The 72,089-nt window shown below is 39.1% G+C and overlaps 2 protein-coding genes across 3 annotated transcripts; both read right to left on the bottom strand.

Annotated features, from left to right (window-relative positions):
- Positions 1–18,440: 18,440 nt before the first annotated feature.
- On the bottom strand, positions 18,441–31,345 carry tmem229b (transmembrane protein 229B). The gene is made up of 2 exons (XM_083543486.1): positions 31,019–31,345; positions 18,441–20,657 (listed from the first exon to the last, which is right to left on the bottom strand). Exon 2 carries the CDS (start codon positions 20,616–20,618, stop codon positions 20,055–20,057), a length of 564 nt encoding a protein of 187 aa, XP_083399612.1. The 5' UTR covers positions 20,619–20,657; positions 31,019–31,345; the 3' UTR covers positions 18,441–20,054.
- A 1,187-nt stretch (positions 31,346–32,532) lies between these two features.
- Positions 32,533–66,757, bottom strand: mta1 (metastasis associated 1). 2 transcript variants are annotated; one of them, XM_083543671.1, is made up of 18 exons: positions 66,603–66,757; positions 57,370–57,437; positions 56,702–56,795; positions 45,860–45,986; positions 43,817–43,880; positions 43,335–43,452; positions 42,180–42,282; positions 41,822–41,921; positions 39,905–40,093; positions 38,784–38,858; positions 38,637–38,695; positions 38,350–38,528; positions 38,045–38,196; positions 37,043–37,232; positions 36,775–36,864; positions 35,837–35,989; positions 33,612–33,762; positions 32,533–33,509 (listed from the first exon to the last, which is right to left on the bottom strand). In XM_083543671.1, exons 1-17 carry the CDS (start codon positions 66,628–66,630, stop codon positions 33,650–33,652), a joined length of 1,902 nt encoding a protein of 633 aa, XP_083399797.1. In that variant the 5' UTR covers positions 66,631–66,757; the 3' UTR covers positions 32,533–33,509; positions 33,612–33,649. The 2 variants fall into 2 exon arrangements, with proteins under 2 accessions (XP_083399797.1, XP_083399798.1); XM_083543672.1 differs by having other exon boundaries at positions 38,350–38,525; positions 66,603–66,755.
- Positions 66,758–72,089: the final 5,332 nt, after the last annotated feature.

The raw sequence follows: 72,089 nt of genomic DNA, 5'->3' as shown, positions 1-72,089 counted from the left end.
AGATTCAAGGAGGCCAAAAGTGGCGATGTATGCCTCAGTACACGGTGCCTGCCTCTCCTCAGTGCCCTCAGCAGATTTAATTTCATTAAATTTGCTATCCAGCGGTCTCCAGTGAGTGCCTCCCTTAGCTTCCACCCAGGAACGTAGCGGGCAATTCAGGGCACTGTTCGAGCTGCTCTGGGCATGCTAGAGGTAGGTCTTGAGAGACTGATCCCCTTAGTAGACTATTTGACAGCCTGGAAACTATTGCCAAACATGTCTCCATGGGTCCTGCGCACTGTAGAAAGAGGCTACAAAATTCAGTTTGGGTCTCTTACACCTCGGTTCAACGGGGTGTTTCCGACCCCCGAGCAGGCTCTGGTTATAGAGCAAGAAGCAGACACTCTCTTAAGAAAAGAGGCCATCGAGGTGGTCCCTCCCCAACAGAGAGTCCGGGTTCTACAGACGGTACTTTATAGTTACCAAGAAGGATGGGGTATTGCGTCTCATTTTAGATCTGCATCAGCTGTACTGCTGACTCATGAAGCTCAGGATCAAGATGTTAATGCTAAAACAAGTCATGTCTGAAATCAGGTCAGAGGACTGGTTCATCATGATAGATATAAGGGATGCGTACTTCCACAAACTCATCCTTCCTCTCCAAAGGAAGTTCCTGAGGTTTGCTTTTAGAGGCTTACCAATATTGGGTTCTTCCATTTGGCCTTGCACTCTCACGCATTTTCACAAAGTGTATGGATGCTGCGCTGGTTCCTCTGAGACTGCAGGGCATCCACATACTAAATTATAGCGACAATCGTTTGATTCAGCATTGGGAGTTGGGATTAAAACTAAACTGCAAGAAAAGTGGCATTCAGAGAAGCACCTAACTTCGACCACAATGGGGGCACATTCGTCTCCTGCTCATATCCTGTCAATCCTAAAGGCTGTCAAGAGAGTGACAGAAGGCCAGTTACACACTGTGAAGCAGTTTCAAAGACTGCTGGGTCTGATGGCAGCTGCATCCAACATGGTACCGCTTGGCCTTCTGCACATGAGACCCCTGCAGTGGTGGCTCACTAGGGGCAACCCGTTACGCACGATCATGCCTGTACGCTTTGCACCTGTTGTGCTGCTCCCGGAGGTTCTGGAGAGAGTTCGCAGTGATGGACTACGTCAGCTGGGGGTTTATTACCTAGTTTTGTAGAGAAATCCTGATGTGTTAAATAATGACCTGGACATTGTTTTGTCTTGCATTGTTTTGTCTAGAGATGGTCATCTCTGTACACCTTCCTAATGAGTCATGGAAGGTGTAAAAGTTTATTCTGACATTGTGATGTACATTGTCTATGTGATTTGCCTCAATCCTGGCAGTTGTGAGGGGTGCAGTAGAACAATATTTATGTATGTAACTGTGGTTTCATAGGATGCAAGGTTCTTTGTTTTTCAGAACCAAAGTTGAGTTGGCTGTGAAGATTAGATTGTGACAGATTAGATGCTTCTAAGGTCCACTGTTTGGCACTGAATTTGGGATATGTCACTGGATGTTCCACATCATTCCAGTATCTGCATGGTTCCCCTGGTTCCAGTTTTCTCCCATACTAAATTTGAATAGGTGTGAAGTTATGTGTGAATGTTTGTTTTACTGATGTCCTTAGGTGGACTGGTATAAAACAATTATTGAAGATGATTGAATGAGTAAATAAATAAGCATTATATATGGCTGATGGGTAAAACAATAGGAGAGGCTTTTCAAAAATGTCAGATGCTCCTGAGACATACAATCTGAGAGTCAGGCCATGAAACATATGCTGACCACATGTCCAAAACCAGAGAAATGAAAGGGCCAGAAAAAGGTGTGATCTATTTGTGAAATCATTTTCATCACACTTCAACACAGAACATCTGTGTTTCTCCTGGTGAGGTTTACTTAACACTTAATTTTCCTCTGGCTGTCTGTTAAAAGTTTTCAAAATCAGTCAATAACAATCAGCAGTCTTGATGCAAGGTCCTACTAACAGACTAAAGGTGTTATGAAGAGTTAAGCAGCAGACCAAAAACATCTTGTGCTTGTCCATCAAACAAAGGTTAGTTGTCCCATATCCCTTGTGGAGGCTAAGGTAGCTCATACAATGGTGGAGATGAAAACCAGACAATGGCTGACATTTTTACCAGAAGAAGTGGATAGTGTATCACCTTTGCTGAAAAGAGAGACCCAGGAGAAGAAAAGGCTCACAAAGAGAGTAGTAATGAGAAAAGGAGCAGAATAATGTACAAGCATCTATTAATAACATTATCTGATTTCACTAAAATGAGAGTGCTGAACTGAATACAGCACAGTGTTAACCTCACTCGACCATCCCTCCTGTCCCAGGACAGATGGGCTAAGAGAAAATACTGTTTTTACATGACAGAACCGTGGGATTAAATTACAAGGTATACAAATACTAACAGGTGTGCTAGATAATACTGTACAGAGATTCAATTATGTACTGTGTACAGACAAATGAACTTGCCCACATGCACAACTGCACAGAGAAACTTTAATCACAGATGTTTCTCCAACACTGATTTGTTCCCGGAATGCTTGAGTGCATACAGAACACCATGGTGACAGCAGTACAGACATTTCATTTTGTGGTATAATAAATCACAAAAGCATAGAGTTTCTGTTTTCTAAAAAAAAAAAGTACATGTGCATTCATGTGCTCATATATGTAAGCATATGAAAGTACTCCTTTCTGTACACACATAAATAGTTATTTCCTCCTCCACTGCACACCCACACAGACCAAAATAGGCCTTACTTCATGTGTAGGAGCATTGCAGGTGGTTTTACTAGTTTAAGTAGAGCAGCAAAAATCCCCAGCCTTCACATGATCACTGTTCACTATGTCTTATCAACATGCCTTATTAGCTCAGTGGATGTGAGCGTGCGTGTGTGTGTGTGTGTGGGTAAAGATTAAACACATGTTTCAGCAGGTACTGCAGTTCTACACATAAAACAAAGCACAAGTATTGAAATAATTATTGCACGTCTCCTCAATCTGACTAAGACATGAATAATATGCTCAATGTGTACATGTGATGTGAAACTGTGGCAGCCACTGTTGAAAACAAGTGTTCATCACTCTGACAGCATGTAAAAAGAAGAAGGGAAAGAAGAAGTGTGGAGGCAGTGTGCTCGGTAAAGGGAAGTGAGAGAATCCAGCACAACAGCTGCTACCGCTCCTGCAAAGCCGTTCCCTGACAAAGTGCTCTGTTTGTCTCTAGGTCAGCAAGAAGGCCAAAAGACACACACACACACACACACACACACACACTCTCTCTCTCTCTCTCTCTCTCTCTCTCTCTCTCTCTCTCTCTCTCTCTCTCTCTCTCTCTCTCTCTCTCTCTTCTATCTGTCTTTCTCTATCTGTCACTCTCTGTCTCTCGTGGAAATGCACGCACATCAAAAGTTAATAAGTAAATAGGCTACACTTCATATCGGTTTTGGCATCAGTGTGCCCAGCCTTGTGGAGAATTATATGCCAGAGTGAAACAAATCAATATTATCTTTTCATTCACAGGGTAGAAGAAAAGGACCGAAAAGAGGCCACAAAGAGAGAGAGAGAGAGAAAGAGAAAAAGCTTGAGAGAGAGAAAAGAGAGGCAAAGAAAGCCCCCTTCTGGCTCCCACTAACCCATACACATCTCTGACTGCTTTGCCCAGTCTCTCACTCTCACTTGGCAACTGAAGGCCTTCCACAAAGAATTTCAGCTTTCGGCCAAAGACAAGGCCAGGAGGAGGCCGAACCCCTAGCAGACGATCGGTTGCCACTGGACACCACTGATCAGTAAGTAGCTTCCACCGCTTCGGAAATTAGTTTTAATGATTTACTCTGAACATATGAAGTATGAACAGTTTACACAAAATATACCGTATGTATGGTGTTCAGTGACTAATGCTAATGCAGAGTAAGATGCTAAAAGGGTCTATTGAGCACATTCATTTCCTCAGCTCATTAGTAGTCACAAAATCCCCTTTGCCTGCTGCACTGCTTTCTACACATTCTCTGTTCCCTTTCTTAAACACACATAGAACGAAGACAGATTTGATTTGGACTAAAGACTATGGACATAAGAAGAGCAGACCCATATTTATACACACTGTATTTTGCATTGCTTGCACTTTTTTACCTACCAGAAACTTTTTTTTATTTACAAAAATGGCATATTCTAGACTCTAGACACAGAACAGAGAAGATTGGTTTAATGAATAAATGCCCTGTACTGAAGAGCAAATAATGGTTTAATTTGCTGATAGTTTGCAGGCACATACCAAGACCAAGACAGAAAAAAACTGTAAGTGAACTACATGTTCTTCTCCAGAACTGGATTTCTCCCTCATTTCTCTGCTTTTATCTCTGTCTTAGGAGAGGCATTCATCTATAAACCGAACACATCCCTTAACCCACAACTAATCATCCATATTTTTCAGCTCTTTTTTTCTTTACCATCAGAATACTGACGGGCCAAAGCCACAGGCGTGCAGGAGAACCTGATAGTCGTGGAAGTGGAGCTGCTCACTCGTTCTGGGTTGGAATGCATTTTTGCAGTGCTGCAATTTTTTGCCATATCAGGGGAATGATTGCAGCTCCCCTCTGGAACGATCAGCTTCCATATTCGTTTATATAACACCCCCCACACACGTGTGCGCTCACACACACACACACACACACACACACACACACACACACACACACACACACACACACACACACACATCTATGCCTGTACATGCACATACTCCCTCACTCACACATTTGCACACACCCAGAAATCAAACCACCTCAGCAGATTAAATGTGCTTTAAAAGCGACCACACACTCACAGAAAATGACCGTTTCAAGCAGCCTGGCTTTCAGTTCCCCCAATCCTGTCGATCTAACATTCCATGAAAACCACAATCATCTTCACTTCACTGCCATGACACCCCCCCCCCCCCCACACACACACACACACACAAACACACACAAACACACAAAGTCACATAGTCAAAAATCAGCTTAACACAAGGCAGTATTAATGCAGCATTGTCTACACTAAGCAACGAGTAATTGGCCAGTTATATTCAAACTAGCTACACTTCCAGCTCCACCTAACAGTCAAAAACAACAACAATGCCGTTGCTGTGTTTTTGAATTGCAGAATATTTTGAATACTACTTTAACTATATTATTAATTATATTTTTCAGTATAGTCAGCTGTTATTTTTATATATTTGGTACATTTGGTCATAGTGCCTGTTAAAGTACAGATAACAAATCATCCAGAATAGGATGGAGTGAATAAGTTTAAGTCATTTAAAAATGCTAGCTATACACTAATTCCTCCTAGCTTGTACTAAACTATATAAGTTATCCACAGAGTATATGGGGAACTGTTGATAGCTTGGTGGACTAATCAAAATAGATTATAAATATGTGGCAAGTGGTGAGATCAGATCAGTGTACCAAATGATGAACATGATGTACATGTGAGATAAATGACTACTATAGTGTGAAAGGTTTTTTTTGTGTGTGTGTGTGTGTGTGTGTGTGTGTGTGTGTGTGTGTGTGTGTGTGTGTGTGTGTGTGAGACACCTGATCTATTGACAATAACATTAAATCCCTGAGGGAACCATCATACTGCCCCCTGCTGGAGCATTTCCATTTCACGACATTACCTTTTGTTTATTTTGTTAATAAAATATAATTTTTAATACATAGAATTGCCTGTATGTATGAGCCTTCTGTGTTGTAAACGATATAAATTGTGTTTCTTGTGGATATTTACCTACAGCACTAAAAGAACATTGTAGATATAAAGGAAAGCTCTCTCTTACTGATCATTTATTTCCAACAAATTAGTGGAAACATATCTCTAGGGTATCTCATGTGCCTAGATATTTGTGTTACTCTACATATACATAATGTTTAGTGCACAGTTTTGTCTTTTCATTCTTTTCTTACTATCTTTTTATTTGCCCTTCATGAGGAAGTAATCTGGTATAGCCAAACACCATACCACACCCTAACAAAGTGTCCTGTTCAGATTTCTTCTGCGGAAGGCGCTGAGCTCCACGTTGCATCACAATTCTTCACTTATATCCATTATCATAATGAATCCAAGGAAACACACCACAAGGTCAATCATGAACCATAATAAGGTAATTACATGACTTATCAAATTACTTTTCACACATAATATGCTAAAAGGTATCATAATGACAAATTCCAAAGTCATAAATCTCTAATTCCTACGTTTGGGGACATTGTACTCAAAATCACAGTGTTTTCTTGAACTATTGAATGCTTTTTGGTGATATTTTAATCATCATTGTGGAATTTTTGACTTTCTTAAAAATAAAGAGCTTCTGTTTGGTTACCTTTTAGCTTTTATAAAAACCCCTGGATGGTAGTTAAGACAAAAAAATAACCCTAACAATCAACAAGGGTGGTCTTGAGTTGACAATTTAATGTTGGAGTGTTTATGTCATAAAACTAAGCTTTCACAGAATGGCAACAGTACAGACAAGATGCTGAAAATGCCTATTATCTGCTTACACTATTATGGGTCCAGGTTGAAATAGAACAGTTTGAGAAAATCTGTCTGGAATCTGAAGAGGTACAGTAGGTTTTTTTTTTATATTAGAGCTCTCACTCTCTTCAAGATTTTTCTAGATTTTAGCTTTGGCCAGATTTCAAAGTCTTTCTAAGGTGCATAAAGCTCAGATTGATTATGTCACAAACTCTCTAGCCAACTCCATGTGGAGGCAGGCTTATTGTAAAGGTTTTATAGATCCAATTAAGACTCATTATGTTGGAGTAAGGAGCGGTTTGTTACTTGAGGGTCGTTACTTTTAAACAGGAAATAGGGGGAAAGCAGATTTGGAGTGTTCTGGGTTTTTGCCCCCTCTTAATATTGCATTCATAAAGAAACATTATTATCGGCAGGCCTGGTGGAAAAGGCAATCATTACCTTTTCTAATGAGCAAACATTTTCCCTTATTTAACCTCCTTGTTCTTCAAAAGGTGTTTAGATAAAAACAAAAGGCAAAACTACACTGAGAAATTGTTGGAGTCTCATGCATGGATAATAATGCTGTTTGCTTTGGAGTTCAACTGAGGAACACCACAAGTTAAAGAAAGAAGGAGTTTAAAGTCTTGTTTACAAAAATTTGCAGTCAGCCTCATATTTAGGAAAAGCTGATATAAAAGAATGATGTCAGACTTGATCAAACAGTTACAACAGGACAGAGTACAGCATGAGTGATATGGTGATATGAATCATAAAGAAAGGCCTGCACATGTTTTCTACCAGACAGACCTGATATCTGTGAAGCAACCACAAATTATTAACAAAAAATTCAGGTCAAACACAAACACATATTTAGAACAGAGAATATGTTTATGTCTGCTTATGTGTTTGTATGTCTGTTCCTTTGTGTTCACAGGTGTTTTTTTTACTATGAGAGTCGTAAGACACAAAGCTCACACAGGTTATACATTGACCATGCTGAACTGGCACTCCTATCAAATAAGACAGCTCACAGTCTTATCTATGAGGAACACAGCCTCTATTACTGCCACTCACATCTGACACCTGTTCCAGACATCCATAAAGACTCCCATATAACCTCTTGCTTATCCCAGGTGTCTGAAGACAGCGGCAGGCACAGCCAGAGAGCCTTGACCTGAATGGGCTAGTAAAGTGAGGGACTAAAGTCCTTAAGATTACGAAAGAAGAAACAATCTCTGAACAATCTTTGAACAAGTTTTTGTGTTGATTCTGATTCACACAAACATTTCGTCATTTCTAACATCACTCCCTTTCCTTAATTTTGAAAAATCCAAGTCACCTTTATAACAGGCTCAATCTTGAGACTGAGACAGAAGCACTAAGAATCCTTGTGTTTGAAATCCTAAAAATGATGAAAGGCAGCAATCAATTCCTTTTAATGAGGAGCAAGAGAATATTGTGTATCCAAAATGGTTCTCTTTATCCAGACTGTAGATACTAGATAGCACAGATACAGTGTCTGGTGTGTGTGTAAGGCATCTGGCCCCCCACACACACACATACAGGCAAACATACACACACTGTGAACCGTCCTGAATGTGGAATGTAAGCAGGTTAACAGGAGTCCAGATGGGCCTGAGAGCAGAGGGCAAGGGGTGTACGAGAAAGTGTGCAGCTCAGGAAGAGAGAAGGAAACCTGTACGGGTGTCGCATTAGATCCGGGTGGTCTAATACGCAATCGAGGAATGCCTGGATTGCAGTGTGAACAGACGGGCCAAATGTCAAGAAAACTGAGGAGCCAACATCAAACGTGATAGCCAAGCTGCCCTGTTGTGTTGATGTGACCTGATATAATATGAGAGGAAGAGAGTATGTGCCGCACACAGCTCAATCTGCCGCCTTTGGGTTGGATCACAGCGGCCGTGCTTCAGATCTGTTACAGAATCTCGTGGGAGTGAACAAGAGATACACATACAGTGCAGCAGTCAAAGGCAATGCCAATGTGCACCAAGACTGTCTGGAGGATGTCCTAATGACACTATGAAATCTGACCCACAGCCAAGGCAATCATTGAAGAATTTCGAGAACCAGGGTAAACCCTGTGTAAAATGTAAATAAAAACAGAATGCACTGATTTGCCAATCCAAAAACCTAATATATTTTTCACAATAAAACAAAGAAAATGTATAAAATGTTCAAACTTAGGAAATGTTCCATATTAAGAAAAAAATTAAGGTAATTTTGAATTTTATGGCTGCAACACGTCTCAAAGTCTTGAGAAAGTGAAATGTTTACTATGGTAAAGCATCCCCAAACATCTGGAAACAGTCTATATACTTTGGGTAATTTAGAAGACCAGTTGCTGGAGTTTTGGGAGAGGAATACTGTCCCATTTGTGTCTTTCTAGCTTCTCAACAGTCTTGGGTCTTCTTTGTCATATTTTTTGTTACATGATGTGCCAAATGTTTTTAAATAGTAAAAGGTCTGAACTTAAGGTAGGCCAGTTCAACACCCGAAATATTTTACTATAAAGCTATGATGTTGTAACATATGCAGTGTGCAGCTTTGCATTGTTTTGAAGAAATATGCAAGACATCTTTTCCCTGAAAAAGAAATTGTCTGGTAAAAGCATATGTTGCTCTAAAACCTGTATATACTTTTCAGCATTGATGGTGTCTTTAAAGATTAGAAAATTCTAATTATCATATTTTTCCCTTTAATGGTACATTTAATTAGTAAACATTTATCGTTTTCTATGTTCTATTATAAATATACTTATGGGTTAAGGAGATTATTACATTCTGCTTTAACCTTTTTTATAATTTGGCTACTGGTAAACCTATTTTGGTTTCTATCTAATGCTGTTGTTTCAGTCATATTCTACATACTCTTTATATTGCTTTCTATTAGCTTTTAAACAGATTTATATTTAAATACATAATTACACTGTGGAGGATTATCAGTCTGATGATGTGATGGTTTTGGCCTTCAGCCCAACTCTTAAAAGCTCTATAACTTGTCCATCAGCTCAGCCTGGTTTCCCTTTGCTGGTTTACTAAATGTTGATTGACATTTTGTAAATGCTAGCACCCACATGACTGAGGAGGTAATGACAGACTGATAGGAATGTCAGTTAGTGTGTTGGGTGTGTATGTGTATCTAATGAATCTCAACTGAAAGGAAGCTGAAACTGCAGAAATTGACTATGCCCTGGGGTAGTTCCCTTCAAGGAGTGTCCTTGTTACTTAACAATGTCTTTAAATCCTGCCCACTATCTGCCGATTGGCCCTTAGCCAATCAAATTGCAGTGGAAAGAACCCTGCTAGGCAGGAGCAGGCTCAAGGTATTATAGTTCAGCTAGGCGTGGAGGCCTGTTATGGACACGTGTATTCTACAAGCACAGTGCATTGTTAGTGCAGCTTGAATTGTTTCTTGCTCTTGTAATGTGTTTCTAAGGTGATGTTTTCTCCATTAGTATATAAACATATACGCCATTTCTAAGTCAGGGATTCCCAAGTCAACATTTGTGATAAACAAACAGGTGCAGGTGCAGAAAGTGAGCATAGATGTCTATAAATTCTCTCGGTTTTGCCCACTTAGTGACTGACTGACCAATTATAGCTTAAGACCACCATTAAAACACCTCTGGAGGAGTCAAATTTGGATATTAGAAAACTATAGCAAAAAAAAACAAACAAAAAAAAAGAATTTGGAACTCTAATGGTAGTATATTTTTCTCTAGTGGTTTGTGATATTAACTCACAAGCAGTTTGGCAGACAATTGAAGAGACATTTTATGAGAAATGGAGATGAACAAACGAGAGCTGTTTGTTATATAGCAAATGAATAAAGTAACATGCTTCATGTTCTTCTCGGATTCAAGTGATCTATTTGGCTTCTTTTGGTTATTGGTCCCAGGTTTTATTGTTTAACAAGACTGGTACATTAGTAATAATTAAGTATCTTATTCTTGTTCCTTTGTAGGATTATCCTATTTTTCACATTTCCTTGAATCTAACGACCACTAGAATACAATTCAACACGTACATAAAAAAACTTTGGGAGCTTAGCCTTTGGGAACTTTGAACTTTGGATGGCCTGCCCCAGGTTTTACATCTGACTATTTCATATGCCTGGAGAAGATAACTACAAAGGTTCACTAAGTTGATACATGTCATAAATCAATCAGGCAAAAATAAAAACCTTTAATTGCTTAAGGGGCTGACAAAAATAAGTGGCAGTAATATATTATAATGTAATTCCATACAGTTAAGTCCTTCATGGCAGGTATAGTTCAGGCTTCAGACACCTTTCTCATGCATATACACTGGGTCTCAGCTTAATCTTGGCATGCAAAGGCTGCAGCGACCACTCCTTTTCTAATAAACATAAAGGATAAAAGTGGGGGTCTTAGATGTTTTGCAATGCAGACATGATGTAAAATGGCTTGTTCATGAGAAGCAGAGCAACAGAGCTGAAAAAACCTCCCTTGAGTGAAATAAGCCAACCATTTGAAAATCTCCAACTGAGCGCCGATGCAAAAACAACATGCCAAATTTCCCCACGAAAGTGTGTTTTTTACTATCAGACTCTTTTTATAGAAACTAAAATGGGCCTCTTATTTAGACTTATGTGGCTCCACTGGATTGTAAAGGTCCAAGGTGAACACTTACATCTCTTCTGCACACTTGGATTCCCTGGGACCTAGGGGGAGAACCTTTTGTGATGGGACAATGCTGTTTATATTTTGAAAAAGCATCATAGTGTGGACCCGATGAGGAAAATGTATTTTATTTTTTTATTATAACATTTGAAGGCTAAATACCAGAAAAAAACATACAAGCCTAGTCCAGAGATGTTAGGTTTACCTTACTTATGTGACTTAGTGTTGAGATCATAAGTAAGAGCTCTGCTACAGACTCATGAACCAAACCGAACACCTGAGCCATCACTCAGAATGTAGTTCTTTAAATTAATTCCTACATCTTTTACTACTCCGTCTCTCTCCAGGAAACCATGCTGTTTATGTAAAACCTTAAAAGGCCACTCTAACATGATCCAAGCAGTTGAAAAAATAAAAGTAGTGAATGTCTTGCATATTTCATAATCAGACATAATATGCACACACACCTGCAATAACACAAGTCACAGTGTATTGTACACCCCAGCGGAGCTCTCTTTCACCAAACACCACAGCCAAAACAGACACGCAGAAACACACTCCTGGGGCTCTCAGCATCCCTTACTGCTTAACTAAAGCAGTGTAAATCTGGATTGGATCACACACAACTCAGCACATCTGAGAGAGTAATACAGAGACTGTGTTACAATATGCAGTGACACACTGAAATATACTGATACACCACCTAATAAATAGCCTGTATAATTGAAGTGACATTTGAGTTTAAAAGCAACTTTTTTGTCTCTGCAGGGCCAGATACAAAAATGCATTAATGGTTAGTAATTCACATAAGCCAGAATTATACACACATTTTTTTTACTATCCTTGTGAGGACCTTAAATTCCCACAATTATTAATGTACTTAATAATTGCTATGCCTACACCTAATAAAACCACATAAACCTCAGTAACCAAAAGGTGGACCTTGAAATAAAAGCTAGAGTTCAACGTTCCAATCTTTAAAAACAAGCCTTACACACATGCATGCCGGCATGTTCGCAGAGACACACACACACACACACACACACACACACACACACACACACACACACACACACACACACACACACATCCACACACACACACACACACACACAAACGCACGTGCGCGCATGCACACACACACACACACACACACACACACACACACACACACACACACACACACACACACACACACAATAAAGTCCATGCCACTAGCTGTTGCTGCCTTTGAAGAGGTACCTGTTGCTGTTTCATCTCAGGCAGTGTCTAATTTATGTGCAGGCTAGATAATTAATGACTACATAACATAATTAATGTGTATGAAATATCAGAGGGGTGCTATACCATTATAAAAATTATGCATCATACTAAGTTCCATAACAAAACACTAAATAGCATGTTTTTCTCGTAGCTTGACTTTGATTTATTTACAACCTGCTATGAACATAAAAAAGTAATAATCCATGTAATGCACCAAAGGACTTCCTGTGCCTTGGACAAACACAGAAGGAATTCTAGTGGCAAAAAGAATCCTTTAAAAACAGAGTAAACAGACTTAATACTCCATGGTCTATTCCTCAGTAAATGGAAGGCCAAGCAGAGACAAACTTTGTTGCCTAAATGGTCATTAAGATGAGAGTTCTGAAGTGTGACAGGCCCTAGACCTGTAAGGTGTTGGAGTCATCTGTAAAAACACAAAGTGCCTATCCACAGAGTCCAGTAAGATGGGACTGCAGACTGAGTTTGGCCTTGAACAGCCTATTACGTTGGACCGCACTGAGTGCTAGATTCTCACTTCAAAGGCCAGAATGTGGGGGGAAAACTTCAGCACTGAGAAGAGCCTGTGTGTAGCCTTGCAGACCTTGTTAAAACATAAATAGGCAAATGCAGGCCAGAGACCTCAATGGTTGTCAAGTGCCTGGCACTTCGCCTCATTGTGCCAGTACGCTCGCCAAACCATGCAAGAGAGGCCTGTGAAATGAAACTGGAGGACAGATGCACACATAAACATGTGCACACATTTAAAGAGGTACTGGTGATTGAGGGAGGGAATCTGAGAGGTCTGGCTCCCCACCCTCTCCTCCCCTGCCTGGGGTCTGGACCGCAGTACAAGCAGCGGCTATTAATTTTAATAACTGCACTTATTTTCTCTCCTGCCAGGAGCCATTACCATAATTCACACTCTTCACAGTACCTGGCTGTGGTGCGGTTTAAAAACTCTGGATGTGATTCTAAGAGGGAGACCAAGGGGGAAAGTATGAAGGGAGAGAAATAGCCAGCAAGCGCTACCTGAGTGTTGATATGGTGACAGCATTAGAACAGTCACTCATTCAAAACAAAAACAAACATATCACACACAAATAAAGCACATCCAAGAATCACGTTTTTTTATAATACTGAGTAAAATTTAAACCCACAATCTTCCAAGCCCAGCAAGCTCAGAAAAAGCTGGCCTCCCATTTCTGCAAATCCATTTCTTATATGTTTTTATACACACACACATACATAACTACATAAACTGTACAACTTCCGAGCTGACAAGTGACATCTTCCAACAGTTTGCCTTGCCGTCATGCACCAGGTAACATAACTAAAAAAACACCTGGATAGCAGAAAAAAAGAGGGAGTGATTACTTTTATTTAAGTCGAATGACAGGATAGCCTAATGCTCAAACGTACCTGTAAAAAATGCAAAGCAGTGTGGGAAACCTCCACATCTCGTTATACAAAGTTGGCCAAGAGATAAGCCGCAGCCGTTTACATAACGGCAACCTGCTACAAGGGCGTAAGGAACAGCTGCCCACCGGTTAAAAAAACTGCCATAACACACTCAGAGACACTTCCACTGTTCGATGTTTGTTTTGGCTTTTGAGAATGAGAATGTTAAAGGGGAAATCTGTTACTACTGTATAATGATAAGAGGATGTAAACACCAGTGGAAATACCTGCTCGGGTAGGGTAGAGAATGAGACAGAAGCAGGACTAGGATCATAAAATCACAAATTTACCCAGTACAAGTTTCTGTTTGCATGTTTATACAAATATATGACTAATTACATGTGACTGGCATATCAGTGATGTGCCTCTGTTCCTGTTGAAGTCACAATCAAGGATTGAAAAACATGACAATTCCAAGACTGGGTTAAAAATACTTATTAAAATAATTGTCTAAAATCAGAAACGGGGCCTGTACATCAAAAAGTGTTAACCTGTTCATCATGCAGGTTATTTTTTGGTGTGGTGGTTTATTGTAGCCGACTTTGTAAAAGCACATACAAAGGCACTGGGCCTTGACCCACCAGTTTACTTTGCAGCATGACATACCTATTTAGAGCAGCATGACGTAATCTTTTATCACTGTGAACTGGCATTTTTTTTCAAGGCACCATATATTCTGCACTCTTTCCAGCCAGAACCCAAAGACACAGATATAGCTGTTTCACTTGTGACTCTTAATTTATGGCTTTCAAACCCCTTGAATTGAACTAAGTCCAATTTCGCATCACTGCTTCTTCATGATGTTGGAACACATCCAAGGACAGCGCTCAGAGTTCAGAGCGGGAAAAAAACCCACAACTATTTGCACAGATATAAACACGTGAATATTTTTCTTACTAACCCAATTATCCTAAGCCTAATTATTAAAACAGCTGATAAAAACTGTGCCAATTCTTTCACCTCAGTAACCAGAAGGAAACATTTTGTCTTCTTTTGTCTTTTTGTTTCAAATAAAAGCTTTCAGTTTTTCTAAGAAGGATCAGCCAAATGTCCTAAGGTTAAAACTGTCAGGTATCACTTTACTTGTGGAGACATTCGGTCCTTGCCATGAGATAAAAACACATACCCTGCTTTGTCTATCAAAAAGTTCCCCTCTGGGACTGCTATCTATGTTTCAGTAGCTGTTTTGTTACACATGAAGAGTCTGTCTATATTTGGTGTGCTTGTACCTGATAGGTTGTCACATCAGGATTTTAATATTTGCCACAGGTGCAGAGACACGCCCATGTCAGGTGGGTTTATATGGGTTACGTCATTACTGTATCTTACTACAGCCGCATGGAAAGGGAAGAAATTCTAAGTAACAGCAGCCAAGCCAACTAACAATATTTACAGACAAAAAAAAAACAGAAACTGTTAAAACAGAAAAAAACTGTATGATTAAAGCAGTTTGACAAAGAGGATATATGAAAACGATGTAAAAGAATTTGACATTCTTCTAATATAGTTTGAATTTTCCAGTGTTTATGGTTGAAGGTTATTATCACCCAATGCCTCTATTGTCGTGTGTCGATGTTATGCATTGCATTATTTAGCTTTATGGAAAGCAGACAGCTCAAACAGAAAATTAAAAAGAATGAGATCGTTAAAAATAGGTAGGAAAAGCAATACATTTGACTGAAGCTCAAAAGGATTGATATTGCAAAGCTAAAGAAATTTGAATGTCATTCGACTAAAAAAAACCTTTTAGCATTCAGTCTAGGATGAAAGCCCACGGTTATTTTTTTGGTGGTGTGATAAGGACACCTGGTGGGCGAACACCAACAATACAACTTACAACACTAATACGCTTTGCCTCCAAAACAAATCTTAAATCACCTAACTTAGTACTTGTACTTTGACTAAATGGAAATAAATTAATTGAAATCAAATTAAATCTTCTTAAATGATTAATCAGTGTTAATTCATTAACTGAATTCAAGTACCACCTAAGATGGTTAAAACGTTCATTATTGTCGACTTCATAGATATATAGTTGTCAGTCTGAAATTATTTTATTGATATGTGTGTAGGTTGTGGGTATGATTTATTAAGGTTAAATGAGGAATTGTTAATAACCGACAATTAAGTAGTCAACTAGGTGAATGCTATACCTTAGTCTGAGCAGGTACCAGCTGCTGAAACACAACCCACACTGGTGAAACCGGATGATCATGTTTTTTTCCAGCTTACTTATTACTTTAAATTTGTCATAAATTGTTCATGAAAATGTGTCAAAATTGGGTGTCGTCATGGTGCAGGAGGCAATGTTGGCTTAAAGCTCTAGTGAAAGGCTCCAGATTCTACCAGTTTACAGCCAAATAGATGCTAAGACAAAGCTTTCTACGGTATATAAATGTATAATTTGTTAAGGTATTGTTAGTGAGGGTTATATGCCCACTGGTCAGCCATAACATTAATACCACTCACAGGTAACGTGAAGGAATTTTACTCTCATGACGTCACATTACAGTGGCACTTTAAAGGGGTGATGTATATTATGCAGCAAGTGAACATGTTAGGATCATTTCAGGAACTGAGTGACTTTGATTAGAGACAAATTATGATGGCTAGCCATCTGGGTCAGAGCATCTTGAAGTCTTGTGGGGTGTTCTTGGTATGGAGAAATGGAAGAAGATCACATGCAGCAAATTAGTAAATTACACCGCCTTCATCGCAACAGTATTCCCTAATGGCAATGGCCTTTTTCAGAAGGATAATGCTCTATACCACACTGTAGTCCAGTCAAGCATCTGAGGGTTGTTCTGAACTAACACAACAGGGGTAACATCTTGGGCTCAGATACAACAGCACACCTTTAGAGGTTTTGGTTATGAATTTATAAAAGTGGGTTTATATGCTATTGGATCACTCATGCTTTGGTAAATGTAATCACTGAAATATGTTCACTGAATTTGTCCCAGAAGAGAAGTTCATGTACAATATTATAAATGCTGTGTGGTCTTAAGAAGCATTGCTCGCATCCAGTACAGATTGTCCAATGGTATTAAAGAGTGACGTTGACACCAAGTATTATGGATTAATTATAGACAGATTGCAACATTATATCACAGCTACTGTTTACCTCATTTACGTTAGTGGGAAAAATTAAGTATACCTTCCTTCAAGTGCATGTTTTTATTCATACACATAACAGTTGTGGCGCTTGCATCAATCAAATCATCAATCAAATAACCTCAATTGATTACAAGCAAATGTAAACTCAAAAAACAGGTGAGAAAAAATAATTAAACCCTATAATTAAGTAACATGTAACTAAATATGTTAAAGCAAACATTTTATGCAGGAGTTTATCAGTCTCCCCATTTATCTTTCTTTACAACAGTGCTTCAGTTCATCGATTTGAGGTTTGAGGGCATTCATTTATGAACAGATCAAGAAGATTAAGATCACACCACAATATCTTAATGTGGTTGAAGTCTGTTTTTTTACACTGACCATTCAATCATCTTGACCAACTTCAATTAATTGGCCTAACAATGTCTCATGAATATTATGGAAGATAGTGTTTGTCATTTCCCTGGTCCTGTATCTGCAAAACAACTAGTAGGAGGTGTTTGTGCTGATATTCTTTGTTAGTTTTTTGCCAATTTATGGTGCTCTCCATGAGTCTGACACAATTTTTATTTAGGACCTGATCAGTAAAAGCAAAGACTTTGAAGGAAGGTGTACTTTTTTCCATGTCTTCACATGTGGTGTCAAATATGATCAGCCTGCTTTAGTATTGCATTTAATATTCTACTTGTGCAATAATGGCTTTACAGTAAGGCATCATATTCTCATCATGCAACAAAAGAAACTCTGAGAAGTCACTGGTCCAACATGTATGCAATTTCAGTCTTACCTTTCACATAGAAAGAGATTTGTATCAGGATTCCTCTGCCGTTACATTACAAGGAGGAATCCCCCAAGCATAAGTATTACTGATGCTGATTTGCATCTCATCTTAATCAGATACTCTGTAACATGACCTTGGTTTATTCTTTTTCATGCTTCCCAGATCAAGTCTCTGTGTGTGTGTGTGTGTGTGTGTGTGTGTGTGTGTGTGTGTGTGTGTGTGTGTGTGTGTGTGTGTGTGTGTGTGTGTGTGTGTGTGTGTGTGTGTGTGTGTGTGTGTGTGTGTGTGTGTGTGTGTGTGTCAAAAATCAAAATAGCAGCATTGGGTCTTTTGAGACATTCCTCAAAACAGAATCTCTCCATGTCTGCCAAGGTTCTACATACTCTCTTCTGAGCTCTCATCTGCAGCTCATCCCACAGGTTTTGTATGGCATTAGTTTAAAAGACTGTACTGGCCATGTCAAAAGACAGATTCACTGAGCCATTTTGAGTGGATTTAAATGCATGTTCTGGATCATTTGTCCTTCTGAAGAATCTCTTGAAACCCAGTCGCTACAAAAAAGATTTTCATTTAAAAGCTAGAGTTACTTCCATGGACCTTTTAAGTGTATTTATACCCCAGTAAAACAAAAAGCCAAAGGTGTTTGCATGTTCTCATTTTAATCATGGAAACGCTTTCCTGATTGCCCCAACCCCATGATCAACTCATACTCAGATAAAAGCATATATGTAGCATCGGCTCTGATATGTATCAAACTTTAAGTTAATATTCATTCACACTTTCTTCAGCCTATAAATGGCTTAATTCTTTTTGTTTGTTTTTTTACTTAGAAGCTGCTAAATGGACTATAATGCTGATATTGGGAAATATTTGGATTATTTTTCTTTTATTTATTTGTTACTAGTTTTTTTTTTTTTTGTTAGAAAGATCTTGTATTCAGGTATTTTTCACTATGAATTATGCTTTTTTTTTGTTGAAAGATTTTGTATTCAGGTATTTTCCACTATGAATGGTGCTATTGGTATAAATATATTTTTTTTAATTGATAAAACAGATGGGATATTTGGGATTTTTATACAAGATCATCATCTACTTCAATACAATAAAAAGATATTTAAAACTTTGCGAGATTATCAACCATTACTCAGCATGCATTAAGTTGTTCAATCATTTTGGGTTTAACCAGGATTTTTTTTGGTTTTTTTTTATATTTGGACTTTTCCATTTAGAGTCTGGAAATTGTTTGTATAGGTTAATAGATGGTAGTGCACAAGGCCTGGTCAATTTAGTTAATAAGATAATAAGAAGATATTTTGGACAAAGAAAAGAACATAGCAGCAGATCACTTTTTTTCCTCCATGTCTCTCAACACTCTTCAGTATATTATACAATATTTTAAGACATCCCATAATTAAATCCTAACTATTAGCAGTACAAGTGAATAAAGTACAGTACTCCGTTGTGCCTTAATCGGTTAAAAATAGACACAGTTCTTGTTTCCGTTTTTTAAGAATACATGAAAGATTTGCCTCTTGTTAAAAAAATCTGGAAGACACTATTCTCATGCATGTTCAAGCATTCTTTTTTTTGTTGTTGTTGTTCAGTATAAAAACACTAAATTCAAGTTTGATGCATTAATTTAGGGCACAGTATACAACATACTCTAAACCTATAATAAGTTACTTAACTACCCTTAGATAAATATCAATAAATAACAAAGTTCAAGAATTAAAATTCGTTATCCTAACAATTCTTTTCTTTTGCTACCACACTCTTGAATTTGCTAAAAAATATAAATTTTTTATAGCATTTTCTGGCCCATTTTTCTGTATTTCAAGGTGGACTTTCCTGAATTTATTAGTTATTGTGTTCATTTCCTGTTCCTTATCACTCAATATTTTAAAGTAGATGGACTGGTCTGGGAGGTAGGGTACAGAGATGGACAAACAATACAAGCTACACAATAAAATCATCTTTCCTGGATTAATAGGCTGTTAGAGGTTGCCAAAATGAGGCATATCCGAATTTGGGCACTAGTGTAGAAAGTGCGGTTCTCCTCTGTGAGACACTAAAACCACAAACCTTATTCAAGCTGTGGTTTTTTTTTTTTTTCACTGATCCACACAAACTGAATCTTAACATTGCTTTCTCCCATGTGGTAAGCTAGGAGAAAGCTGGAAACATCTTCCGGGAAAAAAAGAAAAGACGAGACAAATAAATGTTTAAAGACGGAGAGAGATATGACAACTCTCACTCAGTCCACTTTCACATAGCCATTGGCATTGGTGGCCACTCCTCTATCTCCTCTTGCTCTCCTTCCTTCTCCTCTTTCTCCTGTAGGACTTCCTCCAACCTGGCCAGGCTCAGAACACTCGTCAAAGCGAAGCCGCAACGTGTTGCGAATGACCAGACGCTCCACAATGAATGATGCGCAGAACCATGGCACGGCGTATTCAGCCGTGATCAGGCCCATGAAGTTGTACTTGAACTGTGAGTAGTCCCAAGGGCAGGCGTCGAATTGACGCAGCAACAGCCCTGTGCCAAACTCCCACATGTATGTCCACAGGGTGTATATGAGACAGCGCAATAGGACATTGCACCGGTCACGTAGGTGCAGGTACATGTGCTCAACAATCAGAATGCAGGTTCCATAGATAAAAAGTGCCCACACACTCGTCACACCAGGGAACTTCCAGTTGCAATTGACCACAAACTCCCATGCTGCAGTAAACATGACTTCGCAGAAGTAGCCATGGATGGCGTACAGATACCACCGTGACAGCGGTGTCAGGGGCTCGGGGGTCATTGCAGTTGCCATGGTGACTGGGCTGCTTGGTCCGTTCACAGCAGATTTTTACTAAAAGAGAGAAAAAATAGCATTGTAGTCAACATATACATAAAACCTCAAGTGTGTTAAAAATGCCAATGTTTTACGGCACACATGTAAATCCAAACTAAGAGCCATAGTACTCCCACACTGTATACTTGAGTTAGTGATGATACATAGATTACCTAACACATAGATTAAAATGGACAAAAGTACAATACTTAAGTGGGTAAATAAGATATACATGGTCGTATAAATTATTCAGTGACAAAACACCAAATTATTATCAGCCGATGCTGTCAATCTTTACACACACACACACACACACACACACACACACACACACACACACACACACACACACACACACAAAGCTCAACCATTCATTTGCCAGCAGTGTATGTCAAACAGCACAAAGCTGAAAGCTGTAGAGAGAGTATTTAGACATTGTCAGTCGATGTTAATTACATTTCAAATGACAATTAAGCATCCACTTGCCTCAGGAGAATTTTGGCAAGTTGCATTAGGATGGAATGTGATAACTGAACTGTAATTCACGCAACCAGTTGCACCCGAAAGTTGAATTCGGCTTTGTCCATGTTTTCTGTTTTAAAAACTTGAAATATACCCGGCTTCATCATGTAATACAAAGCAAAATCAGGCCACTAAACCGATCCCAAATAGCTCTTTTTAAACTAAACATTTTTCTCCTGCAAATAACCATGGAATTAAGCTTGGCTCCCTGATGCTCATCTTAGAAAACCAACCTAAAATCCACCCACCTACTACCCCGGATCAGCCTGACCCAAGCAAACAGTGGAGGTGTGAGTGTTGTGCAACATTCAGGGCTGAGAACCAGAGACTTGCAGTGGCTGTACTGTATGTGAAACCAACAATTTCTCACATAATCTCCAAGTACCAACATAGTCGTGACTAGCCGTTAGTGCAACCAGGTCTGGACCTTGTTAGAAAAGCTACTCTAGTTAAAATTCAATATGCATCCTCCTGATACTCTAGTGTAGCTTACTATATGGAAAATCTAGCAGTGATGAATGATTCTCTACGGACCTCTAAGCACCCAAAGTGAGCACTCAAATTCTGACCACAGATATATTTAAGCTTCATGTTCAGTCATAAGATTCTACCAGATTTTATCTCCTTGTTTTGAGGGATGCAATTTGAATACAGGAGATTCACATCAGATGTACATAAAATCAAATTTTCTCAATAACATTAGATTATATCTTTAATCATGACCAATTTAAATGTATAAATAAAATGCACACAACTAATAATATTGGTAGCCAAATCAGATTGCTGGTTGCGGTACCTTAAGTGATCCCTCGATCTTTGGTTGATTTGTACCCTAACTGTAAACTAGATTGAACTCTTTCATATTAAGCAGTCATAGCAGTTTTCTGAAGAATAAATGCAACACACTGCAGAAATTAAAAAGTAGTAAACTTTCTTTCGGTTTCTCCCCAGGCCGCAGCGGTGAGAGCGCCGCATCCTAACCACTAGACCACCAGCGAACCTTAGAAATCAAAAAGTAGTAACTGGTGTATATTGTATTTATGTGGACCTCACTGAAATTCTGGTCCTGGTTACAACTCTGAGTACCAATTGTGTGGAAATTTTTTAATTTAACAGCACAAGGGAGATACAACACATACTGCTTAATATCATAAAATATTTTGGATATTTAAAAAAAATATTACATTCCATATGGACATACACTACCGTACAACCCATTACTCTTGATACCTTATTGTAACACTGGGAACAATGTTGAACTGCAACAAGCACATAATCAGGTCTGCTAGCTAAATGTAGTATAAAACTACTTTACTCATATTTGTTGCTGCATTAGTTAAACATGACCAGCAGAGTGTAGTGTATCCGATGTAGTAGATAAAGAACATCACACTAGATAAATCTATGTAAACACCATGTAAATATCTGTGAGGGAGATAAAAGCAATCTCAATAGCCACCAAATACAACAAAGAAAACTGATTCTATATCTGTTCCACATAAAAGGATATAGTGGTTCCCTAATACTAATTACTAATAGAAAAAAATTATTACTAATAGAAAATTAGTCCTGAATAAATAAAGAAATACTATAATTTAGTCCACACCAAACACTTTTAGTTAGGATGGATGGTAGGCAAACTGGGATGCAGCAAATAGCTCTCATGTTTTTCACACATGGATCACAGAAAGGATCTGCCATTTGCAGTAAGGGATAATTTGTCATAATCTGCCCCATAGGCTGTACACATTTTAATTCAGTTTCAAAAATTTAAATATAATCCACAGAAAGTCAATGAAGGGGTCTGTATATACAAAGTAAAGAATAATCTGTGCTAAAATACCAATAAAATACCATGCAATATCTTTAAAAACTTGCACAAAGGATTTCATAGACAGAACCAAAAAAAAAAAAGTCTTTATAGAGATGAGACAAAAGAGCTAACATAGGTAAATTTCTTTTACTACCTGATGCACAGCATATCTGCATGTTTGCCTTTAGTCAGTTTGTTTTCATATTCCATCCCCCAGCTGTTGGCTTTTCAGTCAGCACGGGTATTGATTGTTATCCAGTTAGGCTTTTTATTGACACTCCCAGGAACTTAGGCAGGCCAGATTCAGATATGAACTCTCTTTTATAATCTGTTGTGTAAAAGAGTTAATCTAAACCTTCAGGAATTAGAGTGATTTCTGCACAAATGCTTCTAATCTCAGTCATCTGCACATCAATAATTATTGATGTATTAAGAGTGGGATGGCAAACTTTAATTTTCCTGTCAATCAGGGTGACAGTAGCCAATTTTGGACATCTATGTGGACATCATCTTGTAGGAGTAAGAGGGCAGGTAGCCGTTTCCTCTAGTGTGACAGATTGAGCGGAAAAAGATGAAGATGGCTGGCTTCACATGTATCAGTGGAAGCAGGTGTTAGCCTTTACCCCCCTTGGATGGTAGCCATCATATGAAAGAAATTATTTAGGAATTAAATAGGAATTATTAATAATAAACTATTATTAGTTTCCGGTTTTGACATTTTGTTTTACTATAAATATACAAATTTTACAATTTATACAATTAAGAAACATATCTTAAATATATTTAAAATGTTAAACATTAAGAAACTATTTGTAAACCCCTGGGGTCGTGCCCTTTTCAATACATAATTATGTTAAAATAGTTTTTCTACAGGAACAAGAATCTTGAACAGAAGAAATTTGCTTTACGCTTCCTCTCTGCCGGAGATTGTGTTCAATGAAGTACTGTTCAAGAGACTTTGTAGAAGAACTCCTGTACAGCAACTAAAAATTTCCTAGTGTTCATGTGTGCACCATAATAAAAAAAAAAATCAGTGAACAAGAGTAAGATCCGCTGAAGATACCATGAAAAATAACACGGTTTTCCATAAATACATTGCTGTTGAAAAAACATTGCTGTTTGGTAAAGACCCCCTGCATGTTCCACAGCACTGTTAGACCAACATCCTGTGCTCTGATCAGACGTTTGTGGTGAATGTTTACAATATCATGCTTTGAAAAACAAACCCCCGTACTAAATATAAAAGGAAATCTTTTCATCTGTGAAGCAGAGCGCAGGGCCAAAATAGCCTGTGTGGATTGAAGTGACTGAAACCAAAGTAAACCTATACACAGTATATGGATAAGTTTGAGGAGAGCTGACCACACGATTCATGTGTGCTTTTTGAACATACCATTCCACATTTGGTCCCAATTTGCTTTTATAATAACCTTTATTCTTCTTGGAAGAAGTTCCACTAGCTTTTGGAGTGCCTAGTAAAGTATTGATGGAGGATGAGATGACCTGGGGTGCAGATAGCAGTCCAAATCATTCCAAAGGTGTTCAACAGTTTGGGGAAGAATCACGTATGGCTGGAAAAGTCAAATGTTCTAATACTTTTGTCCATAAAGTGTACTTTCTCTCAGATTTTTCTCCTTACATCCACACTGGGACAGCATTTTTGTCCAGCATAAACAGGGCATTCCAAAACACAAGTGAATTCATCTAAAAAGACCATTTTTGTGTTGCAGTGTAAACTGAGAATACTAAGACATTTAAACGATAACATTTTAGTCATGCGACCTATTCAACTTAAAACAAACACCATGGTGGCTGATGCTGTACTGCAGCTATTGTGCCTGCAATCCAGTTTGATCAGTTTGATTAAAGAATAATGTCACTGGTACAACCTTTACATTGCATTATTTTTCAAAGGGGGACAGAATGTTCACACACAATTTAATTGAAAGTGACATAGACCAAAGCTAATAGTCCAGTTCTCATTCTCAGACCTTTCTGTGTTGATCAGTAATTTCTGAACACCTTTGAGGACACTACAGTAGACAGAGTGTAGTAAAGTGTTTTAAAACAAACATTTTCAACCCTGGATCTGGATTAATGTGGATGTAACTTTACTCGTATGTTCTCGTATCATAGTAACCCAACTAATCACCTACATAGAAAACCTTACATTGGGTTAATCTAGAGAAGCTCTATTAGCATACTCTGAAAATAAATAAAAAATATATAATTTAAGCAAAATGATTATATTTACACTACTTGAAATTAACTCTCAATTGCATAAAGCAATTCGCAAACTGAAATATTTGTGATAAAAACAGTGAGTTTTAATTGACGTCATGCTGTCTGTGGTAATGAAACAGCTCGCGTATCCTCTCATAAATGCTGGCTTTTAAGTTGTATGTAAACAAATCAGCTCAGAATTTTCCGACTCCAGGAATAGATCCTTTCAACCTGCTCATAATGGGTACATTAATATTACATGACATAATAGTCCAGTATAGATTCAAGCAACATGATCCCCAGACAAGCTATATTGTTTTACTGTAGGAAAAGCAATTTACAAAATAATGTAATGAATATATGTGGAAAGATGGCAGGAAATGCATTACATTAAATGACAGGAGTCTTGATCTAAAATATGGAACATATTTTTGGGTCATAGAAGGTCATTGTGATTAATCAGTAGATTTCACAGTTCATAAATATTTTGACATCAACAAAGACATCAACAAATTATTCTTCTTTTAGTTCTATCAGTGTATACTGGGTGAGAAATAAAGTGCATACTTGAGGAATTTACATTCAAATCAGCTCAATAGTGAAGAGAAATAGTCTACAGCACGACAGTTAAGTCATATCACATCACCAATAACACCATGCCCTGTTGTGTTTTATTTATTACTTTATGTTGGGTCAACACCTAAAGTGAAAATTGCAATTAATGTTTCCATTCCAGCTCCACTGAGGTACAAGTGTATCGCTGACATGGCAACTGTTGGACATTTTTTTCCAACAGCTGGAATCCAATTACAAACTGAATTGGTCAGGTCTATATCCACTATCTAAATACTCCCCAATTAGTGAATTCAAAATGTATTTGTTCTATTAAGGAAAAATATATTTTGTGGTTTTTAAAGTAGAGGTAAAGTTTTCTATACGTTTGTTTTTTTGTACAAGATATACCATTATTATATTGTTTCAGGTCCTCTCTTAAAATGTTACACATTCGAAGGCAAATATACATTTCATTTATTTCCATTTTTGTTGTGATGTACAAAATTCAGATTCAAATTTTGTTACAGGTGTGCATGATACAGAACAAATTTGATACAATAAAGAGGGTCTTTTCCAAGTTCTTTTCCAAGTCTTTTTTTCCAAGAACTTCCAAGTTTGGCAACACAGTGGAAACTGAGGAAAAAAAATTGGGTTACAACACTAGAATATAAAATTATTTCACTAAGATTTGTTAAGTTCAATGCATTCAATTGAAACTAATCATCATAATCAATGGGACAATAAATGACAGAATTCTATTTGTTTGTGTCTGTGAGCAGATCAAATACACTATGTATTTCTTTACACTCATTACTATAGTGGTATTATATGTAAAAAGTGACAGGTAGTACTTGTGTACTCACTGAAGAAATCCAGGTGGTTTTAAGATGAAGTAAGGTCGTTTTCTTGCTGAAAGTCAGAGTTCTACAATGAACACTGTTCAGATCGTTTTGTCCTTTAAAAGCTGCTGACAAACCATTATAGAAACATTACCTGTTCTAATTAATTGCTTTGTCTAAGATTCTTGAATGCCATGCTCAGTATTCTGCATGACATGAACTCTAGAAGTGCCCCGTTTACTACTTTCTGACACTGGAAGTATTGACTACCATGCATTCTTACTCTCTCAATGTGTAGCGCTAGCTGATGGGGACTTTGGGTTCCTGCCACAATTTCACTCCACTCTGCACAAAATAAATGGCAGTCGATCAATAGCACAGGCAGCTCAGTTACTTTCAGGGCAGCATGTTGGCTCTCGAGTGCAAAGAGCCTTCATTCTTCCGATCAGATATGATTTTCACTGATAGGACTCTAGAGCAGAGGGCCAGTATCTAAAGCTCATATTTCTAATAGCACAGGATGTAGTGTTTTTATTGTCCTTTTGCACATACACACAAGCATTTTGTGCATTGTTTGGGTGCTGAATTTGATTTTAAAGGAATTGTTTTCATATTGGTGGATCATATTACTTTAGATTAAAACGTTTCTTTTTTTATTGCTAGTGAAAAAAAAAAAGTAAAGAAAAAAACAAAGAAAAAAAAAAACACTGGAAAATATTAATACTATATAGCATACATATTCGTGAGCTTAATGTTTTATGGGGTTTTAAATTCGGAGTCTGAGGCCTCTACAACAATCTTGCCAACGCTTTCCATTCAAAAGCTCTGTGACTGGTTTTGCCAAATTTGCATGGGTAGGATTTTACTATTAAAATTATCTTTTATTTTCTCCTTTGACTAACTTAAATTTCACCCCATAGCCTTATTGCAACAAAGCTTTCACACAATGTCATAAAGTATGCCATAGTTTAGACGCCCCTCAATATTTGAATTGAATTTATTGTACTGGCGGTTCAATTCAATGAAAAACTGAGGTCTAACAGCTGCTGCCTTTATCTTCAGTTTTGTGGGCTGAATTAAAGACCCTGAGAATGCCCTAAGCCTAGAACATAATAGTGTTCATAACGAGGGGATTAGGACCTTCTGAGGCTTAAAAAGGCAAGATTAAGAAACATGAATGTGGAAACTGGCAAGCTGCATAATTAACAAAGCAGCATGATGTAGCATGCATTTCTCAGGTTCATAAGAATTCATGCTGAGTTTGAGATCAGTTGCCTTTGTGCTATAATGAACTACTCCTACTGCATGACTACTACAGCCCCAATCAAGATGGATCGGTTTTATTCTAAGAGGTACTTTAGTTTAAGTGTTACATGTTTCATTTTATTCAGTGTTTACTCCATTACCATTCAAATAATAAATGAAATGCTGACTATTTAAAACATTCAATATTTATTTAATAGCCTTTCTGCGAATTTCCTGTTAAAAAACAAAACAAAACAAAAAAAAAAACTAAAATATAGAATCTTTTATTTGGATTTTGGTCAGTCTCGTACTATAATATGTGATTTTCAGAACACATTTATTTTAATGTCCTGTGCTGCTGAAATGTAGAGGGTGTTACCAGTGACCCTAATTTACTCTTTCAGCCGGGCCATGCCTGCACCCAGCTCTGGCCGTTCAGGGTGAAGAGAGAACTGAACAAACCTGGTAGAGCTTTCTTGTTCTTCATTAGCAGTAATTAAGTGATTACCAAATCTCCTAAGAACATTATACAAACTCTTCAGATAAAAAACAATCCACCTTAAACAGAGTATATGCGGTTCTAATACGATGCTAACTTCTGTCAGTCTAATCACAGGATCCATGCGAGTCTTTTTTTTGGACTTTGAATAGTTCAATTAGACTCTAAAAGAAAATGAACCAGAAAGGATTCAAAGCCAGTATGATTAGCGAAGATACAAGATTTAGATGTGAGGTGTTAAAACCGCCTGCAGTGCAGAGGAACTCAGTTCACTCAAGCCAAATCCGCATTTAATCAGTTGTGCTCTGAGGATTAGACCGACTTTGGATCAGGTGCTCGAGTGCTCTGGATAGTGTAGGGCACTTTTGCCTGGAGCACAAGGGCAAATTTTCAGCACTTTATTTCCCCCTCTGGACCATGTGGGAACAGTCATGCACAACTTAATAATCACATCTCTGTACTAAAGTCTCTGTCGACCAGACTGTCCATTTTATGACTGTGTACAGCAGGTGTGTCTAACAGGTAGAAAGACATGGAAGTAATGTAATTATTTTCACCTATTTTTTTACTATAACTTGTCCTGAGGCTTGGATCATGGTACACGTTTCTAGACACCTGATCATAAGATCCTATTTCACAGTTAATACATATTTAATGTTATAATAACCTGCACTCTCAGATTTTGGAGTATGGTTGCAGAGATTTGTGTAGTATTAGTAGTCAGGTACTGATATAGGGTAAGGAGGCCTGGGGTGCAGTCAGGGTCCCAATTCATCCCAAAGGTTTTCAAATGTGCGAGGATGGATCTCTAACAGTTCACTTAAAATCTTTCACTCCAACCCATGTAAACCATATCTTCATGGAGCTCGCTTTTTGCTATGGGTCACTGTAAGGCTGGAACAGGTTTGGGTTTTATAGTACAAGTGAAGGGAAGATATAATTCTACCGCATCCAAAGAAAATGTTGTGCATCCAATTTTGTGCAGTTTGAGGAAGAACCACATATGGATAAAAGTTCAGGCGTCCCATTAATTTTGTTCATATAACGTAGTTTTTGCTTTTTAATGCGGGGACTAGGAACATTTTGCATAGATTTACTCAGAAACCAGTTTGTTTTTATGTAAACTGGCTAATCCAATATAAATAAAGTTGTACAGATCTGTAACTAGATAGTATCCACTTTTAATAACTAAATCAAATAAATTATATAGACATGTTACTGGTAAGATCATATCAGTTCAAAATGACAATTAAAGAAATGGAAAACATGGCCTATAATCAGAGTAATATGTATTCATATATTTTTTTTTGTATCTGAGAAAACCGTTTCAATATGTAGTTTCATTACATTTACATACATTTCACTGTATGTAAATTACAGGGGGGGTTTATTATTATTATTATTATTATTATTATTATTATTATTATTATTTTGATTGATATTGTAAAAAAATTTATTTCTGGAGACTGAAATCTCCAACATTGTCTTGTCAAGCCAAAAATAAATAAAAAAATAAAGCTGGTGCAGGTTTATTTTTTTTAGAAGACATGATAACGTAAGATCATAGAGGAGATAACACAAAGATAGCAAAGTAACTATGTGAATATTTGGCATTATGGCATTCACTTTTCTTCAATGTGGACATAACTTCAGTGTGTAGCCTTGGGTATGGGCATGAACTATTTGTTTTTTTGCAATCTAGTTTATTTCTTTAAATCAAAAATGTAAAGGTGCATAACATAATAGTGCGCATATATATATATATATATATATATATATATATAGAGAGAGAGAGAGAGAGAGAGAGAGAGAGAGAGAGAGAGAGAGAGAGAGAGAGAGAGAGAGAGAGAGAGAGAGAGAGAGAGAGAAAGTTATAAAAATGGTGTGTATATTTTCATGTTCAGTGCAGAAAATCAGCCGAGCACATCAAGTTGCATAGTTTTAGTACGAGTTCCTCATCAGGACGAATACAAAGCGGAAGAGAAGAGCGCACAGGGGGATCAGATCAGACCGGCAAAAGCGTGAAAAAGCCGCAAAGCCAAGACGCGCTATTCCGTCTTTGGTTCACTCCAGATCACCTCAACCTCAACACGGCCAGGCTTCGGTTTAAAAGCAGACAGATCGGTCGTGACAACATACCTGAATGAACCCGTCCCACAGCTCCCTCACTACGGCAGTGTATTAGAGCAGTGAGTGCGCCACTATACGCGTGCGCGTGTTTGTGTGCGTGTAACCACCGGCACTTCTCCATGCAGCGTCTGACCAAATGACGCTGAACTGAATTCTTCATGAGACTGTCCAGCATTGAGCTCCATCACCGCTGTGTGTGTTACTAACCACCTATATTCAGTAAAACGTTTTTATAGCTAAATACATGAACAATCCACCTGGAGCAGGATGAGATCAGGTGCGTGACGGAAAGTAAATAAATAAACGAACGAATAAATAAATAAATATCAGATGGTCGATCATTGGTGCTCTCTCGAGATGGTCAAAAATGTAAAGCTGTGCGAATTAATGCTAAGGGGGACCCTCTGATATAATAATGATAATAATAATAATAATAATAATAATAATGACAATAATGGTATAAACAGGCCTGGAAGTGCAGCAGTGAAGGAAAATAAAGCCTATCGTGATGTGTAACAAGTCGAGGTTTTGGGTAAAAGTCGGCGAGGCTTACCGTGCTTTTATTGTCGGGCTGCGGCGCGTGCGGCATCGACCCTCTGCGAGTTCATTGTAGTCATGCAGAGGACAAGAGACAAAACAGGAACATGGTCGTATAGGTTCCTTCTTGTTGTGTGTTTGCCCCGGCTAACCTCCCTCTCTCCTCCCTTACTCTCCTCTCCAATGATAACTGACACATTTTCCTTCACTGCAGCAGAAACAGCACATGCTCAGAGCCGCGCTCCGGCGTCCGAAACTACAGAGCTGTGCTCAGTGTTAACTGCTTCAGTGCTGGAGTGCTGCTCTACAGCACACTGCAATACAATGCACTGCACTGCAATGACACACAAGGTTAAAGGTCGTCCCCCAAGAAGGTTAGAAAGGATGCATCTGAATGTTAGTCCTGAATTTTCATAATTCTCTCTCTCTCTATATATATATATATATATAAAAAATACATCACAATGTCCTGCCATAAGGACACCCAAGTCCTTTGTTGTGCATAAAACTACCTTACAAGGTGCTTTCAAAGCTCACCAGTTCATGATTTACCCACTGTTTTGTCCTCGTAATTGTCTGACAAAATCACATACATTTTCGGAAACCACTTCATCCGGGTCAGGGTTGTGTTGGATCCAGAGCATATCCCAGGAATACTGTGTGAAAGGTGGGAATACAGCTTATATACAACAACAGACCATCGCACACATTCACCCCACTCACGCCTTAAGGCAATTTCAGATCGCCAATCCACCTGCTCATACCTCAGAGAGGTATGAAGAACGACACCGGGAGACAATGTAAAAACATTTTCAGTTCTCTGCACCATCGCTAACCAACTATTTTTGAAAACAAATAAAATAATTGGTTATTCTATGCAGTAAAATTGCGCACACAGTTCTGGAATGTATGATAGATAGGCCTCTCTTGCCCACTAGGCTCTCATCACTTAAGTTCTTTGGAGAGCATTCATCACTAATGTCTTAGGTATGCTTTCTAAATTATTCTTCCTTATACCTTGTTATAGGGGTCTACAAAGAAATTTCAGAATGCTGAATAGGACCATTTTTCTAAGTTTGTGTGATCGTATTTAAAGACAAAAAAAAAAAAAAGAAAAAAAAGGCTTGGGATGCTGTTGTAAAAGCAAAACCCTTTGCTGAAGCTTCTACAAAACACCTATAGGGTTCCCCCTGGGGGACAAACTGAAGGCCACAAGCATAAATCTGACCTTGCTAAGACTGGAGCACGAGGCTGGACACAGACACAGAATATAAATACTGACAGTGTTCATTGTAACCTGGTATTGTAGATAAATGAAGCAGTAATTTTATTTCGTCCATAATTTATAACTGATCAGATGAAATGGCTTCTCAATGATTGCCATTGTGCAGCACTGGAGACAAGTGTCTCATCTGCATTCCGCGAGTGAAAAGAGAGGGGGCAACACACCTACCCGGGAACGTAAAGAGAACCGTGAGGCTTTTAGCTTACATGTGATAAACGGGAGGATTTCTACTGACACATGCTCTCTCATGGTATCAATATTTAATGAGCCAACTGTGGTGTAAACTTCAACGTATCACATATCACCAGGTGCAAAGCTGCCTGGTCTGGAATGCTGTTCTTGGCAGGATATGTGCGAGGGTGGAGGAAACAAAAACAAAACAAAAAAACATGTACAACACGTATATAGTATCAATCTTAAGAATGTGCACTGTATTCATGGAGTTGTATCGTTTTAGACCTCCAAGAGAGTTTCCTTACAAAAAAAAAAAAAAAAAAAGAATATGCTGTACATGGCAAATTCCTTATAACAAGCCTTGATAAACACTGGAGGCGCCAAAAAATGCACCACTGTACAATAATGCCTCCATATTGTTTTCATTTACATATTCACAAAAGAGAAACAACTGTTTTTTAATTACACCATAGAAGCATAGATGCAATACTTGTGAAAAAGGTAGAAAAAGAACACATTCAGTCATCTCAAATCAATAAGTTAATTGCCTGGCGTCGGGGCAGGGCGGACTGAAGAAACCGAATAATACAAGCATCGAAACGAAGACGAGCAGAATGAAAATGGCAGTTGGAAAGAATTGTCTCTTTTTTTTTTTCTGAGTAGCTGAGAAAGAAAAGAATTGAAAAGGTCAATAAGACAGTCAATGTTTCCCCTCCTCATGACTTGTAAGCAAGCTGTTACAAAAAACAATTCATCATTTAACTAAAAACGAGAGTACATGTTTTAAAAAACAAAACAAAAGAAAACAAAAAAGAAAACCACGCAAAAGCAAGACTTGTAATAATAATAATCATAATAATAATAATAATAAACAGACTTAGCAATAAATGGTAAATATTGAATGCAGTCCTATACAGTCAGGTCTGAACCTATTCTAGCCCAAAAACCTAATACAAAACACTGGCTCTAATATAGCGCAATGTTGACCACAGATCCACTCCGAGATCCTTCCACCACTGAGAATTTGGGAAAACACCTCTCCAGTTACCTGCAGATTAACAAAGGAGAAGCAATCAATTTTAAATAATCTTGCAGGCCCGGGACATTGTACAGTCAACAATAATAAAAACAATAAAAGCTTAACAGGAACCTGTTGTCCATAATAAAGGATGGAGTTCACAGAAGGGGTCAGTCAAGTTCATGTACTTCATTATCTTGCATGGCAGACGGGGGACGTCCCTGTTCAGACAATCGCTTGGACATGATGTCCCACTGAGGAGCCAGCACTTTAGACTTTGACCCTGAGTTTTAAAAAGCAAGTGGAAAGAAATCAGAATAAGACAAAGCAAGTGATTACTTCACATATGATCGACAACACAGCACTTCATGCTTCTTATGAGATCGTTTTAAACCATGTACAATTGATACTGTGGTGTTAACATTTAACGCGTCACATATCACCAGGTGAAAAGCTACCTGGTCTGAAATGCTGTTCTTGGCAGGATATGTGGAGGGAAAAAACAAAAACAAAAACAAAACCAAACCAAACAAACAAACAAAAAAACAGCTGTATCATTTTAGACTTTCCATAAACACACGTAATTTACTTATATTAAAATGTTTGTTCTATAATTCTTACATTTAGTCCATTGTAACAAACAATTCTACTACATCTTCTTCCAACTGCTCCCATTAGGGGTCCAACATTGAATCATCTGTCTGCATATCACTCTCTCTTCTACATCTGCCTCTTTCAAACCAACCTGCATGTCTTCCCTCACCACATCCATAAACCTCCTTTCCTTAGCCTTCCATGTTCCCACCTGCCTGGTGGCTCCATCCTCCACATTCTTCTACTGATAAACCTAATATCCCTCCTCTGCACATGCGCAAACCTCACTTTGTCCCCAAAACGTCCTACATGTGTGTTCCCCTTAATAAACCCATTTCTAATCTTGTCCATCCTCGTCCATCCACTCCCAATGCAAATCACAGAATTTTCAGCTCCGCCTGTCCTTTAGTCAATGCCACTGTCTCTAAACCAAACAACATAGCACTTCTCAGCACAGTTTATACACATTCCCTTTCACTCTTTGCACCATTCTATCTCCTGCTATTCTTCTTCACCCACTCCACTCTACCTGCACTCTTTTTCTTACTTCTCTCTCTCCAATACTTTGCACAGTTGACCCCAGAAATTTAAACTCATCCACCTTCACTAACTCTACTCCTTACAAGTGCATTTCAACCATCTATGAATATATGGACAAAAGTCCTGAACACCTGATTACCCCAGCCATGTGGTTCTTATCACAAAGTTGGAGGCACAGGATGTCCTTGGATGTATTAGCATTAAATATTCCCTTCATTTGAACTGGGAGACCCAAACCTGTTCCAGCATAATGTACACAAAGCCAGATCCATGTAGATATGCCTTACATAATTTTGAGTGGAGGATCTTGAGGGGCCTGCAATAGAGATTTGACCTCAAACCCATTAAACACTTTTGGGATGAACGTGAACGCTGTCTGCAACTCAGGCCTCCTCACCTCACCTACATCAGTACCTGACTTTACTGACACCCTTGGGGCTGAATGAGCACAAATCTCCTCAAGCACGCTTTCTAAATCTAGTTATTATAGCAGCAAACGGGGACTAAATGTGGAATGTGAATTTTATGGTCAGGTTTAACGTTTGCCTATGAAATATATGTGTATCCATCAGACACTACCTGAACATAATGGACATCATAAGTCCCTGGTACAGTTTGTGGCAAAATCGAGCGAATCAGTGCTGCTCAGAGCAGAATAGTGACAAACTCATCAGGGAATTATATAACCACTAAACATTGGTTTCTTCCCAGACCCATGGATAGAATAAGAACACATTATCGCATAGTGAATATGATAACACAAACATTTGAGTATGAGAAGGTTTTAAATAGTAGGTGTTATGCATTATCGTTCACGTGTGTCGCTCAAAGGCTGAGACAAGCCTGTTAGCCGTTTTTTTTTTTTGTTGTTTTTTTTTTTGCATTTGATCCTGCTGGAGATCCCTCTGAGTCGCTGCTGATCTGTTACCATGACAACACTGTCAGCTATTCAAATACAGAGAGAGGGAGAGAGAGAGAGAGAGAGAGAGAGAGAGAGAGAGAGAGAGAGAGAGAGAGAAAGAAAGAGGACTAAAACAGAAGAGAGACAAGACTCATCCCATCTTCATCCCAATTACAATCATCATCATCTAGACACTTCTGAAAATGGAAGAAAGCTTGTACGTGGTTATAGGAAATAGATAAAAAGGTAAATGCGTTACTGTTAATGAGCAATGCCTGCACACACACAAGCAGAGTTGACAACAGACACCTGTCTCACTCACCGTCCAGGCCGTTGTGCTGCTCGTAGGTGCGTTTGCCCAGGATGGTTGGGGAGCCATTGTTCAGGATGGGTGAGGACTTGATGGGAGTCAAGCTTGCTGTGGATATGGTGGCTCCTCGTGGAGGCTCTACTTTAGGCGGGCATGGGTGGGCCTCTACAATGAGGAGAAATAAATGCGAGAAAAAATTGCAGAAATAATGATTAGTTAAAATAAAATAGTCACTTAAAATCTAATTCAAATGAATCTGTTTCGACAAGCATGACCACCTTTGACGTGTGCTGGAACCCTTCCAGACCTTCTCTAAAAGTGTCCACACAGTGTCAAAAGAGATATTCCAAATTAGAGAATGTCAAACATTTGGCCTGCAGCCCAGAATCAGCCTGGTAAAGGTTGTAATCTGATCCACCAAATGAATTCAAAATCTTTTTTTATTATTATTATCGTTATTATTGTTAAAATCATGCTGTGCCCTGCATCTGAATTTAGAGATAAAAATAATAGCTATGGTTTTATTCCACTAGAGGGCAAAACAATTGTGAGCAATCATTTCAACTGGGTAAACAAAACACAGTATATTAATGAAAAGTATATACTCCATTACCATGATCCTTTCCAAAAATCACAGACTTGGGGGCTTCACAACAACAATTAAGCAAATATTAATTGTATCCCAATCCAAATAAATTAATGTTATCTTTTGTAATGCTACACTATAAAAGTTAATGATAAAAGCATAATTTGGTAATTTTCTTCCTTTAACTCCAGCTTGTTTGTTCCATAAGTGATAAATACCAATACAAAGAGGAGTTTTTCTACCAAATAGATTTGTTGGTCTGGGCAACTTGGCACTAAATGCTCAAAAATTTCCCTAAACATCCCATATCACGTCCTGGCACTTGAAATTACAAAACAAGAGTCCAGATGTCAAATCCACCCACCCAGATATCTAACCACAGACTCTAGAGGCTTCCGGACGGCATTCCTCAAAGACGCAGGTTTTTTGGTCATATCTGGAAACCGCAATGCACCTACACACACACACACACACACACACACAAACATAGACATAGCAAAGATGTAAAAAGTACACAAATTGCACTTTGCATCATATGTGTAAACTAAAAGGCATATAATATTGTGAAGAAGCACAAATTATAAATCGGTCTCTAGGTAGGCGAGGAATAAAGCAGTAGTGACTTCACTTACACTCCGCTTTGATGGCTGCTGTGTTGACAGGTGTGTAGGGGTGACGAGCCAGAAAGCGGGACTTGAGCAGATCCTGGCAGACACGCCTTGCTATCCGTGTCAGTTGAGTGGTCTGCAGATAGAACGCTTGTCTGGTCTTCACTGCAAACTTTGGACTCCCGCCGTGTCTCACCGGTGCACCATGTGGACTCTACCAACCAAAAAGACGTTCGAGTGAGTGTTTCAGCATCTGAAACGTCACACCTCACAGGGTGTTTAGCTCAGGAAGTGGTCCAGATATCCGTCCTAAATTCTTAGGTCAGAACCTTCCAGTTCCACTAAACCAAAATGTCCTGTTTTAGAAAGATGATGTCCTACACATCTTAGTGATTTACCAACTCAAATGAAACATTCCAGGTGATCATTTATAAGATTTAGCCTGTTAGGTAGAACAGGGAACACCAAACAGTCCCAGAGATTCCAGGAATGCAGACAGAATTCACATCTTGAGGTAACTTATTTTACAAAGATAGCAGTGAAGGACATCATCAAAGTGCAGAGAATTGCTGTTCAAAATAATAATAATAATAATTCTCATCAGCACACAGACAGTTAGTTCATATATTTATTTACTACAAATGACTGAATTTGTGGAGGCGATCACATTCTCGTTTAAAAGCCGCTGGTTGCTCGTCCCCTGCTGGCTGACTAGTCTCGTAATGGCATTTTCAGGAAAATAGTTTAGTTATTTTTAAACAATGAATTTAAACGAGGTTATGTAGAGATGAGGATTGTGAAATGAAATGGCTGAACTATTAAAGTGTTCCAATTCTAATGGTCCGTTCTTAGTTTCAGATGCTACGGGTAAATTATATTACAAAAATTATTCTTGAATGAAATGGTGACTAGTAATCTAATCTTGAAATTAAAATCCATATTGTTGGTCTTTTTAGTGCTCATCCTGATTAGATACAGTAGTAATGTATGTGCAAAAAGCTCTATGCTGCTCAAAATCATGCCAACCATGTTGTTTCGATTGGGTCCAGGCCGTTCTCCATCCAGTCTTGTGGGCATCTTCAGGCCACCATACTTCTTCCAGTAGGTCCAGCAGGAAGCACACAGTCTGCACTGCATGTTGGTAGGCCCCCATGAGTACCACTGATATGAGCTGGTGGCTACACACACACACACACACAAACACACACACACAAAAATGAAAAGACCGAGTGAACGTTGAGCAAGAATTTGTGTACACGTTAAACATTTACACACAATTTCCCAGTAGCTCTCAAATGCAAAGTCTGTGAGGGTACGAGCGAGAGGCTTACTGTAGCAGCTCTCGCATGCACGGCCCAGTCCCGCTGGTTGACTCGCTGCCCCAGGTACTGCCCCAGGTACTGCCCCAGGTACTGCCCCAGGTACTGCCCCAGGTACTGCCCCGGCCCCATTCACAAGCCCTGGCTTGACACTGTTCAGACTCAGCTGGTTTGGATTGGGTTTATTGCTGCTGAGGCAAAGCACATGGTCACACCCGAATTAATCTTATGCATAATCAAATATAGTTAATGTTTGCATATCCATGGATGTGTTCTGACCAACTCGCTAGAATACTCACTAGTTAGGGATATAGACCTGCTTCAGCTTGCTCTCTGCTTCTGCAGCTTTTAACCTTTTCTGTACAAAAAGGGAATACATGGAAAAACACTTAGAGCTTTTCCTCCCCATAAACATTTTAAAGAGGTATTCTGTTAACCAAACATACCTGCTGGACGTATCTGTCTGTGGTTTTCCACATGTAGTAATACTCAATTATGCTAGTCAAAGATTTCCAGGGAAGCTGAAACAGACAGAGGATTTTTGTTGTGTTCAATAGAAATCTAGTCTTACCCATGATCTTTGTAATTATGACACAACTAAGACATTGTAAAAGAGTTTGGATTTACAGACATTCCTGTGTAACAAAAAGAGTGGCGATGTCTTTAAATATTTATAGTCAAACATATACAAAACAATAATTCTGAATAACAATATAAATAAGGACTTGTTCCTTTTGTCCCTAAGCACAGTTTTATCCTCGTCTCCTGCTCTTGGGTTTTGAATGTTTGCAAATGTTTTGAGCATTTTCTTCAGTCATTTTCCTCCACTCCCCGGCTGTGTCTTTGTCAGTCTTCCATTTCAGAATTTGAATTTTATTTATATCCCTAAACACCTCATCTTTTCATATTCTCCAGCAGCTATGTGAAAGGTCAATATTTCTGGTCTAGGCTTTAGATGAAAACTATTTCTTTTCTGGTCTAGGCTTTAGATGAAAACTATTTCTGTGATACTTCTACATAGCAAGCAAACTTCAGAGCAGATTTCTTGGGACTTCACCCATCTGAACCTTTCCTGCCTTGAAAAGGACTTGAAAAGCAAAAGGTTTTGACTGTTTTAGACCTCAAGATATTGTTCTGACTACATTCATGTAAAAGAACAAGGTAATTCTTTTTACTTTTTTTTTTTTATTATTATTATTTTTTTTATAATTCTGTGGCTATACTAAGAGGTGCATTTTCAGTTTCTAAACCCAAAATTTGTTGGATTTAAACTTAAGGAAAACACATTAGGAAAAATATAAAGGAGAAAAGCACTTCTTTCTTTGTCTGCTTATATAAATGTAGTTTTAGTTCCGTAAAAGTGGGTGTGAACTTTCTCAACGTGGCTCCTCCTACTTGCCAAGCTCAGTCCCTAAATTAGTCATATATGCACAAAATCACCACCAGATGGCAGGGTTTGCAGACGCACTCTACAAAAGAATAAGCTGGTGCTCTCTGTTACTTGTCCACAAGCCCTCTCTCTTACTGGTTCTCCTGGTGTGTGAATGCTTTATCGCTGTAAACTCACAAAATCCTGCTGGATATCGGTAAAGTCTTTGCCATATTTCTCCAGTGCTTCCTCAAACAAGTTGGCCTCTGAAGCGCTCCATTCTTCCATCTCGTCTCGACAGAGTACAGGGCCACCCTGAGGCACCAGCGCAGCGATTGCCCGTGTCATGTCATAGCCGTTGTTATGCAGCGTGTCCATGGCATGAAACTAAATTGAATATAGCGAGAAACATGGTGAATAGTAATCATCTGTTCATCTGCAGTCAAGTTTCACAACTCTTCCCCAGAAATGTGTACATTTTCTCAGGCAGATAAATCATACATGATCTGTGCAATTAATTTTAACTCAGGGCATACTAAAAGATCTACCACTCAGAATCCCACTTCTCAATAATGGCACTAAATTAGTGCACAGGCTAACAAACATCGCTTGTGTTCGACCCATTCGAATTTTCAGGCTCATGTGTGATCAGAAGCTAAACACAGGGGGGGGGGAAACTCAGGACTCCCGCAGGAGCTTACCGAAGAGCCAGAGCAGTAATCACTGAATAGTTTTTCATTAACTATTTCTCATTAACTCATTAAGCTGTATTAGTTGCGAAATGTGTGTTGTTAAATATTCATTATTTTTTTTAACCAAAACTCCACTGTGTTGTTTTTATATTAAAAGCAATGACATACACCAGAAAAGACAACAAAGTTCACTGGCGAAATTCCCAAACCCAAAACATGGAATATAAATACTAAAGTCACACTAATAAAAAAAATTATTATAATGAATGAGCAAATTTGAAAACATTTGGGATCGAGGGGCAAGCCGATAGAAGATGCAGATAAAATTTAAATGTATGTGTATGTCAGAAACTGACTGCAATAATAATAATAATAATAATAATAAGAGGAAGAAGAAGACTGCAATTTGTTTATTATAAATCTGTTTTTTTCCCAATGTGCATTAATGTGACATCGGTTTGGTTCTGCTACACAAGCTTACACGTGTTGTGTAAACAAAAATATGTTTATTACTCGTGAGGTTGCTTTTTCTGAAATATGACTGGATTCAGCATAATTGTGTAACATCACCCTGATAATGCCTCGGCAAAGCCACCCAGATAAATTCCTAATGACTCCCTGTTAATGACTCAATTTGCAAGACGTGCTATTTTTAACATTATGGAAACAATATTTTAATACCGCTTTAAACAACTTGCAGTGTGCAGATATCTCTTTTTGAAAAGCGAGGGAAATCATTTTGTTTTTCCAATTCACACAAATAGTTTCCTGCAATTTCACTACGAAGTTGTGAAAGTCTGATCAGTCTACAATGTCATCGCATATCAGTTATTTTTATACTGATATTAAAGCAGTTGTATGATCCTCAGGTTCAGAGGGTATGTATTGTTCTTGTGTCTTGTGCCCAGTGGGTCATGGGTTGTATGATTAATAAATGAGTGGCATCTAGTGACAGGTAAGGGTCGTTAAGGGTGGGTCCACAGTGAGAGAGTATAACCCATTCTCTGCCTTTTTACAATCCGGAACAAAATGCAAACGAGTTCTCGTTTCTTTGACTCGTTTCTAAAATGCTACCCTTTTATAAGGTGGCTATGATCATACGAGCCAAAATATTAATATATTTTTATCGCCAAATAGCATTTGATTATGTGATGCTTATACTTGCAGACAGAACGAGATTACTGTGAAAAGCAAGATTTAAAAAGGCGTTCTTATAAATTCCCATACTGCTCTGCACCATTATAATTAAATCTGCCTGGGTAATCATGACGCTCTACGCCATTATCAGTAGTTCTGCATGGACAATTGGCAAGGCGCGGATGACATTAGAATGCGTTTCATGTGCCAGACCAAAGTGTGAAGTGCTGCGGAAGCAGGATGTTGCGTGCAGTGAGTGAGCGAGCGAGTGTAGGTGGTGCCGTACCAGCGTGATGTCTCTGGAGGCAGCTGCAGCGCTCATGTGTAGACTGGGCTGCCGAACTGAACTGCTGCAGTCCAAAGCCCGCGCAAACGTACCCACAGACCTGTAGGAGGGAAGGAGGGAAAAAAAAAAATAATAAATTCCAGAAGAGAGATGTAAAGCAATTGAGAACAGAAAAGAGATAAGAACTGCAAGTATCTTCCTGCAAAACAGCATCTTACTGTTCAGATGTAAATCAATAATTCCACAGGAAGTACAACTTATTTCGAAAGACCCTTGACTGTCACTATGTTGCTTATTTCAGACAAACATCAACAGGAAAAGGAAAAAAAAAAAATCCAACAATACTTGAGGTACTTACCGAGCCACTACAAGAAACTGGTCGATCTGTTTCTCTGTAAGAGGACTGTTGGGATCCCACACTTTCTCCTCTAGTTTGGCCAGCTCCCTGCCATCCTCCTCTCCTAATGAACCGAGAAGCACAAACACAGCAGTCAATCTAAACAGCTGGAATTTTAAGATTAGACTCCCACTCTGCTTCAGCTCTGCATGGGCTTCCCTTCAGCGAACGCTTCATGCTATTCATCCATGCCTCAGTGAGACGCCCTGAACACTGGTATTAATTGCAGAAATATCTGCGTTTAAAACACAGGATGTTGGTGCATGCTTACATCAGTTTCTAGAGTTTTTTTCTAAAATGACATTTTACACTTAATTATGTAAAGACAAACAAACAAACAAAAAAAATCTACAGTAGTCTATTATAGTGGTTCTCAAAAGAATTCTCAAAAGCTGTATCTAATTTTATTTTTGTTTATTTATTTAATCTAGAATGGTACTGCGATTGCCTCATTCAGCCATTCGCTGGGCTTGTGGTCCAAATGTTCTACAAGTAACTACATTGGTTAACTTCTTTGTTATGGTTTTCTCTCATCTCCAAAAAACATCCCAGTACACGTACTGGCATTTTTCTCACAGACTTTTCTGCACTGCAACCTGTGAGCATTAGGCACCAGATAAAGTGGTAGGCAATTAAAAAATAAAGTATAAAAAATAATTTCTATACTAGGAGTTATTAGATTAGTGCCAAACAATCACAAACCACGTTCATCCAGCACGGCTCAGAACAGAACAGCGCCGTGTCTTGTGTTATATCCAGAAAAAAAAAAGCTGCTTTTCTCTAGCAAATGTACATTTTTTTATTTAAAAAAATCAGTTTGTCTTGTGCTAAAAATAGAAGACAAATGATCAGTCTGAAGCTTAAATTCCAAAAGCACATAAAAATACAATTTACTGCAATAGAACACATTTTATAAACCAGACTTTCAGAGAAACTAAAGAGTTTTTAGGGATCTGCAGTCACCCCGCCATCACAGATTCTTACAGAGATATGAGTCATATGGAGGCAGTGCAAGACATAGTCACATGTTTAAAACACTTTTCAGGGTTTTCACAGACTTTTCAGTGTATTTGAAAATCAAAAGTTCTCTGTGGTTTGCGCTAAAAGCGGCCGTACCCTCGTTGAGGAGGTCGGTGATTTCTGCCTGGTACTTATTTCCCACTCTGATCTCTCCTTTATCAGCCAGGAGTGTTTTCTGCTGAGGGTCGTACACCAGAGAGTAGAAAAATGCGTCCTGCAGCCAAAACACAACATAGACAAAGTCGGAGTCAGAGACACAGGCGCAAACAAAGAATGCCTCATGTTTAGAAAGAGGGCTGTGTGGAGTTCGTGTGTATGGCCTGACAGCGAGTCGAGTCTCCAGTCTCCTCATTACTAAATGCGAAGAGAACATTCTGGGTCAACACGCTGAATTATTCATGAAGAACGGAGCTCAAAACTAGATCTCATATATATACACACACACATATACAATAAAGCACATGAGCATTTCTATCGAGCACAGTTTTAAAAACACACACTCTGGGTGCATCTGTGCTTCTGAGCCAGTATTGTGTTCTAGCAGTGCTGCACGGTTCAAAATGCTGTACTGTACTCACCTCTCGGTCTAGGTAGGACTTGAGGGTTTCGGTCTCATTGAGAAGAGTCACGCAGCATTTTCCTCTAAACACAGTTACACACAACACACATGTTCAAAATTTTATAAATAAATAAAAGCTCGGAGCACATGACCCCAAAGCCGGGACTGAGGTAAAGAAATACAAATTTTGTTTTGACAGTCAAATTAGAGCAAAAACGGACAACAGAGAGCCGGGATCCTGAGGATAAACTCAAAGATTTGGCGTGCTATGTGTGTTTGTCGGAAATAGATGCACACGCTGCAGGAGCTATCGGTACTAAGAAAGTATCAAAGCTCCTAATTACTGCAAATTAGGGATGGACTGATCCTATTTTTGATACGTTTACATCATTACAGCATTCTTCCAGAGGCCGGTCTGTAAACAATATCAGAGTTCTGAATGAGCACAGACACCTGATACAGTAAGCGGGCTGCCACTCTGCACACTCCGAATTAGATGAAGCAAGGCAGTCAAACACTTGGGAAAGGTGAAGCGCTCGAATTTACGTAAGAACACATTTCGCAGTATATGTTGAATACTCAAGCAATCAACACGCCTGTCCAAGGGATAGATTCCAGTCTCTGTGTGGCTGTGTAAAGTCTTGGTGATGGTCAATTCAGAAAGTCCAGCATTGTTTAGAAATCATTACTGTATTTAAGCTGCCATATCATGTTGCCATCACTGCTCATGGCCAACAGATCTGAATGTTAGACTTTGTAACAGTGATAATAGTTCATCAATGGATAATAAAACCAACAAGTTGTAATTAACACTAAACATACATTCAGCTGGTATAACTAGTCTCGTGTAGCAAAGGTGACAGGTTCGTTATTGTATTTTATTGCATTGTGTGTTAAAAATTATATAAGTATTGGCCAACCAAATCAGTCAAGCTTGGGTAGAACCCATGCATTTACAAATCAAATGAGTTGAGACCAGATAAAAAAAAAAAATAAATAAAAATAAAAATAAAAATAAAACACCTTGGCCTGTATATTCTGTATACTCGGTATACACAGACGAGCAGAGCAGCAAACACAAGCAGTGAACGATATTCGTATTAATTCTTCCAACAAAAGTACATCAAGTTTTAATGTAAATGTGGAATATCTCAAAGATTAGCATTTGTATTAGTTCTTTACTTGCGGCTTGGAAAAGTTGCGGGCTCTCGTTCGGAACCTTACTAACAGCAAGTTGCGGACGATCTTAAAATTTGCGGGAATCCGCAGCGTGACCGAATATTCAGGAACGTTAGGAATAACAGTGAAGAGTATTTGGTCAAATACTCTTCACTATTACGTTTAAAAAGTGACAATGTCTAGATTAATTCATTAGGGTACCATAGGGGCTGCGTCCAAAATTCGCAGATTTTTCGGAACTCGTATTAGAAGGTAACCCCCGCGAGTTCCGGAGGACCACTGTGTAGACATTCATGCTCTTCCCATGGAAGTAATGCTTTATCCTTAGCTAAGCTTTTAAATAGACATGCGGATTCTGTGCATGTTTTAATTAGTTTTGTCTCATTAAGATTTACACCTCTGTTCCTCTCACAGTAAACAGGACATTGGATTCGTATTGCCAACAAACAGCTAGCAGTAAATCTACGACCTGGAGAATTTTACATGAGAACACACCCCTTAGCTGTAGAGCTGTATACTGTGAAAGGGATTCTAATTATACCACTGTTTCCGCACAAGACAATCCAAGTGAAAATCTTGATTCATTCAACAATTTAACTCCAAAATTATACTAACAGCCCGATTTCCCCCCTCCGAGATCTGATTTTACCACTGTCTGTATTGTCATCTCCACTGAGACACTGTTTACACTCGAGCATTCCTAATACAGCTTTTGACATGTCACCATATAATGATGTGTCTCAGACACACGATGCCGTCCAAAAAGCCGTCCTTGGAGTATTTCACTCTCTTACAGTTCAAGCTCACAGCCATGATAGTGGTCAAATTATTTCACCCTGTATTTTAAGTAAAATCGTCCTAAATGGCATACAATGTTTTTTACCTGATGTGTGTAGCAGGCAAAGACTCCAACTGCCTGGACAGGAAAAGCTCTCTGTGTCTCAACTGGTGCTTTTGTTTCTCTGGCAGGTCCACCAGTTCAGTGTTCTCCACCTCCTCCTCCAGCTCTCCTGCGGGTCAAATATCAAAATACGTCTTCATTCAGTCAGCAGCAGTTGTGCATTAAAAGCTAAATTGTGAATATTGGTTTGTGCAACAGAGCGCGGGAAATGTGTCATTTTACGTATTTTGCGGATCATCATACTCTGTCCTCTTCATCTGCCTCCATCAAACCAAATACCTGCATGTCTTCCCTCACCACATCCATAAACCTCCTCCTTGGCCTTCCTCTTCTCCTCCTTCCTAGAGGCTCCATCCTTCATGTTATTCTACCGATAAACCTAATATCCCTCCTCTGCACATGTCCAAACCTCACTTTGTCCTTAAAACGTCCTACATGTGCTGTCCCTCTAATAAACTCGTTTCTAATCCTGTCCATCATGATTACTCCCAACAAAAATCTCAATATCTTCAGCTCCACCTCCTGTCTTTTACTCAATGCCACTGTCTCTAAAACATACAACATCGCAGGTCTCACCACAGTCCTATAAACTTTCCCTTTTACTCTTGCAGATACTCTTCTATCACAAATCACTCCTGTCACTCTTCTCCACCCACTCCACCCTGCCTGCACACTTTTCTTCACTTCTCTAACACACTCTCCATTACTTTGCACTGTTGACCCTCAGGTACCTGAACTCCCTCTCCTGTCTGACCTCGTCCGTCAACCTGTCCATCACCACTGCAAACAGGAAAGGGCTGCTTAATGCAGTCCAACCTCCACCTTAAACCAGTCTGTTGTTCCTACTGCACACTTCACTGTGGTCACACTGTCCTCATACATGTCCTGCACCACCCTCACATACTTCTCTGCCACACCAAACTTCCTCATACAATACCACAACTCCCCTCTCGGCATCCTGTTGTACGATTTCTCTAAATCCACAAACACACAATGCAACTCTGACCCACAATGCAACTTCTGACCTTCTCTATACTTCTTTATCAACATTCTCAAAAATAAATCTCCTTTTCACTCAGCCTGGCTTCCACTACTCTTTCCCATATCTTAATGGTGTGACTGATCAACTTTATTCCCCTGTAGTTACTGCAGGTCTGCACATCTCCCTTATGCTTAAAAATCTGTACCAGCACACTTCTCCATTCCTCAGGCATCCTCTCACCTTCCAAAATTTTGTTAAACATTCTGGTAAAAAAACTCCACTGGATCTCTCCTAAACATCTCCATGCTGCTATCGGTATGTCTGGTCCAACCGACTTTCCACTCTTCATCCTCTTAATCGCTGCTCTTACTTCTACTAATCCTATCCACTTCCTGCTTCACCATCTCCACACAATCCAACCTTCTCTCTCTCTCATTTTCCTCGTTCATCAGCTGCTCAAAACACTCCCCCCCTTCTTCCCAACACACTCTCCTCACTAGTCAACACATTTCTATCTCCATCCTTCCCAGTTAGGTCCGTCTGCCTGGCCAATCAGTATAAATCCTTTTCTCCCTCCTTAGTGTCAAACTTCACATACAGCTCCTCATATGCCTTTTCCTTGGCTTTCGCACACATCCCTCTTTACCTGCTGCCGCATCCTCTTGTGCTCCTGCATACTTTTCTCATCAATCTGTCGATCCCAATTCTGTTTTTCCAACCTCTTTCTGCTTATGCTCTCCTGCACTTCCTCATTCCACCACCACGTATTTTTGTCTTCCTTTCTATTTCCAGATGTCACACCAAGTACCTTTCTAGCTGCCTCCCTCATCACTTCTGCAGTAGTTGCCTAATCATCCAGCACCTCTTCATCACCACTGATCCCCTGTCTGACCTCCTCCCTGAATTTCACACTACAGTCTTCCTCCTTCAGTTTCCACCATCTTATTCTTCTTTCAGTCCTCACTCTCCTTTTCTTCTTCTTTACCTCCATAGCCATCCTACAGACCACCATCCAATGCTGTCTAGCTACACTGTCCCCTGCCAAAACCTTACAGTCTCTGAATCTCTTTCAGGTTGCATCTCCTGCATAGAACATAATCCACCTGTGTGCACCTTCCTCCACTCTTATACATCACCCTATGCTCCTCCTTCTTCTTAAAATAAGTATTTACCACTGCCATTTCCATCCTTTTAGCAAAATCTACCACCATCTGTCCTTCCACATTCCTCTCCTTTAGGTCATACCTACCATCACCTCTGTTCCCTTAACCAACACATGCTCATTAACACCTGCCCCAATCTTTCATTCCTAGGTATACCTTCTACCACTTCATCTAACTAACTCCAGAATTTTTCCTTCTCCATCTCACCACTCACTTGTGGCACATAAGCACTGATGACATTTATCATCACCCCTTCAACTTCCAGCTTCACGATCATCACCCTATCAGAAACTTTCTTCACCTCCACTACACTCTTACTGTACTCTTCCTTCAAAATCACCCCTACACCATTTCTCTTTCCACCCACACCATGATAGAACAGTTTAAACCCACCTCCAATGTTCTTGGTCTTACTCCCTTTCCACTTGTTCTCCTGAACACACGTCTACCGCTCTACACTTCATCATATTAGCTACCTCTATCCTTTTACCAGTCATAGTACCAACATTTAAAGTACCAACCCAAACCTCCATGCTCCTACACTTCTCTTTTTTCCCCCACTGTAGAGGTCTTACAGAGCAGGAATCAGATCAGTGATAACCATTTAACACGTTAACACATTGATAACACGTCGTTTCAGACGTCATACATTTCTGCACACAACAGGTGATGCAAATGAAAATATACCTGTACAGTGGATAATCTCAAATATTTAGAAACCAATGCAGCCGTGAGCAAAGAGCCAATATTTCAGAAACTCAAAAAGCTGCACTAGGTTAGCAGGTTAACATGCAGGATGTCTGGAACTGAATGTATTTGAGTGTGTACATGTTTTAAGAGTACTGGAACGGGCTTAGGTAAGGAATAAAACATGCTGTGGCAATATGAAAGCAATAATGATGTGTGATGTGACCCTACACCATGCTCAGTGATTTATTCCTCTTGTAATAATTAGCCAAAGATCATAATAAAGACCAGCATGTACTATTTAATATTATATAAGATGTATAGCCATACCCAACATTAGTTAACATTTATTGTGCCAATTAACCAATTATTGTGCCAATTAACGTGTTTCCTCATCAATCTTTTTGCTTCTCTCTTAAAATTACAGCTCGTCATGTTACTGATATTTCACAAAGCCCTCAGTCCTAAAGACTTTCCAGAGGCAGGTTTTTGTTTTTTCAACCAAAACCATGACAGTCTGACTAGCATGTCTGGCTCAGTGCAATGCAGCATCTAGGTTAGAGAATCTAGGTAGAGAACCACAAATCACATTAGTTGGACATGAAGCTGAATTAGAATGTTCTGTAAATTATACTGTAAAAAAGAGCAGAAGAAATGAAATCAGTGTTAAAAAAAAAAATCTTACACTTAATCCCTGTTCCCATGTAATTTGTTTATTTTCTTTATTTTTTTTTTATTATTTTTTTTTACTTTACAGGAGCATAGAGGAAATTCTCTCAAAAAATAATGTTACATGTGTATGGACTGAGGGTGCTGAGTGGAGAATGAGGGGAGCCAGCGTGAGGTTGATAAAGGAAAAGGAGGAGGGAGGTGAGAGAAAGCAGCCACTAAGTGTGCTCCAATTCATCTGGAGTTCCATTAGAGAGAGAGAGACAGACAGAGAGAGAGAGAACGACAGAAAGACAGACAGAATAAATGAGAGAAGAGAAGAACAAAAGCAATCAAGGGATTTTCAAAGGGGGGGGGGGGGTCGTCACGCCTGAAATCAATACGAATTCCCGCCTCTTCCTCTGCCACTCTAGTATTCTGATCACAAACACAGTATGCTGTCTGGATCTCATACCTTCTGATTCGTCTTCATTTGCACAACACGCACAAATACATACACTCAACACAAACAGAGTGGTGGCTGCTCGGAGTCTTGTATCAATCACAATTGTGACTGGGGTACTGATGTGTAGTAGATGAAAAGGAGGGGCATGAAAAGCATGAGAGCCACATGGCTATGAACAGCCCCTCTGCATCCTCGAGAGAGCCAGCATGAGACTAACTTACTACAGCATCAGTCCTGTGAGAGAGTGAGAGCGAGAGAGTGGGGAACAGAGAAAAGGAGCGCAAGAGAGATTGCAAAAAACGTGAGGGAGACGACACGGAGAGAGCGAGAGCAAGAGGGAGATAGCGGGAGATAGCAGGAGACAGAACGAGATAGAGAGTGCGCTAGAGAGAGAAAAGAGAGCGAAAAAGAACAGAAAACTGCATCCAATCTACTGGTGCTGCGCCCAGCTTATACTCTACACAAATTGCCTCTCCATCTCACCTGTCCCAAGCAATTATCAATTATTGATGAATGAGTTGCTTTACCAAGCAGCGAGGGGAGGAAGAAGAGGGGAGAGGAAGAGGTGTGTACACTCACTGAGGAGGAATGGAGGCTCATGAGAGACACCACACAGAGGAACAAGCTTGACTTTCAATTCCACTTGCCAAATACACTAGTGCAGTATGAACCAGATCATCTATACAGGACTTCAATTACTGGACAATTGCCCTGACTGACACAGACACACACAGACACACACCACTATACAGTTATTCAAGTACTGTAGTTCAGGATTGTCCACTAGTCAGGGCTACTCAGAAATGCAGTTCAGAGAGAAATGGAGTACTCGGTGATTGCCCTGCAGCAAAAGGGGAATAAGGAACATGAAACTGACAAGAGCTTCAACGCTGCATACTAACTCACTTGCATCTTTAAAACTACACTGTGACCTTCTTCCTAAATCTCACTACAATGCATCTACTCATATAGAACATGTATATGCTCTGCACATACAGTACATTCAGGAGGATTGGGACCAGGAGGAGGTTTGCGCACACAGAAGCGGTTTTGGAACAAAGGATCTCGATATGGGTGTAATATATAGTCATTAGGCCTGTATTTTATTTACATTACCAAATGAACAGACACACATAGCTATAAATCATGCCAATATGGACCTAACTCCTGTCAGTGGAAGGCTCAGGAATGAAAAGCGCTCTGGTTCGAATTATTGACAGTATCATTATGCACACTCAGCTGGATTATTTCATTATATAGACATTTCTACTTATGGAGATCTTGACATGTATTTTGCCTTTAAAGGGGTCCCTGGATGGAAACAGTTTGAGTATCCAGGTCTAAAATACACAATGTTGCCAAAAATGTGCAGACACAGAGTCAAGTATAGTAAGTGATTTTTTTAACCATCGAATTCCACATTAGTCCCAATTTGCTCTTACAATTCCTTCCACTATTCTGGAAAGATGATCCAATAGATTTTGGAATGCGCTTGTAGAGATTTGTGCTCATTCAGACACAAGGGTGTCAGTAAAGTCAGATACTGATGGAGGTGAGGTGAGGAGGCCTGGGGTGCAGTCAACGTTCATCCCAAAGTGTTTAATAGGGTTGAGGTCAGAGCTCAATAGCAGGAGATCTTTCACTCCAACCCATGTAAAGCATATCTTCATGGAGTTTGCTTTGTGCACAGGGGCAGGTTTGGGTCTTCTAGTTCAAGTGAAGGGAAAATTTCATGCTAATGCAGACAAAGACACCGTGTACGATTGTGTGCCTTCAGCTTTGCAATAACGGTTTGGGAAATAACCACATATGGCTGGGAGAGTCGCCCAATACTTTTGGCCAATAATACCATATAGCCAATAATAAAACCCTAAATGTTTGTTTTAGAGTGAGTAAGTAAACTGTTATAATCAACCAGGTAACAGAGAGAAACGCTGCATTTTTATTTCCAGAATGTGATTTATTCAGATTTATAACACGTTTGAACTAAACAAACACTTATGTTACAACTAACCTAAAAGTATGCGCTAATCTTTTCAATGCTTGGCGATGGTTCTTCAAAGTTACCAAGAACTTAAGGTTTAATTTAAAATCATAATGATTTAATACGTCAGGGTATGTTTTAATCCAGACTAAAAAGCATGTTTCTATGAGCATCTGCCAAATAATGGGGATGTGAATGTAATATGGGGCAAGTTAGTTCATGTGTCTGCTTCACACAATTCACTCATTAAAAGTAATTATAAACAACACAGTTTCCCTATTTAGACAGTTTCAATAATCTTCGTCAGATGAGGCTACAGACAAAAACTAGCAACATAATATGCACCTTCAGCAATCACTGATGTTTACTTTGTGCCTCCTTGTGTGATGGACAGCTAAGATCCTCCTATGTTCAGGGTTGTCCACAGTTCGTTTTAGGTGGCTTTCAGACGTACTCCTGACAAAGCCTGAATTAGACATTACACACCCAAATGAACTCACTTGGTAATTAGCTGAGGAGTCAAATCTCATCATGTGCTCAATATGCCGCCACTGAAGATCTGCGAATACACCCATAGCTGCTTCCCAACTGGCGCTAGTCAATCAAGCATGCTGAATTGCCATCAGAGTACAGAAGCTCAAAAAAAAAAAAAGTAAGCAACCTTATAAAAGGACACTTTTTTTTTCCCAATGTTAAGTTCCAATGCAGCTTGTTTTCTGCGTTTGTTAGACTTGAAAATATTTCAGACTACATGAAGCCAACTGAAACATGAATATTCATTTTGATATTGTCTACATTCAACATCGTATCAAATTGTAAATCGTGCAGAGGAACTGTGTAATCATGGGTAATAACAGGCATCACAACACACTGAGGAAAGAGCAACCTGCCCTCTTCTACATACATAAGCTTACAGAGTCTAGCAATTAGCTAGTATCTCTATGTCAGCTGAGAGACACAAGAGAACACTGCTCATTTACTTTTCCAGCTATGAATATCTGTAACATTGTAAATACGTTCAGTAATGCCAATATGTTCCTTTTCCAACAATCATTTCTGTCGGGCTACTTGAGAGGTGAGACTTTCTTTTTTTAAATCTCACTCCTGGCAGCTCCTGAAAGCATGTCTGCAGTTATTTCTGTTGCCCTATAAAGCTAAATAAAACAGCTTTGTGGCGTAGTCCGTTTTGTCATGACCAGCGCAGTGCGATGCAATGCCACGGGTTGCACATCGTTATCCAGTTCTGCTTAATTTAGTGGAAAACAAATGTTGCTCTAATCATAGCATAGTCTATTCAAGAACAGCAGAATATTGATATATATGCTGGGCTCTGCTGATGATCTTACACGTGACATGCTCTCAGTTCCAAAACAAACAGCTGAGCCATGAACGTCTACCACCAGGACATCCACAAAATGCACCTGAAAGACTCGCATGCCCATTAATAGTGTTATAATAATTGTAATAATATGAACATCATATATTATTACATTTTATATACAATGACTAATATATTATATAATTCATTTTTAATAAAATGTTGCCTAAGGAAGTAGTGAATATGCTTGGAATAGGATTTCCACTAGAATTTGAAGCATTGCTATGAAGAGTTTCAGGTCAGGTACTGATTTTGGGTGAGGAGGCCTGGGGTGCAGTCGGTTTTCTAGTTTATTCCAAAGGTGTTCAGCAGAGTTGAGGTCAGAGCTGTGTGCGGGATGCTCGAGTTCTTCCACTCTACTCGCAAACTGTTTTCATGGACCTCGTTTCATGCACAGGGGCATTCTCGTGCTGCAACACGATGCAGGAAACAAAGATATCCTATACAACCATATTTCTTATTTAATATTTGTAATTTATTTATTAATATTATTTAATTTTTGCAATCCTGGGCAATTTCAGAATGATTAAAATCATCCGGCAAGATATTCAATTTCATCTAGGTGCAGATTCCATGTGCGTGTCAGCTGTATTCTCTGCAGTGATGTAAACATGATGCAGAGCGAATCTTTAGTCAAACCTGGCTAGCACTAGTTTTACAATGTGGCTATGATGCGTCAGGGTGAGGTGAAAGAGATATCCTGCAGTTCTGTGTCTGTCAACGAGTCTAGTAGAACAGCCCTGAGATGCATTATGTTTACCTGTTCTCATGCTGTGGGTCTCTTACAAAAGATTTTAAATAAATAAATAAATAAATAAATAAATAAATAAATAAATAAATAGACAAAACACAAAGAGACATAGGCACATATTGTAATTTTATCTTGACTCAGAACTGTTCCTTCCTAAACCCAGTTTAATCTCGAGTCTGAGCAGAAAGTACAAGATGAGTTCAGACCTAGTGGGCGAGGTGATTACAGGGAGTGGTCAGTTCAGTTCAGGGTCAAGTCCTGCTCTTTCAGTCTCCACACACACTTGTATGCGCAAACAGGGCAACGGCACATCTCCCTAGCTTCAGGCTCCGTCAAGGAGGAGCCAGCATCACCAAGAACAAAATATTTCATCTCTGAGTCATCTATGAGTGTGTGCACATACACTGACTCAGACTGCTCAAAAGAGACCCAGTAGTTCCAGGTCTCACATACAGATGCTTTCAAACTCTCTTAGTGTCCATTTATACTATAGGGACTCCATCACTCTGCTTCTCATACTTCATCTTCACTATTCTTTTCTCTGGGACTCTTCTAAAAGTTCCTACTCTCTGACTCACTAACTTCTCATTTCTTTTTCTTTCTCTTTCTCTTCTTTTCTCCTTTCTTCTTTTCTTGCTAAAGCAAAGTCAGGATGTAGCTCACACCCATGTGGTCCACAGTCATTCCTGCCATGCATTTTTCACATATTGCAAATGTCTGAACGTCCACAGAGAGACTGCTGGCACTGCAGAGAGGCCCACAATTCATGAACCCACCCAACACACACACCATGTTCCTAATGCTTCTGTGTGGTCTATGTGAACAACCAATCCCACTGCTTCATGACCAAACTTATGTAGTGTGGGCTACTTTTATACATGTACATTCCCTCCTTTCTCTCTACCACACACACAAATTATATAACATACATACATACCCCCCCCCCCCCCCACACACACACACACACACACACACACACACACAATCACCAGCCTATACTAATTTAACACCAACACTTCTGACAGCTGCTCACACCCCGCCGAGCCCCGCCACACGTATTAAGCACCCGAACACGCTTAGTGACTTAGCGATTCAATCCTGTAACAGCCATTTTGGAGAGGAAAAACTGGATATTCTCATCCCAGATCACGGTTCTAATCATTCCAGTGCCGAACGAAATAGTTTACACTATTTGAGTCAAATTATCACAAAGCTCTGTGCAAACAGTTTAAAACAAGAATTATGCAAAAAATAAAAGCTCCTTGTCCAAAAAATGAAAATGCCATACTCAACAGTTCTGTGCTGAACACAATGCTCGAAGTTTTGTCTTTTAAAATGTAAAAACAGGGGGGCGAGAGAACACCTTCACTCTATATTCTAAAATTCCAAAAAGTACAAATGTGAGCTGCATGGTCAGCAGTTTGGAAGTGATGCAATGAAAAGCCTTGGCAGTGAAGCATTGCTTCCTGAAGCAGTCATCCACAATCGATCTAACCAGTTCTAGAGTCACGGGAAACAGCATTTTCTATTTACACACACACACACACACACACACACACACACACACACACACACACACACACACACACACACACGGTCTATACACACACACACACACGGTCTATACACACACACACACGGTCTATACACACACACACACACACACACACACACACACACACACACGGTCTATACACACACACACACACACGGTCTATACACACGACGGCTACAAATTAAGCTCCTTACTGAAAAGTAATTCACTTAAACAAAGATAATAATAAAGCTTATACTACACCATGATGCTAAATGATTGACTCTGATTGGTCAGAGGGTATGGATTAATTGTCTAGAACAGCCACATGGACAACAGTTCCAGATAGAACACAAGTGACTATTTGACATTAATGTGATCTGATCATTCAAATACTGTTTCTGTAAAAAGAACCTTTTCCATACAGACTTGTATGGCGGATGCTCAACATAATGTGGTGATGATTAACATGCGTGGAAGTCAAACGGAGTTTTGAGTGTCAGCACTTTTGCCTTTTAACCAGTAAACAGTCTTTCTTGATCAAATAAAAAACTGTGTCTAATACGAGGGGCTGTTTACAGCTTCTACAGTGTAACTAAGAATAGGAATTAACTTTTTAAATAGTTTGCCTACATTAAAATGTACTGTAACGTAATTACAACTGTAATCAGAGGTTAATCAGGGTGTTACAAGAGAAATAAAAAGCTTGGTGATATGCTGCCAAAGAAAAATAACACTCTCAATGTGGATTGTTTAACTAGATCAGCATGCCCTACTGTGTTTTATTCCCATAGTAAATATTATGGCTGTAACGGTACACTTGTTTGTACCAAACAGTTTCGGTACAGGACTTTCAAGGCAAGGGGCACCTGCGCTGAACGCAAATCTTATTTTACTTGAATAACACTGATCAAATCTAAGTTCCCTCACAAACATATTAAGTGGCGGACCGCAATTTAGTTTAGTCTCTGCGTCGCACTCGCAAAATTAATGAACTAATAAAAAAACAATAAGCAATTTTATGTTTCGCATTTCTTCCCACTAACTGTACCAAAATTAAACCGTACTGTGACTTAAAAAACCGAGGTACGTACCGCACCGTGAACTTTGTGTACCGTTGCACCCCTAGTAAATATTTTAATGCATTTTCTCCCTTTTTTGTCTGTGCTGCAACTTGAATGCAGAGGATCTGAGGAGACTAGTGGTAGGAGGTCCCATGTTTATTACTTACGTGCATGTTTGTCTGCAAGGGCGACAAGTGTGGCGGAAATGTCCCTACGTCGGTAGAAACACACCACTTTGGCCTCCACGTTCCCATTCGCCGTCTGCAAATTACATGAGATGCTGCATAACTTGGCCACCAGAGTTTAAATAAAAAAAATAAAAAAAATAATAAATAAATGTAAATTTACAATTACTAATTTTTTTTATTATTATTCATAAATTTCATTATTTCAACATAAAACTCCATAAAAACAATTCCCTCTGAATTTTTTAGTCTATGGTGCTATCCGCGAGAGACCGGGAAAATCAGTCAAACAAATTAGTTATGTGGCAAATGCAATTCCGCGATAAACCGAGGCGTGAGATTCGGACCGCGGCAAAGCGGGGAATTACTGTACATAAAAAAAAGCCACACATACAGGTAAGAAATCAGGTCACAATGAGAAATTTAAACCCCTGCTGTGCCCTGCTCAATGCTGATTTAACTGCCGCCTTGCTTACAAAAGAAGCAAGAAAGATGAATGGGAAAGCGTAAAGAAAAGACAGAGTACAGAGACTCTAATAATTGAAAGATGTGGAAAGCTGGCTGTCTGGACAGACCGACGCATGAAACATTCAGTCTTGCGGAAGAATTTGCAACGCTCTCTCAAGGGCAAGTCATGGACTTCCACTTACCTTGTTGAGCTCCTCTATTCTCCTGATGAGCAGTGGGTTACTGGAGGAGTTTTCAAAGTAAACATAATCTGCAAAGAAAAAAGCGTGAGAAAAAAGGCATCAGATTTGGGGTATTAAACACACTAAAGGCCATTCGTTACAGCGGTGAACTTCAGGCAATGTACTTACGTTTTTGCATAGTGAATATATAGTACTTTATTTTACTTTTAAGTTCAAAAACATACTTTCAGGTTGCACAAATTTGCCAACCGAGCCCGCTTTCTAACACTGAAGCATCACTGGCCTTCTTTTATTAATGTGATATACCACTACATACCCTATACTACAGGGGTCGTGTTAGTATATTGCCTTTGTGATCCCATGTAGTTGTAGTCAATTTTCAAACACAAACAATGGAACAAAACATAGAAATAAATTAAATGAACACATCTGATCATAGAGACCATGCTCGGCCGATATAATTCCATACCCCTTATTCCCCCTTCCGTTTCTCCTCCAGTCATTATTGCCTTTGGACTTAATCCAGGCCCAGTGGGTCGGTGTGTGAGCTTATGGCTCAGTGGGATGCCCCTGTAGGCCTCAGGCTTGGTGCGGTTTCTGGACGTAAACTTGCTCACAGGGCCTCACACAAAGTTCACCTCACACATGGTATACACGAGCCTTCGAGTTGCAACCATTACTACCACAAAAGGAAAATAAAGGTCTGGCTGATTGTTCACCCAAAGAGAAAACTCCTGACACAATAAAACAGCCCTATAGCTAATTTTGCATCATGATGCAAGAGCAGACAAATCAGTATCCAGCACAGCCAGGACAACCAGACTGTGTCTGAGCCATCAGTTGTTGTTTTTTTTTTATTTTTTTTTTAATTATTATTGTTATTATTATTTATAGCTGCTCAGCAGACTAATAGGTTAAAGTACGCTGCAAATAGAGATGCATCAAGGTTGCTTTTCCCTGTAATAAAAAAAAATAATTAATTAATAAAAAAAATTAAAAAAAAGCAAATCAGAAAAATAAAATGTTTTTATATGACTTGTTTAAACACAGCCCACTCCAGTTCACTTAAATGTACCATAGTGGTGCAAGACACATATTCCTGTTTCTAACTATCTTATTGCCTTTTTGGGTTTAATCACGTGACCCACTACTATTGAAACCAAGTTCCTAGGGTTAGTGGTGTTTCACTCGGCTGATGGGTTGGCTAATGAGTTTATGATTCATCCGCCTCTGTGATGTGAAACTCTAGCATAGTGCCATCACGGTCTACCTCACGAGGCAATAATGGGGCCGGTTGACCCAAGCTATACTTTGGCCTTACTCAGTAAAATACACATTCACAGCTGCATCCCAACGCGCCTACGGCAAGATTGGTAAATCATCCAAAAACATAGAGCGATGAAGGATATCATGTGCTGCCATTTTCTACAGAAGCATAACAATAACTAAATATACAGGTGTAACTGTGACACTTACTGAGCACCAGGTGAAAGAGCAAAATCTCACCCCGCTGTGCTAGAACGTGTCTCTCAGCATCAGAGATGGCTCGGTGAATCTCCTAACCCCACAGATATGATCTAATTTAATCAGAAACCTCAAAAGCAATTTACAGAGCAAAGGCATGACTTCTGGTCATTTCAAGTGTAAGAACATTTCAATCCTCTGTTTATTATCTAATCTGTGTGTTTTGTTCTCCGGCCTGTTAAACACGTTAGACACAAGCTGGAGAATGTTGGCATCCGCGCCAAAACAAACTAATTTAAATTCGGCGCATCAACAGTTCATTGTGTCGACGTGTTCAAGCACTCGACTCTAAAGTGATTCAAAATGTCCCGCACTAGTCTGCATAAAACGCAATTTAAGGATGGCACTTCACCCAGTGTCTAAAAAATTTATTTTCGATTTTGTTGGCGGAAAGAACACTGGTGAACACACCGACACTGACCCTGCTAGAGTGCTGCACAAGTGCACAAATTCTCTGAAGTTGATGGAAAACTGGAAAATCAGCGCATTTAAAAAGACAGAGACGGAAAGCTGCATCTCTGCCTGCACTGAATAACGTACACCTGCTTTGACTAAACGTTCGTTTGATTTTTCCTTTTAGATTTTCCATCAAGCCCAAGTGGAGAAACAAACTACGAGCTTTTTTTGTTCATTCATGAACACAGAACAGTTTAAACGTCTTAAAATTTCTGGTGCTTGATACCTTGCAAATATAACTAGAGTATTTTAAAACCTTAAAAAAAATTCTCAAGACACTTAAAATAAAAATGGTGCGTAGTCTATCCAGCCACAAGAAGCATTGCTTACATGAAATCTACCACGGGACCATGGTAACGCCATCCAGCATGCACAGCATTCGGCATGTGCAGTTTGACTTCTACTAAAACGTCAACCAAGAACTCAAAGATGCCTGAACACACAAACACATAAATAGTCTGTTTTGTCTCCAATTGCAGTTCTATTCGTGTCAAAGCCTGAGAGACAGTGCAGACCACACCGCTTTGCTTCCTTTTTAAATGAGCTCAACTTCTACCCCAGGCTTTGAGGCCCAAAGCAAAACCTGGCGTGGACTCAGATAGGCGTGAGCCTTTCATGAGCGACCAGTGTGTCTCGAAGTGAGGAGCTGCGAAACTTGAGGCAATGCCACTGTCTCTCACGGCTCATCGTGCCAGTCTTCCTACCATCATAGCCTGCATGTCTGCGCCCACAGCGTCGGATAAGCCCCCACCTACACGCACCACCAATCAGCACCAAGCACAGTGGGTGACATCACAGTGCAGTCAAATTTCCTTGGATCCAATATGTGCAGGTTGCTGAGCCCTAACAAGAGAAAGACAAGTTGAATCTAACCAGGCCAGAGGTGTGGAGAAGTGGAGTAGAGAGACAGGCAGAGATTCAGAGAGAGAGATTCAGAGAGAGAGATTCAGAGAGAGAAACTAAACAAAAACAGAGACATATATAGCCAGGGAGAAAGAAAGTTTGAGGGGTGAGAGAGAAAACGATTCAGACAGAAAGAAAGAAAAAAATAATTACTGACCTGGCCACATCTTGCACAGGTTTAAGTAAAAAGAAAACGCTCAGACCACACCTCAGGACATTTAGACTAGGCTCCAAGGGACAACGGTTACTATGGCAATGTCTGTTCGTTTAAGCTTATGTTCCGACACACACACACAGATTTCCAGTGCCTCACTCAGTGAGTGTTTTTTTTGCCCGTTTTCAAGTTTAATTACATCGGTTTGCTACAGCATTCTCAAAACGCAAACATCTGTGTCCTCTGTATCAACAGGGTCAACAGCATTCTACGCATACACACACAGAGACAAAAATACACCACCTAGAAAGTGAGGGCAAAAACAGAAGAGGAAACGGGAGAAGTGAAATTGTCAAGACTGGGAAATAAATAAATAAATAAATAAATGAATGAATGAACAGACTTAAATCAAGCGTCTCAGCCAGGAGGAAGGAGAGAAAAAAAAAAAGACAAAAAAAAAATAAACTACTGAATGGATGATAAAAGTTGGTGCCTCAACTGACAATCATTCGAGTGTACTAGTGAGATAAGCAGCATTTGGGAGGAGCTGAGGAGAGCGGCCACTGAGCAAAGCATCCTGGCGTGAGCTACAGCAAGTCAGTCAGCCTATGGAAAGAGAGGGATCCAATCTATAGAAGCTGAAAAGAACATCAAAAATGCGTTTCGGAATAACGGTCTTGTATTTCAAGCCCGATTTGTGAATTAGTTTTTCGCTTTGATATCAATATCAAATACCTGCGATATACAAATTTCTGCTGTGATATCAAGATCTAACATCGTGATTTTTTTGTTGTTGTTTCGTTGTTATATTTTCAGATTTAAATAATTGTTTACACTAAAAAATATATATATATTTTCCATTAGTGAAAATGTTTTGCAGACTTCAAATTGAAGCATTGTCAGTTGAAATTGCTTTTAATTGAACACCATTTCTACATTGGCAGATTATTAACAGAACTGTACACCGGTTTGCTCTGTGAATAGTGCATGCAGGAAGAGGCCACTAGAAGATACAGTTTTGGCCATAGAGGGATATACATGGTAAGCAATCACACTCAGAAAGGATGTGGCATTCAGCAGTGTTTGACCGACATGGTCTTCTTCATTTAGTCATCCACAGCAAGATATCAAGTGCTCTGCATTCGGAGATGCTTTTCTACTCACCATAATCCAACAGAATGATTATCAAAGATACAAAAGCTTTTTGTTAGCTCAAGGCAGTCTGGTAAATCTCTGGTGACTTCTGTCATCTGCAGCATTGCTGCCCACGGTCACTTTTTTTTTTACTATTCGACTATTCTAGTAAACCCGATAAACTTTTGTGAGTAAAACCCCCAGATCAGCAATTATAGAAATACTTGATCACTTTTTTCCCGTTCTTATGATTGATGTGAAGATTTCTCGAAACTGCTGACCCATATCTGCATTATTTTAGACATTGTATAGCTCCCACGTGATTGGCTGATTGTGTTTCTAACGAATTGATCGGCGAGTGTCTATACCAAGAGGTAAACGCGTGCAAAAAAGGATCTTATTCTTACACTGCAAACCTTTTGTAGACAGCATTGTATGGGAAGGAAGTAACAGATCAGATGGCTTGACCTCACTGACGAAATGACGCTGGAAAGAAAGTATTAATTTGTCATGTGTTCAATGGAGTCCACCAAAACTCTTTCACGAGTTTCAGGTTATGAGGTCAGACCTCAGGGTCAGCTATGATACAGCATCTCAAAGCAGAGAGGGTTAAGGGCCTAATGGTGGCAGCACTGTGGCTTGAACCTTCTGATCAGAAAGCTAAAAGCTTTAACCCCAGGTACCTTGCCAGGTAACAATTTAGAGGGTCTGATCTTAGTCCATATAAGCATAGTACTTACACAGATATCTACAAATATTTATGCACATCACACTCCATATGTGCTCAGGAAAACTGAGCTGCTGTGTCACTGATTGGAGGTTGCAAATGGAATTTGTCCCAGAAAAGAAAATTCAAGTCTTTGCCACGGAGCTCCTGAAATGGCTCTCTACTGTGAATGTTATAAAGCAAGTCTAGGTGGTATTAAACAAAAGATTTTGGGATGTGTATATTATAGCTGGCAGGATGCCCTGGGAATGTTGGGAGTCCTCTGAAGCGTCGCAGCTCCACTGGCTTTTAAACATTAAAGTTCTTCAGTGCTCCCAGGGCCAGAACACATCAAGGCAGGTCTGATGAGCAAATGACAAAAAAAAAAAAAAGGAGAGGATCGAGTCATAATTTCTTATTGTCGTTTTGGCCTTAATCTCCAGGCGGCCTGAGACGTGACATGTAATTCGACATATATCCTTCATTTCTACGCTTGATCGCTGTGGTCAGCTTTGGGCTTCTTGTTTTTATTAAAGATTTTCTTGCCACGTTCTGGTCGACGCTGGAGTTTCGGGTGAACCTGAACTCAAAGAGAAGGCAAACGAAGCCAAAGCAGCACAATGAGCTCTGCGAGAGGAAATTCCGCAAGGCTACCTTTTTGCCTTTGTGTGCGGTAAAGACAAAGAAGAAAAGAGAGCAACGAGACGAGCTTCGTCTTCACTCTCCAAGGCATTGTTTTTCAATGATAGCTCGGCATTCAGATGCAAAGCTTCACTGTTCAGGAGGGGGAAATCGCCTTTGTGCGGTTGATGGCGCAGATTTACCTTGGGCATCTCCAGTAATTCAGCCTTAGGAAAGGCGTAAACGGGGCTGTTTTGCCTAAACACTTCGGCCAGGCACGCATAATTAGTTGCATATTAATCATTATTAGCAATTTTGGATTCTAGGATTTGCTTACACACAGAAGGCTCCAACTAATGCATCCATTTAGTAGTATGCATTCTACATTAAAATTCAAGCGCTACAAGTTGTAAACAACATTACCCACAAACTGAGAGCTTCAAGGAATTAAGCACGGACGGCCAATCTTCACTGAGTGTTCTGTCTGCAGTCTGACGAGCAGCAGGCATCCCCGCAGAGCGAGCAGAGACTATGTATTAAAATGTCCCGTGTATCTCTTCTAATGAGTCCAAGTGAACAATGTGCTAATATCAAACCGTGTTTTAGGGATTGTATGAGGAATCAGGCTTTATGCTGCTGCTAGAAAATAGGCAGCCTCTTCTGACTGGAAGGTGGAGCTAATGAAATTATTATAATACCCATAAAATAAAAGATTGCTTACTAATAATGACCTCATGCTTAATTCTAATGTTGAGTAAAAAATTAAAATGCATTAATTTAAAAAGTTTAGAATACACCGATTTGGTCGGATTCTGCTACTGAATCTCACGCTCTTGTTCAGCAGAACATGGAAGAACATCAACCCCGAGGGGGGGAGAGCAGTCATCAATATGTATCAGGTGTTGCAGAAGCTGAAGGTACAGTGGCCCGTAGAGGTTCTTTAATGGTCAAACAGCCTGAGGCCATTTACAGCCCCAGCTACACAGAACATTGCAAACGCTGGGAGAAAAGTGGAAAGATATCCCAATTCACCCTACAATCTTTCCCAAGCCTTCACCAGAGCAGCACACTGATAAAGGAGTAATGTGCCAAACCCACAATGAAAGAGCATTTGCTGATAGAGCACTTGATGACAGGAACGCATTTATCTGATTTCTCTATAGTCCTGATATAAAACCGCTCCGCGATGATCAGCACACGATACCGACAATTGATTCGGGAGCCGATTCTCTGCTAGATTTCGTTTAAACACAAAACGTCACCATGATGATCTAGAGGAGCTTCGTATCCTAAATTTATATGAATCCGTGTCCCACTGGTCCATATGTCTCACCCCACCATGAATGTCAGAGTGTGAGCACTGCTATTAGAGCGTTCACCACCCTGAAATTTCTCCTGAAATACTAAATAAAAATTGTAGTTGAGCTTTTTCCTAATCTGTACACCGATATATTTTACACCATGTAAGTGAGATGCTGACATGGCTCCATTGTGCTCGTTTTGCATAACCTGTTAATGGAAACTTCCGGAGCGTCGACTTAGTTACTAAAAGTACCTCTTATATCAAGTCAAATCTGATACTCAATGCTTGGATATCGGAAACTTAAAAAAAGAAAGAAAGTGGGATTGCAGCATAAAATATATCATTTATATATAAATTTTTTTTTTTATAAAAATCTAATAAAAAACATCTACAAAGAGAGAAAACAACAACAAAGGCTTTTCATGAGTGAATTTAATGCTACTTTGAAAACTAGATGCGTTCGTACATACTCAAGCCACAGAATATGATCCCTTTACACCTAAACATATGCCATGTGCAGAGCTCCATTACACCTGAATTAACACCGCATCTATCTGCTTAAGTGCAACGTCTACATGCATGCTCCGTATCCCATTCCCCAAAGTCACATTCACCACCATGAATGTGATAATGAGCATCACTATCAGGCTGATATCATCCTGACACAAGTCCTGAAATAACAGATAAGGAGCGTATTCGAGATCTTTTCTAATCTGTCCAATGCCGTTTGATGCCGAACTGTGATGGCGACTGACACGACGCAAATGCCTCAAAGTACACCCCCATTGTGCCGGGTTTGCATAACCTAGCAACAGAAATTTGCAGGGAGTTAGCTCGGTTACTAAGAAGACATCGATATCGGGTTTATAACGAACTGATACTCGAAGCTCTGATACCGAGACCATATCGAAAATAGAAACGCTGGTTCATAACTACAATAGTGGAAAAATCCATACGTTATCTAAAAATTATCTATCTTTATGTTGTAAATGTAGCACCAGGGTTCCTGGAGGAACGTTGTTTCATATCACTGTGTACTGTGTCAACTATATATGGTTGAAATAACAATAAAAGCTTCTTGACTTGACTTGAAAATTATATATGAAAACCTTTTAATACAAGAAATCTTTTTTTCGTTTAGGGGTAAAGAAGTGGTGCTATTTAGTCTTTTAAAAGATAGTTATTAAAGAACGCCGAGGCACACACAAAATAAACAGGACTGCACCTTCAATACATGTGAAGGCGTCCATGTGCTGCACAACACCTCAGCACCATCACGTCTACCTGCTCATTACAAACCCCTTCATCATCATAAGCAGCAGACAGCAGGATGCAAAGAGTCTTGGGTAGGGGTCTGTGAGGAGCAAAGTGTCAAAGCCAGACTCGATTTAACGTTCCCTCGTTCGGCAGATGCGTGTTTACCCAAGTTTAACTGAGCAGAATCCAGGGGCGATCGTGGGATTCAAACTCGCAACCTTTTCTTAAATTAGTAGTCCAGAGCTCTCTCCTCTGAGTCACTACATGCTCACGGCTTTAATAAAAGAAATGATCGAGACACAAATGATCCTGCCTCATCCTACACGGAGGGCAAGACGATTTGAAGTAGCGTACGACCCAGAACTAGTGAAATCATCCCGTCTTCATTGCTGACTATGGGTAAGATCATGAAGAGTCTCTGATCAGGATGAACATACAGGAGGCTTGTAGACAAGACATGGTTTCTCAAATTTCCATTTCTCAATTGAGATATCTGAGGGGTAGATCATCATGACCAGATTCTTCACTGTTCTACAGGCTGTCTGTTTCTCTCTCTCTCTCTCTCTCTCTCTCTCTCTCTCTCTGTCTGTGTGTGTGTGTGTGTGTGTTTGTTTGTGTGTATACTAGGTGACTCTCCCAGCACTTCGGCTGATTGAAAAGTATCACTTCACGAGTCATCTTAATGAATTGTGTCTCTCAGATCTTGAAGTCAGTCTTCAGCTAGCTAGTCAAAGCCAAAGGCTGAGCACTAGCAGTGTTTCCGCCAAGCCTGAGCACTGAACAGTAAGAAAAGCGCCCCATACTGCACAAAAACTTTACAAAAAAGGATTTTACCGTCGGTAACACAACCGCCGGAGACTATTTAATAAACACAAACTTGTTAATAAGTCTACATACGTCATGCTAAAATAATTCACTCGGTTAAAGTAAAAAAATAAAAGAAAGAATAGGGATTTATGGGGTCCCGAAACTAGACTCCTTCCTCTTCCTCTTCCTCCTCCTCCTCCTCCTCACAGTCACCATCATCATCCTCATCCTCATCCTCCAGTCACACGCACAGCACACGCCACTTTTTTTTAACAAAATAAAGAGGAAGGACAGAGCAAAAGCTGCTAGCATCGGTCATGTTTAAAAAAAGAAATCACTAAAACCATACAATAAAACGTGCTCTCTACCTCCAACCCGGTACATATTGGCTGCCATGACTGCCCCCTCGCTCCTGGTGTCTCCAGGTAAGGGCTGCGTGCTGCCGCCGTCGCTGCCGCTGCTGCCGCTCAGCGCGCTGGAAAATGGTGGCTGGATCAATACGAAGCGGAGCAGTCCGCGTTCTTAAAGAGACAGTACGCTTTTTTTCTTTTTTCTCCCCCCTCCCCCCCCCCTTTTTATTATTGTTTTTTTTTTGTTTGTTTGTTTGTTTTTTTGTTTCCCCGCGAATGCGTTAGTTAAGCACGCCTGCGAAACCGGAAGTGGATCCCAAGATCTTAAAATGAACAATGTTTAGGGTTGTGTTGATCTGTTCCACTTCAGACTGACCACAGTCGAAATAAATTCACAATCCCTCTTCAAAAACACACAAAAAAGAAAACAAATGGAATATATTTGTAAAAACAAATGGCATATATACTATATTAAAACATATCTTAAACAGATAATGTAATGGGTCAAAACAAATCCCAAGTTTTGCACAAACACTAGGCCCGAACATCAATGCTGACCTGAAGCTACTAGCTGTCTTTCTTTTAAAATTAATTTTAACAGGATTGAAGTGGAGACTACTAGCCAGAGACTATTTATTAAATACTGAATATATATATATATATATATATATATATATATATATATATATATATATATATATATATATATATATATATGTGGTATGATATACTGTATATATGGGCTGTCAAAATGAATACCACGTTAAAGCAAATTATTTGTAACGGCACTAATTCTATTATAAATAAGTACAAAAGAGGCTAAATTAAAACCTTCACCACAACATACATTTATTCACGAGGTTTTTTTTTAGATAAAAAAAAAAAAAAAGTCAAAATACTCCACCGAACAATTATTTTTAAACACTAAACCTTTAAGTTTTAAATCAGCACCAAAACTGTCTGGAAACATAGCAAAGGTTCTGTTTGGTTCATGATAATTATGTCATTTAAAACAGCATAATTACTTTAAAACATTTTGTCTTTATGCTCTATGTTGAGTATGGTTTTACTAATAATAAGCATACATTTGCACAAAGCTTCCATATTTGTCTATGCCTATGTTGATTAGAGTATTAAAAACTTGAAAAGTATTAATTTAAGGTACATTTGGATTGGACAAAAATGTGTGATTACGATGCGATTGATCACCAGTGAACTCGTGACAATCGTGCGATTAATTGCGATAAAATGTTTGAATCGATTGACAGTCCTGAGATATATATATATATATATATATATATATATATATATATATATATATATATATATATATATATATATGAGAGAAAACTAAAGAACCCAGAGAAAATCCATGCTGATACAGTCAAGAAAAGCTAAATCTCAATATATATACAGTAATCTAAAATGAGTTGGGCCGCTGCGACCCGGGTTCGATCCCCGGTCAGGGAACCATCCCCAGCCACTCTTAGTGCCGGTCCCAAGCCCGGATAAATTGGGGAGGGTTGCGTTAGGAAGGGCATCCAGCGTAAAAACATGTGCCAAATCAAACGTGCGGAGGATCCGCTGTGGCGACCCCTAACAGGAGAAGCCGAAAGAAAGTTTTAATCTAAAATGTGTTGGAAATGCAATCTACTAGGATGCTTTCCTATACATATATCATTTGAATCCCCGAAACAAAACTATTTTACTATCAACTAGATGTTGTAGATGTTGTTCATTTCCTTGCTGTTATTAAAAAGGTTGTAAACTTCTGCTGTAGCTTTTTAGCCACATCACATGACATGACTACATGGCAATTATGGGCGTATTTGTACAGTTGGGGCACATCTGAGGAAGTGAATCTCAAGATGTTAGAATGAACAGTGTTGAGGGTTGTGTGATCTGCTGTTACACTTTAAACTGACCGAAGCCAAAATAATTTCAGAATCCTGCTAAACCCACAAAAGAGAAAAATAAACCCAAAAACGAGGCCCAAACATCAATGCTGCCCTGAAGCCACTAGGTGTCTTTCATTCTTTTAAAAGTAAGTGGTCAGGATTAAACTGAATCAAGAAACTGATCCTAAAACACTGGAAGTAAATATATTTATATACTTATGAGGTCCAGTCTATGATACCCTGCATACATGTTCATTCACACTTCAGTGTAGAGTCCACACCTTTTTGGGACATGGGAGAAAACTGGAGAAACCAGTAAAAAAAATCTATGCAGATACAGCTGGATCCTGGAGTTCTGAGGCGGAAACACCACCTATTAGGCTGCATTGCCAGTCACCTTATGAATCCCCAAATCAAAACTATTGACAAAGTCCACACACACTCCAAATATGCACCCATTTGATTGTTTCACCTTGCCATTGGCAATACATTTATCAGTAACAACACAGTATCACACACTCATATAAGATATTTTCCCCATCTCCAAAAACCAGTTATCATCAGCCATTTTATTTATACTTGGAGGTACATTGTTTCATTCTGTCTGTTATTCTAGTAATTGTTCAGCTACTAGACATTGTGAAAAAAGTTTGTGAACTCTTGCTGTCACTTTCTAGCCACAGGACATCATATCACTACATAAGAATTCTGAGAAAAAGTTCCACAGCCCACAACTTTTTTTTCCCCAAACTCAATTTCACAAATTTCTAAAAAGGTTTTAATTGCAAACGAGAAGCCCACTATAGTGAAATAGTGGAAGTGCCCACCCAGGATTGTAAAATCTGACTGTAAAATACCAAAATGTGAGAGGGACCTCAAAATCTCAAAACCCAAAAATTTGTGGAATGCCGTTGCTTCATAACATAAGCACCAAGTCTTGCCTTTCTTTGATGGAAAATTTGAATCACTGCATTTCAAAAATTGCAGTTGTGGGTGGAATAAGTTCCAGAGCTTTTTTGAAGCGAGTGAGTCAGCATGTAAATAAGCAGAGCTAAACGGAGTTCAGAGTGACAGCAGGAAACACTTAGTTGCGTATTACCATGAGACTAACAGTCCCCAGTACAGCTAACAAAAAAACAAACAAAAAAAAAAAACATTAGTTAGATGCAACACATATCAAATCTTAATTAAGTGTAAGATGTCTGACAGAAATCACTGAGTCTTGGAGAGGAAAAAAGATGTCAGTTCACTCTCTGTAAAGAGGACACAACCAAAACCTTTACTAAAGGGGGATTAGGTGGCATCGTTTATGCAGCGGGTGAACATTGTGATCCCTGATGTTTTGCATGACACTCCGTAGTGTCTCTTATTTGTTTTTGAACAACACCCTTAAGTCCAAAAAACACAAAAAGGCACACAAGTGTATATTTACTGTTAAACACACCTTTAAAATACTTTATAATACTTCTTATATCTCTATTTAGTCTTGACTAATTTGTCAAAATCAACTCTGAATTGACTTTTTTGGGGGGTTGTTTAAACTTGTATTATTAAAATGTTTTTCTCAACCTAAAGTGAGTCCTGCAGCAGCTCATTATCTTTTAAACTGTACACCATTAAATGTGTAGATTAATGTCTTTGCTGTAATTCAATTTGTGCATATTAAAACACCATTGTGTCTGTGCTAGGACTGTAATATATAACTTTGTGATTTTAGCATGGTAGACAAAGGAAATATCAAAAACCTAGCATTGATCAATATATTTATACATCAGCACAAACACACACACACACACACACACACACACACACACACACACACACACACACACACACACACAAACTTCACAAAGACTTCACTAATATTTCAATCTATGTAATTGTGTATTTTAAGGTGGACTTTTCCCTTAAGGTAGTAGGAATGTGATTGAGTGTGGTAGGTCCTTTAAGGGTGCTGGTTTTGGAACAAAAGAGCTTGTTAGGTGGTTATCGTTAGCATACTCTGAGAGGAATGCTGTGGTGTGCGTGCCTGATCTGCACCATATGAAACCCCAACAAATGCAGCTCTGCCACTAGCTGTAATCTGCAGTCACGTGATAGGCCTCAACCAATGGCAGACTTTGACCTACGAACCTACCAGTTCCATCCTGCTGATCTTTGTGTTCATGTCTGTGTCTCTCTGTGTTTTCAAACAGCTATATTCTTTACTCATTCTATCTATTGGTAATATATCTAAATCTGGGCTTCAATGTCGTGCCTAGAGTCTTCAGTAAATTAACAGAACATTGTCCGCTTCTAGCTTCGTGGTTGCATCGTCACAGTTGTAGAATCAGGAATCTTTGTGTTTACAGCAAGTAAATAGCAAAACCAAACAAGCAGCTCTTATTTAGTTTTGCTTTAAATTGAAATTGTATTGAGGGTGTAGCTACATACATCTTTTTCACACTCTAATCTGTCTTATCTCAGTATGTCGGATTTAACACAGCTCTTTTTCTTTCTGTGGTACATATTTTCTTTAAAAGTTATAACTGCATAAAAGAGGTTTGAGATATAAGATATGTTTGATAGGTTGTGTAGAAGTAAGAATCTTGGCACCACACACACACACACACACACACACACACACACACACACACACACAAGAGAGAGGACGTATTGCTTGGCTATAACAAATCATTTCGCCATTGATTTTCAATAAACAATGCTTTAGAAAGCTGAATGTAAAGCCTAATAGTAAAATCTGTTCAGAAAATAACCTGACCAATTAACTTTATGATCAAACATCTAAGTATCTTTAGTTACTCTAAACTCCTAAAGCAAGTTGCAGCCATAAAATTCAATTTATGGTAATCTAAGCTGTGAACTTAAAATATTAAATTGTACAGCCTTTGTGGTATCTTAATATATTTTTGTAATGATTGTGTTTTATTTATTATAGGCAATACTTATTGTTTTTATGAATAAATATCAGGGTAGTAATGTGCTAATAGTAATAAACCTTTTCTGGTTCCTTTTTTTAGACTAGTTTTTCTTTTTTTAAACTATACCTTTGTGGGAACAATGACATCACCAGTGGTGATAAAAAAAATATTATACAAAACTAAAATGTAGCAGAGAATGTGGCTAATATAGCCTATCATTGACAGTAAATTAAAGTGATTACACTTTGCAACACTCACCATAGATTCTAGATTTCTGGCTTTGATAATGTGTATCATGTAAACAAGAAGTATAAGCAAAGATTGCATCCAAATAAAGCACCAATTACATGAAGGGATAAAAGAGTGTAAGTGAACTGAAAGTAATCATAGGTTTTTATATGTTTTGAACCAAAGAGCAAGTTAATGGCAAGAACAGCTTTTTATATGTTTGCCATTTTAAAGATGCACAGCAGGATTACTGATTTGAACCACTTACTTGTTGCTTGTGTGTTGTCTATTTCATAGCGTGTGTTTCTGTGCATAATAGTTTTATGCCTAAAATGAGACTCTAAGCTGTGAGTCTGAGTAATGATCATTTTATAACACCAAGCTACCGATTTACTACATTCACCAGATGTCAGTGAATAGTTGCAGGCTAATTGCCTTAAAACTTATTGACTTATTGC

Source organism: Silurus aristotelis (assembly GCF_946808225.1).
Source record: "Silurus aristotelis genome assembly, chromosome: 6".
NCBI classification, from domain to species: Eukaryota; Metazoa; Chordata; class Actinopteri; order Siluriformes; family Siluridae; genus Silurus; species Silurus aristotelis.
This window is presented reverse-complemented; position numbering and strand designations above follow the sequence as displayed.

Excerpts from the sequence above, each read along its gene's own strand:
- tmem229b (XM_083543486.1), bottom strand. The coding sequence starts at position 20,618 with ATGGCAACTGCAATGACCCCCGAGCCCCTGACACCGCTGTCACGGTGG.
- mta1 (XM_083543671.1), bottom strand. The coding sequence starts at position 66,630 with ATGGCAGCCAATATGTACCGGGTTGGAG. Across the intron at positions 45,987-56,701 it reads CCTTGCAGACAAACATGCAC|GAGAGCTGGAGGAGGAGGTG; the intron begins GTAAGTAATAAA and ends TTTGACCCGCAG. Across the intron at positions 38,696-38,783 it reads CAGACAGATACGTCCAGCAG|AAAAGGTTAAAAGCTGCAGA; the intron begins GTATGTTTGGTT and ends CTTTTTGTACAG.